Consider the following 72,089-nt stretch of genomic DNA (forward strand, 5'->3'; position numbering starts at 1 on the left):
CACAGATGATATGAAAATATTGTGGAATTTCGGACATTTGCTATTATTGAATGTAAAAAAAGAACACTACGTTTCAAGAATTTGAAATTATCCTTTTCCCCAAAAGTCAAAGTACAGATTCTGTTTTTCCACAGACAGGGGCCTACTGGCTCCGTTTTATTATATAACGATGTAACAGGTCACATACAATATGTTATATACTCGTATAGCTTTATCTCACCTTTTTATGCTTGAGTGCATATTTCCGGCAAACCTCGCCACCTATTCTCTCAAACCTTCTTCTTTACTGACGGTTTTAGGTTTTATAAAGACTAATGTCAGACTCAATATTTCTTCACAATATCTTACCTTGAAACTTTATGAAAGTCAACATTCCCGTCAAATCTACCCACCTATTCCTTCAAGCTTTCTTGTTTACTGGCAGTTTTACGGTTTATAAAGACTTGTTATTTCAGATGTAATATTACTACACAATTCTTACCCTTCAACTATATGAGAGTAAACATTTCCAGAAAATCTCCCCACCTATTTCCTTATGCTTCCTTGTTTACTGACAGCATATCTTTTCTCAAATACTTGTTATTTCAGATTCAATATTTCTTCACAATATCTTACCTGAAATTCTATGAAAGCAAACATTTCCGGCAAACCTCGTCATCTATTCTCTCAAACTTTCTTGTTTACTAACAGTTTTACGGTTTATAAAGACTTGTTATTTCAGATACAATATTACTACACAATTCTTACCCTTCAACTTTATGAGAGTAAACATTTCCAGAAAATCTCCCCACCTATTTCCTTATGCTTCCTTGTTTACTGACAGCATTTCGTTTTACAAAGCCTTGTTATTTCAGATTCAATATTACTCCACAATATCTTACCTTGCAACTTTATGAGAGCAAACATTTCCAACAAAACCTCCTCACCTATTCCCTCAAGCTTACTTGTTTACTGACAGCATTTCGTTTTACAAAGACTTGTTATATCAGATTCAATATTTCTTCACAATATCTTACCTCGCAACTTTATGAGAGCAAACATTTCCAACAAAACCTCCTCACCTATTCCTTCAAGCTTACTTGTTTACTGACAGCATTTCGTTTTACAAAGACTTGTTATATCAGATTCAATATTTCTTCACAATATCTTACCTCGCAACTTTATGAGAGCAAACATTTCCAACAAAACCTCCTCACCTATTCCCTCAAGCTTACTTGTTTACTGACAGCATTTCGTTTTACAAAGACTTGTTATATCAGATTCAATATTTCTTCTCAATATCTTACCTTGCAACTTTATGAGAGCAAAAATTTTCAACAAAACCTCCTCACCTATTCCCTCAAGCTTACTTGATTACTGACAGCATTTCTTGTTACATAGACATGTTATATCAGATTCAATATTTCTTCACAATAACCTTAACTTGCAACTTTATGAGATTAAACATTTCCAACAAAACCTCCTCACCTATTCCCTCAAGCTTACTTATTTACTAACAGCATTTCGTTTTACAGACACTGGTTATTTCAGATTCAATATTACTCCACGATATCTTACCTTGAAATTCTATGAGAGCAAACATTTCCAACAAAACTTCCTCACCTATTCCCTCAAGCTTACTTGTTTACTGACAGCATTTCTTTTTACAAAGACTTGTTATTTCAGATTCAATATTACTTCACGATATCTTACCTTGAAATTCTACGAGAGCAAACATTTCCAACAAAACTTCCTCACCTATCCCCTCAAGCTTACTTGTTTATTGACAGCATCTCGTTTTACAAAGACTTGTTATTTCAGATACAATATGACTTCACAATATCTTGCATCTTTATGAGAGTCAAAATTTCCGGAAAATCTCCTCGCCTATTCCTTTTACTTCCTTGTTTACTTACAGCACTTCGTTTTATAAATATTTGTTATTTCAGATCCAAAATAACTACACATTATTGTTATTTGATATTGACTAACTTCAATAATAATAATTAATTTCTCCATCATGAGTGTTGTTCCTCAAACTGATTGCAGGGGAGTATATTCTAAATGAAGAGTGTTAGAATAAGGGTTAATAAATAACACATATCGTGTATGAAATTATTTTTTTTTCAGTCGTATTTACACTTATAACAAAACCATCCACGTTAATTGTATTGTACTTTGCGTCTTCCGGCCAGTAAGAATTCATTATTGATGTTCACCTTTCGATAATCTTACTTACAGTTTTACATGTGACACTTCAATCAAATCACCAAATATAAATAGAAATATGAACAATGTATTAGAAATATAGTATGAAACAGCGGTCAGTTAGTAAGTTGAATAGGTACCCTAAAAAGCCGGTTGGATAGAATAATAGAGAAAGGCAATTTCGTTAGCGGTTCTTATCGTTTATAATGACTCAAGCTTAGATTCGCTAAACGTTTTAAAGCGTGAAACTCATGCTTTTATTACGTGTAAGTTGATATCTTTTACAATCCCTTTTATTTACATTCATTACACAACCTCCAAGCACAATTTGCAAGTAACATCGTATTAATTGTATAACATAAATAACATGTCTAAATATACAAAAATAACGGTGATAATCTTTCAACACTATATACTTCAGTTAAAAAACTAAACCTTAATCAAATTCACAGTCATCGATGAGTTTAATTTAACACGTTTAATTGCAATAATTATGCAAAAATAGTCAACATTAATGTTTTGTAGAAATATACAGTCCTTATTATAATTAACATGTCATAGAGATTTAAAAGTTAATGAATTTAAGCTATAGGTACATTAATGTTTTTTTTTTTAATTTCTTTCTAGCATAGAAATATGTATTTAATAATAAAAATATCACTTCATGTACAGGTTTTATATATTTTAAGAAATGCAAAATTATTTATTTTACAATGATGTGCATCAAATATATTTTTTAAATGAACTAACCAAGCGATTTTGCATTAAGATATATTTGATTTTTAAAGGCAACTTTGCAACAACGAGAGTAAAATTATTGGTCAAGTGTAACAGTTTAGATAAGTACAATATAAATCTGGCTGGGTGGGGAACTGTTATGAATTAAACACTTCTTAAAACGTTGAAAACACCAAAAGAATTCGAGTTGGATGTTTAGGAATCTTGCCATCGCGGTCGGTGGATGTCCACGGTGTGTTTCCATCAAAACGGTGGTCCGATGCAAATTGAAGAACAAAATTTCAAGACGATGAAGGACGTTGTAGGTGTGCAAGGCACCACAGTGGGGCAGACTGGGGAGCTGTTAGGAGGCCGAGGGTGTGGGGGTCTTGGTGTTATGGACCTCGGCTATCTCGACGGGGGCGGGCGCCACAGGGGTGACCGTGCCGTCCTCCTCGGCCACTCGGAGTCCGATCGTGGCACCAATCTTCGCGCTGGCCTGCCTGAACGAGTCGGACAGCTTCTCCTGCAACACGAGGGGAATTACAGTACAGCCCTTCTACCTCTACATGTAAACTCTGTGGGATGAATAAAAAATTGATGTCTTTAGGATATGAACAATTATCTATATACTTGAATTTTGAGTTTAGCTCCAGTTCACCTTGCTTTTATTGCAGCATCTGGTATCTGACGCTGTCTCAGACTTGACTCCTTGAAACTGGAGTCTTGTTCCTCTGAAGAGATCCAAAACAGTCGACGACGAAACATTTACACCGTTTCGACATCAGAGACACCTATACGTAGGTGAAGTGGTAGTCTCATTGTCTCATCAGGTGCACAATTCAGTGCACAAAAATGTGATAAACATTTAGCTATGGTAGGAAAAGGAAGGTGAACTGGAGCTAAACTCGAAATTTAATTGAATCAACCCTTCCTACTATAGCGACGTTACGTTTAGAAAACTCGGTTGCTCCACCGTGCTTAGAGATCGTGTCAATCACATCCTAGTGCACTCAATTAATTGTGTACCTGATAAACAATGAGACTACCACTTCACCTATTTATAGGTGTCTCTCATGACGAAACGATGTAAATGATTCGTTTTGAGCTTCTTCGTCGTCTACTTTCTTTGGATCTCTTCAGACTAACATGACTCCAGATTCTAGGAGTTAAGTGTGAGACAGCGTCAGATACCAGATACTGCAATAAAAAGAAAGGTTTGGAGTATAAACATAGCTTTGTTGTATGTATATAATACTATACAAGGTAGGAGTACGCCACACCACGTGTCACGTAACAGGCTTCGCTGAGGTTGCATGCAAAATTTCAAGCGTCTGCAAAGCCTGTCACTCTAGAGGTTGGAAACAATTTAATGTCTGCATGTCTGCATGATATGTAGAAAATTACTGACTTATAGACTTAACATTTGTATTAGCTTCATTTCTATATAGGCAGCACTGAGTTTGTTGATGGTACACTTCACTCCACGGAGTTTGCGTGAGCGTTAGCGAATATTTGTAAATTGGTCTTACCTCTTATTAGTAACCGTGATAGCATTGGGAATATCACACTGTCAAAATAAACACATTTTAAACAATTGAGTACAATCATGTAAAATATTAACATTAGTCAATTAAGTCAATGTTAAAGGTTTGATTTTAGCGCACTCTTGCGTTATAGTACATTCCCGGAATCACCGAAACATTTATGATTTAAAAACATGAATCCTAACTTAATGAACGAAAATGTGAATGTATCATGTGTCAAGATATCAAGAAAAACTTCATCCGCAGACTTTAAATTTTTCGTGAAACTTCACTTCTACATGGGCAATGTGTTTTACGATGGTGTATGTCCAATTTTGGCTTAATTGAAGTCTGTAACTTAGTAGAATTACACAATTTCTTTTATCTGCTAGGGGGATGTAAAAATTTATTTTCTGTATGATTGTCTGTCCGCCTATCTGTCCGTAGGGCGTTTCAAGAAGAAATTAGCTATAGATTTAAAAGTTTGCATGTAATGTCAGCGAGAACTGTCATACCTACCACGTAATCTGAAACACCAAGACAAATACAGTAACCCAATAAACTTCTCAGGTGTTTATAAAAACATATGTTTGGAAACGCTTTGTTAAAGAACAACGGCTAGCGAAAGATTTCGCCCGATTTTCTGTAAAAGGATGAACATAAGCAAAAACTGATGTAAATTTAGGTGTTAAATGAATCGGAATTTTATGTAAAATGAACAGAAAATGTAAATAAAATACGTCCCAGATCTGTAACATTACACATATCTGAGATATCAGACAAAATATGCCAAATTTGGTCTCGAAAAACACGCTTTGATTAGATTCAAAGTACATTTTAACTTCATTATATTGGTAATAAACACCCAAACTTTGTAACCAAAATTTGTAGAGAAAGTTTATTTTGAAGAGAATCATGTAAAATAGGCCAATAATAATCAAACACAAAGTTAAAAAATGTTTAATTAAACCAACACATGTGAAAAATAAGACAGACAATGCAATAATATTGTTTATTAAATTAAGGATTTCGTAAGCGAGTAGTTTTTACATATTAATTTAATTTACACAAACATTTTTTAAGCTTTATGTTTATTTATTATTGGTATATTTTACATCATTCTTCGCAGAATTAAATTCTCTATAACTTTAAATCAACAAATTTACGTATTTATTACGCATATAATGAAGTTAGGCCTCTTGTACTTACAATCTAAACAAAGCATGTTTTTCGAGACAGAATTTTGTATATTTTGTCTGATATCTCAGACATTTGTGATCTTACAGGTCTGGGACTTATTTTATTCAATTTTTCAGTTCATTTTACATAAAATCCGATACATTTAACACCTAACTTTACGCTATAACAACATCAGTTTCACTTTATTTCCGTCCTTTCCCAGAAAATCGGGCGAAACCTTTCGCTAGCCGTAGTTCGCTAACAAAACGTTTCCAGACATACGTTTATATGAATGTTGATTAGAGGAAACCACCTGACAAGTTGGTCGGGTTATTCGTGGGACACCCTGTATAATGGTCAGGATCACTAAAAGTACAGATGTTGTCAAATGTACGTTTGTTTGCCTGTGACGATTAACTCACCTGGACAACGTTGATGCACATAGAGGTTAGTGCTAGGCCAAACACCAGGTACACTATAGATGCCATCATGTACATTTGGTTCTGGAACATGAGAGATCCAACCGGTTTATAATCTTTAATGGAAAACTCAGTACATTGGCTAGGTACACACTTACATTCCAACTTTAAAAATAATATAAAAAATACAACTACGTTTTCATGAACTCGAAGTTAGTGTAAAAACGTTAGTCAGTATTCACAATTAAGTTTATGGCCTAATAAAGAATCACACCGCCATTGTTCGATATACGGACACCCTGACTCTAAATAAATCTGGTACTTGGTCTATTACGCTTATTATATATAGACTCCCAGAGGGTCGGTCTGGGGTTCTTGGTAGTGATATTTTGGAATTTTAAAGTTTTATAAGCAATTTTTGAACTTTTTCAAACCAAATAGTTCATAGTCAAACAAAAATATTAAACCGTTTAACCTAATGATTAAACCGATTTTGTTCAACGGTGTGGTATACCCTCGGAACTATTGAAAATGTAAGGCTTCAACGCATTGTTTTATGTATTCTTGAACTAATTTGGTTTAGGAAACATTGAAATGTTAATTACTCCTTCGAAAATTGGTTTGAAATGTGTGTAACAAACTTTATTATCAAAAGGCAATAAAAGTGAAACGGCGTGGGGCTAAAAGTATCACAAGACGTAAGATCGTTAAAAAAAAAGAATAAAAAGGCTAGAATGAAGGAATACTATAGAAGAACAAAGATTGGTGCAAGAATTAATGCTTCATCAACAATAATTTCCGAAAATACAGGGTGCAATACTTGAGGAATCTCGGTAATATACTAGTAGAACTTTACAGTAAAAATTCCGAAATGTCCAAATCAAGTAACCACTCTCCTTAGTCTAACCGGATTGAAACAGAGTATTGGAGTTAATATAACAGTGTAATATTTAAAAAGCTCATGGATTCCTGTGCTTCTTGGATAATTTCCAAGAGCAGACAGGTTAGCTCGAGTCTGAGTTGGCTCGTTTTTTTACAGAGAGGAACATTATTCAACTTCCTAAATTTGCAGACGACTCACAAGTAATACGTAAATAGTAACAGGTGTCTTCGAGTACATATTATACCATCTAAGTTTAAATATATTCGCTTAAATCTACTTGTCTAGACTTTCTGGTCTACTAAAGGGTGATGCGATGCTGGAATAAACTATATTTTATAAACATTAACTAACTCGTATAGGCCTAGTTATTTAATTTTTATTGAAAAGTATAGGTAAGCTATACTCCGCTCTTCTATTCAGGAGTGAATCATTATAGTTGGTGTGACAGCAAAAGGATTAATAAAACAGTGTGTGGAGTTTGGATTTTATTTTGTTCACGGACTTTAAAACTAGTCTTTTATTAAATACTTATACTTAAATCATACAGCATATTGTTTAATAGTTGTTACTGTTATTCCTGATGGAGGAGCAGGTTAGAGGATATAGAGCTTCATGCAAGAACAAGCCAAGGCGTTATCAAACCAACCGGCGATATCAGCGTCTTCTTATCAGTATTATCTGGGTCGAACGGAGGATCGATCAAACCCTGGACACACAGCAACCACCTAGGTTAGGTTAGCTCATGCTACAAGCAAATATTATTAGATGAGAGTAAAACACAAAATGTAGACTACACAAAAACACACATTTTTAAGGTAGCTCTAGGAAAAATCTAACATTTACCACAGCAGTTGCTACGAAATAGTCTATACAATATCAACAAGCAAAATGCCTAAGAAATGGATTTGTCTTTTTGAGGTTATGCGATGTTTTCATATAATATTTTGTAAAAAGTATAAAGTTTTTGAAATGCATTAATATGTGTATTAGTAATAATAAAAAGTGTCCCACGAGTAAGGTAAGCGAAACTTACTGACTAAACCAAATTTTTAAGCAGATGATAAAGATATTTCGAAGTTATAGTAATAAATTTAAAATCACAGAAATACAGAGCTATAACCACTTGTTTTATTAGTTACGGATAGATAAAGATTTTGCACAGATTTTTGTTTAAAGGGTGGAGAAAATTTAAGTACATATGCCTAACATAAAAATTACACCACAACATTTTTTTCTTTCTTTTATATTTTAAAGAGAGAGGCTCATTCCCTCTTGAGCCTTGTTCTGTTCGTCCTCACAGCCCACAGGCCTGTACGAGGACCTTATCAAACAGAGTCGATACAGCACAAGGCGATCGTACTGATGAAGAGTGACAGTCACAGACAAAATTGGAACCTGCGCTATCACAAACTCAGATATTATAGCTTACTAGCCTGAAAGGTAGAATAACAAATTTATTTTACAACAAAATTTTGTTTCTTTTGTTTTAGATAACGTTTATTAAACCCAAAACTCTTGGGGAAACATTTTATGAATTTTAAGCAATTACTGTACTAAATGACAAGTGAAATCGTACAATTTGTGAATGACCACTGAAGGGACTTTACTTCTAAACAAATATATAGATATCGAATAGTTTAATACACTCTAATATCAGTCCGGGTAGTAGGACTTCTCTCAAATCGAAATTCGAGCAAGAAAAACGATCTTTGATCATACTACTCAAACTCAAAATGAAAGAATTATTAATGGTCACTTTATTACCATTAATAAAAGTTGACCTCACGTACTTCTAAATTTGTTCTAAATCAAATTCAATACATGATTCATTCACGATTGTATGTTACATTAACAATTTCGTACTTTTTGCTTAACTTTACAATTGTTACGATTTTATAGGTCACTGACATAAAAAAATTAATTACATTAATTGCAGAAAATTCAAAGGGTTTGGTATTCTAATCTTTAATATTAGAAAACTGTTAAAGCATAAAAGTTGTAATCCACATTTAGTCTCTAAAATGTCTATTTGAATTAATTTTACTGCAGAAGTTAACGTTTATGTAGTTATCCTCTACTTCTAACTACATAAACTGGGTGCTCTGAGATCTATGATTATTTTTCTAATTTTATCCCCATCACCCATAAAATCTGCATTCTTCCTTGTGGAATAGTCTGTAATTTGTTTGTTTATGTTATTAATAAATTAAATCAATTTAGGAATAATGCAACAAACAGAGAAAGGCGATATCTAGTTTATGTATTGTGTTGAAGTTGTTTGTTTGACAGTGTTACTATAATTGTATGTAGGCATTTATATTAATTATTATATAAATAAAAAAAGACTTTTTGGTGATAAAAATTGACTAGTGCTGCATTCTTACGGAATAGAATCAAAACTACCGGTAAAAACTATTCAGAGGAGTAAAAAAGCTGACCAATTCCATCTTATACATGCAGTTTATATATTTCGGATAGTTTGTTTACGATTTCTGTGTAATTATAAATTAATGCTTTAAAGCATGTACAGTGTATTGTAAAACAAGCAATATTGTATGTTTAAACTGTTTCCTTGATGAGTCCCGCTTTGGTTAGGTTAACGAGCAAAGATTACAAGTTTTTATAGGCATCAAACTCCAATATTACGAGCTTTGACTTTCCAGAGAATAAAGCTTGTAGTATACTCGGATATTGTCATTATTGTTATCATTCATCATCACTCAATGTAACACGTCCTATACTTTTCTGTGGTATATTTATAATCGCTGTTTCGCTCGTAAGCCGCTAGATATCGCGCGCAACCACAACGATTCAAGTGGCAACAGAGTTTAGCATTGGATGCAACATCTTTTTACAGACTGTTACAAAATCAACGCTCTGGCAATCAGAAACAAGTACAAACACAATAAAGTTGAGAATAAATAATTAGTGGTTAAAATTTTAATGAAAAGAATGAACTTAACTAGGCATCTAAACATCAGCAAAGTATTGATTGGAAAATTAGTAAATCGAAACCACACACAACAACGTGCAGGGAACCAACCTGCGGGACAAAGTCACCAAACCCTATGGTGGACATGGAGATGAAGACGAAGTAGAAGGACTCGAAGAAACCCCAACTCTCCCACACGTAGAAGACGGTGGCGCCGCAGAAGATGTAGATGAGAAGGATGAAGATAGCGACGGAGATGGGCAAGTTGAACTCGTCGTCGATGGCATACGTGCTGAGGGCGGGGGTTCCGGGGGGCTCGCCAGGGGTGTAAGACCGCGGGGGAAGAGGAGGGGGCATACCCTCGTCCAGAGTAACCCCCGGGGGCAGTTGACTTGGACGTCGGAACGTGGCTATGTCATAGACCATCTGCACCCCCTTCATTACCTCCTGTAAATATGAAGGGTAAATATCAATTAGGATACAGGCAATAGTTGTTAAATCTTCAGAGGATAGTCTAGTTCAGTTTTTTTTCTTAGGACAAGAAGCTTATAAACTGCACTTAGTCCTGTAAGTACCTTAGCGCTGCTTATGGAGTGACAGGATACTCAGAATGAGTAAGGTTGGTGGGTAAGGGCCGCCTCTTATCGAGATCCATGAGGAAGAATTAGGGCACTATTCTCAAAGTCATGTCCCGCCGGAAGAAGGGGAGGCCAGCTCTAAACCAGCCTCTCCAGTCAAAGCAGGCAGGGGGTGGCACACCCTTGTTGAGGCTAGCAAGATAGTTAGGGAACGAACCCCACCAACTCCAACAGTCATCTCCCGCAGTAGACTAGACCTATCGAACTGCTCTTGCACCCCGGAATCGCGACATTTGCGGTTAGTGATGTGCCGCTCCTGGATATCCATAGGGTTACCCAGATTTAAGTGACACATTGGTTTTTGCTGTACCCAGTGGTGGGTTCAACTGGAAGGTATAAACCGGCCAGAAGTGATCCCTGCTGGGCAATCTAGTTCAGTTACTCCAGTGCTCCATGATGCACTATATTTTATAAGATCTTAAGTATTGTATATGTAATATTTTTGGTAATACGGAAACATAAGTTTTCCATTCCATTACTTCACATAGGTTTATTTAATTGTATAAGAACAGTAATGAATCATATCAACAAAGTTAGGTCTACTCGTATATGGTGCTATTTAAGTAATACAAGAATTAAGTGATGAGCTGTCGAAATATATACCAGTTTAGGAAAGCTTATATTTTCACATTTTAACTGTAAACATGTTTTATAAGTATATTGTTTGTGTAAACATTTAACATGCAGAAAAACAACTTCGTGATTTTACAAAAGTAAACAGTCTATATGCACTACTTATCAATACGTTTAACAACTCAGATAGGGTTTCATACGTTTAAAAAAGCTTCAGGGGGAAAAGCCATAATAACTAAGATTCTAAGGCTAAAGTAACAGGGGCTAACACCAACATATTACTGTTTAAAATAAATTTACAAAGTGAAAACTGTACACAAAAGAGGAATATGAGATGCAGCCATGTGCTAAAGGAAACGAATTCTGAAGATGTTTCTTATAAATGGGTCTATGAAGAAGACAGCTCAAGATTGGTTCAAAACAATTAAGGCTACACATCAATGGTACAAGAAGCTAAATAAATCGCTTACAAAACTAATCGGGTACATATAATTGTATGTGGCATATATTTGTACTATTCAGCTAATGAAGAAGAAGACGAGAAAAATGTGCAGGAAGTGGAAATAAAAATGCTAGACCTATAACTTAACAGGGTTTAGAATACGATAGAAACAAACTACGGATAAAAATGTAACGAAATGGGGTGCAAAACTGGTTTTTGCTAGAAACGAACTAACAGTGTCCTTTTCTCCGTTAGAGGAGGTTGGAGCTTGTGTTTGAGCTTGAGTGGCAGAGTCTAGATGTTCTCCGCTGGTTCTGGTACTCTATAACAGGTTTTAGAATTTCAAGGTAACCAATTAGGAGGAATACACAACAACATGATCAACTTGGCATGTGTTAGGAATTGTGGTATTAAGCTCTTAACTTACTGAATGATCAACATATCTTAACTTAGTGTTGGCATAGCAAGTATAGCATCCTTGTTGGAGGTTCCATTTTTATAAAAACTTACGGTGTTGTGTGATTGTACCTGACTCTTAATACCTAGTGAGCAGAGTTACCCGATTACAATGAAGGTCACCTTATGCAGGTCTGTGTTAAGTGGGAAACACAAGTTTCACCTTCTCTATGGTATTGTGCAGTCATGTGGTTTGAACCTCCTTGGATTTTTAGGTAGATTTCGTATAAAAAATCAGACTATTGTCGTTGTCCACATGGTGCCACTTACCGAAAATTTCAGCATAACTTCACCGAAAATGAGCCCCAGAGCCCAAAACCACCCCCAGTTGAAAAGCTTATATATATATATATATATATATATATATATATATATATATATATAAGCCATATATATATACCATATATATATATACCATATATATATATATATATATATATATATATATATGGTATAAATTAAGTCCTGATACACCTGGATATATTCCAAATGGATTGAGATATCGATATACTATCTTTACCATTTCAAAGAGGATTAAAGGGGGTAACTTTAAATTTTAATATTGCAACTCCTATCTTGTGACATATCATTTTAAAGGTCTATTCAATGGTAATAAAATGACATGAACCAACTATCTCTACGACGATCCTAGCAAAAGTTATGGGCAAATAATCCCTTACCTAGTTATGCCACCTAGAAAAATACACCTCTTACCAAAACTATGCACACCAGAAACATTAGATACTACGTAAAGGGATAAGCTGGGCACCTCATAGTCTTACTATAAGATATCATGCACTGTGTTCATAAGATCAAGAAAATAACATTGTCCCTCGAGATTATTATTTTTGCCTTATTTGCCCATAAATGTTAATTCAATCCAAATTCATGTGGTCTTAATGGTGACATGTTTCGGAGGTTAACCTTCATCGCCAGACCTGAGTAGCCGTGGTGGTGGATGGCTTTGTCATAGAATTAAAATTACACAACACAACACAGTATACATATAAATAAATAACCGTCCACCTGCCGTTACCATAGGAAGCATCGCGCGGTCGTGTTTGTGTATATTGTGCTAGTGGTGTTTACCTATTTATATGTATACTGTGTTGTGTTGTGTAATTATAATTCTATGACAAAGACATCCACCACCACGACTACTCAGGTCTGGCGATGAAGGTCAACCTTCGAAACATGTCACCGTAACCGTTAAGACAGATGAATTTTTAATGATTGACGGTAGGATGTTACTATTATATTTTCCGCCATTAAAATATTGATGTACCACACCTAGGAACTTGTTCTAGTTCATAAAGAAGCCAGCAGTGAAAACCGAAGGAAAATCCGTTCAGTAGTTTAGAAAATATCGACGTACAAACAGACCAACACAGAAAGTAACTTTAATCTATTCTAATTATCAATGATATACATACACTTGATCATTCTTATTAGCACATTATCTAATTCTAATTAGATCTAATCAGCCGCTGACCTGTACAGGAACAGTACGCCTCACTTTCTTGCAGCTGCCTGTGTAATAGACGCGCCGCACGAAGGCCCAGATGAACTTGATGCCTCTGGTGAACAGCTTGCCGAAGTCGGCCAGCAGTATGAGGAACATGGGGATGCCGAAGATGGCGTACACTATGGTGATCGCTCTCCCGGTCGTCGTCGAGGGTGAGATGTGTCCGTAGCCTGCAAACAGAAGAGGAATCTGCTGAAGTTTTGGACTATTAGGATTTGTTATATTTAAAGAGGTCTAACTGTCAGTAACGTTGTTGCATCCCCATTTTTCACAAACGCCAGTGAATGTAGTAGGCTACTTGCAACAAATATAGTTTGTACAGTAGTAACTCTGTTCATAAACCGAGTATATTATTGTTCACTTTTTAATATCGGTATTGCCTATACTATACGGTAGCATAAGTGTTTGAAAAATAAACATTATCTGTGATTCTAGTTTTAATATGTAATTATAAATGTTTCAGAAGTTAACACATTTGCAATTTCTTCAAACCTCTTCTCTATAGGAGAACCTTGCAAACCTCGATGTTTGATAAATATTTAAAACCGTAAACTATAATAATCTGCGAAAAAGATCAAACCTCGAAAGAACATGCTGGTGTCTGAGGTAAAATACTCCTTCACAACGTTTATGGCCGAAAGTATTGATTTGTTTAGTATTATGTAGTAAAACACCCGGTGTAGTACCATGAGGTCGCAACCCTTACAAACCACAGGCAGATGTGATCTTTAAGGAAATATACATCCTCATAACGTCTATTGTTTCCAAAGGTCTATAACATAATTTTACTAGATATAGTTCATGATGTTAAACCTTTTAGACCACAGGCAGATGTGGTCTTTAAGGAAATATACATCCTCATAACGTCTATTGTTTCCAAAGGTCTATAACATAATTTTACTAGTTACAGTACATGATGTTAAACCTTTTAGACCACAGGCAGATGTGGTCTTTAAGGAAATATACATCCTCATAACGTCTATTGTTTCCAAAGGTCTATAACATAATTTTACTAGTTACAGTACATGATGTTAAACCTTTTAGACCACAGGCAGATGTGGTCTTTAAGGAAATATACATCCTCATAACGTCTATTGTTTCCAAAGGTCTATAACATAATTTTACTAGTTACAGTACATGATGTTAAACCTTTTAGACCACAGGCAGATGTGGTCTTTAAGGAAATATACATCCTCATAACGTCTATTGTTTCCAAAGGTCTATAACATAATTTTACTAGATATAGTTCATGATGTTAAACCTTTTAGACCACAGGCAGATGTGGTCTTTAAGGAAATATACATCCTCATAACGTCTATTGTTTCCAAAGGTCTATAACATAATTTTACTAGTTACAGTACATGATGTTAAACCTTTTAGACCACAGGCAGATGTGGTCTTTAAGGAAATATACATCCTCATAACGTCTATTGTTTCCAAAGGTCTATAACATAATTTTACTAGTTACAGTACATGATGTTAAACCTTTTAGACCACAGGCAGATGTGGTCTTTAAGGAAATATACATCCTCATAACGTCTATTGTTTCCAAAGGTCTATAACATAATTTTACTAGTTACAGTACATGATGTTAAACCTTTTAGACCACAGGCAGATGTGGTCTTTAAGGAAATATACATCCTCATAACGTCTATTGTTTCCAAAGGTCTATAACATAATTTTACTAGTTACAGTACATGATGTTAAACCTTTTAGACCACAGGCAGATGTGGTCTTTAAGGAAATATACATCCTCATAACGTCTATTGTTTCCAAAGGTCTATAACATAATTTTACTAGATATAGTTCATGATGTTAAACCTTTTAGACCACAGGCAGATGTGGTCTTTAAGGAAATATACATCCTCATAACGTCTATTGTTTCCAAAGGTCTATAACATAATTTTACTAGTTACAGTACATGATGTTAAACCTTTTAGACCACAGGCAGATGTGGTCTTTAAGGAAATATACATCCTCATAACGTCTATTGTTTCCAAAGGTCTATAACATAATTTTACTAGTTACAGTACATGATGTTAAACCTTTTAGACCACAGGCAGATGTGGTCTTTAAGGAAATATACATCCTCATAACGTCTATTGTTTCCAAAGGTCTATAACATAATTTTACTAGTTACAGTACATGATGTTAAACATTTCAGACCACAGGCAGATGTGGTCTTTAAGGAAATATACATCCTCATAACGTCTATTGTTTCCAAATGTCTATAACATCATTTTACTAGCTATAATGCACGATGTTAAACTTTACAAACCAATGGCAGATGTGATCATTAAGGAAATATACATCCTCATAACGTCTATTGTTTCAAAATGTCTATAAAATTATTTTACTACCTATAATGCACGATGTTAAACTTTACAAACCACAGACAGACGTTATCATTAAGTAAGTATACATCCTCATAACGTCTATTATTTACAAAGGTCTATAACATAATTAGCTATAGTACATGATTTTACACTTTACAAAACATTGGCAGAAGTGATCATTAAGAAAATATACATCCTCATTACATCTGTTGTTTCCAAAGGACATTAACATAATTTAATTAACTTAGTGTACATAATTAATTTAGTGTTCATGATGTTGAACTTTACAAACCACAGGCAGATGTGATCTTTAAGGACATATACATCCTCATAACATCTATTGTTTTCAAAGGATTATAACATCACTGCATTATTATAATAGCTGTTGTACAAGACGCAATCCATTACAAAATCAGCTGTTAGCGTAATTTCCTCATTGCGGTTCGCAAAGTATTTTAATTTCTAACAATTATTAAATGGGAGTACTTCCACTCATCTACTATCTCTCTTGCAGACTCTCTTGCAGATAGGCTACTTTGAGGAAGATTTTGCCAACCCCGAATCAGGAAATAATGAGAAATAGTTCTCAAAGTTTGTACATTTTTACATCAATTTAACAGAGCCTTATTTGTTAAATGCTTCTCAATAATATTGCTAAGCCATCTGTTTTAAGTTTGCTGCATAGAAAGCAAACTTTGTGCTCACTTTATCCATATTTATTCTGTACCTCTGGGGTTCTGAATTACTGTAAATCACAATAATGTACGATTTGCAGGCTTATGGCTGATTAAATGAAATTTAAATCGTTTCTCATTAAAGATTATAGTGTTTGTTTTTGGTTTCAAATGTGTTGTTAATTCTATATTTTTGTACATTAGAGATTAATGTATACTTCATTACAATTCTTTTTTAAATCAATGAAAACTCTGGGAAGAAATAAAACAAATTTTAAACTATGAAATGTTTTGATTGAAACTACTTGTTTTATAATTTTGCTGTTGACAATGACACGGATAGAAGGTTGAACAAGGTCCAATAAAACATGAAACCCATTAATTTCAAATAGTTTGGCTGTAGACTGCATTCTTTCCCCCTTTGTTTTTGTCGACGCCGACTATTTTAAACCGCACTTCATTGGTGAGTTCTTGGTTCTTGGTTAGGATTGAAAACAGCTGTTTCAGTATGATTTGAACTTTTGTTACCGTTGAATGGGAAGCTCAAAATAGACAATCAACTTCAGTTCGGATCTCCCTTAGGATGGCTTGTGATTATGATCTGAGAGTTGTGTTGTTCATGAACTTTTAAAATAAAATAATTTGCATGAAATGTGTTGAAAGCTAGTTAATGTATTATACACGATTATTGATTCAAAAGAAACAATGAAATATAAAAATAAACTGAAATACACTCTGTCGTAAGGAAACGATAGTTTAACTTTTACGTACACATCAAGAGAATGTACCCTACCAGACTAACAAAGCAAATTAGAATTTCATGAAAATACTTAACTATTTCCGTTTAAAATGGAAACAATTAGATGGATTGCTACAATAAAAGAACACATATATAATAGAAACAGATTCAGCCAAACAGTTTCGACTGAAGAGTTTAAATCCAAGAACTTGGTGCCAGAAGAAAATAAAATCCATTCGAAAGATTCATACAAGTGTAGCATAAAGAAAGCCCAAATCACCTAAACAGCGTTATCTGTACTTCAAATGATCCAATCGTGCCCACACGTGAAAAAATAAATTAAAAAGTACTATTTTCGATACTTTGTTTAAAGTTTGTTTTTGACGATGGAAGGATTGTGAAGGAAATAGAATTTTCCCACCTAAGACTGGTAGAGTTTGTTAGGTTAGTTATTTACCTGAAGAAGAGATCAGATTGCAGATCTCGAAACGTAGTGTTACTGATTTTTTGTATCATGAACGATGGCAAATGTCCGGAAAAATCCTATTTTCGATAGGTTGTTTATCGTTATCAATACGCTATCGAAAAATATCATTAGCTGCGTAATGGCGAAACAACTACGTAAGGGGTATTAAATGGGGTTATCAACATAACCCAGCTTCTTTACACAGAGTGAGGCTTAAGTCCGGATACACTCCTATACAATTTTGACAGTACAGGGAATCATAATGGGCGTCTACTACTGGGTGTGTTTATGCAAGGGAGCTGTGGTAACAAAGGAAAAAATGTTTCATATTTAGTTATACTGAGAATGAGGCAGTTCAAAATGAGTATACCTCATGAACCCTTTCCTATTTGAGAAATCTATCCAAATCCAAGATTTCAAATTCCAAGTTGCCCACTACCCCACTAACGCTATAGCTCCCAAAAGTTACGGATCCACCTACAGACACCACATATAATTGTGCTTATTCTCATTTTTAACCCTTATTCTTATGTTAGGTCGGTTAGACTTTAGCACGTTATAACTCCTACAGGAATAAAGACATTTTAGTAAATCCTTCACACCTGTATTCCCGAAAACGAGGCAGACCAAAATAATGTATGACCTCTTTACATTTTATAATTATACCTAAATCCATGACGAAGAATTTTGAAACGCACACCAATGTTTCCAAATCTCCTGAAAGTTGGCCACCCACCTACAGTCACCTCATTCCAGACGCCATTATAATTTCATTGCCTCATTAAACTTTTATATAGATATATCCAGACTTATCTCTCAACTTATATCATTTTAGCACTAGTGTAACCAAGCATTGTCTAAAAATGTATGGCTTAAGTATATGTTATGTTTTATATGAATGATTACGTAAATTTGGACGATATTCATCAGGTGCACAATTGAGTGCACTACGATCACGATGCCAAAGCTCGGTGGAGCAACCGAGTCTTCTAAACATAAAGCATCTATGTGGGAAGGGGACGCGTCTCAGAATCGACTCCTGGAATCTGGAACCATGTTCCTCTGAAGACATCCATCGAAATCGACGGCGGCGAAGCTCTAAACTAAACTTTACATCGTCTCGACATCAGTGACACCTATAAATAGGTAAAGAGGTATTCTCATTCTCTCATCAGGTGCACAATTGAGCGCACTACGGCGTTTCTGACACGAGTTTTCTACACATAACGTAGCTGTGGTAGGAAGAGTTGATTAATTTGAATGTTTAAATTTAGCTAAGTGAACTGGAGGACCTGAATAAATGAAAATCAAATAAAAAATTAAATAAAAAATAAGAGGAAGGTGAACTGGAGCTAAAATCAACATTCAAATTGAATCAACCCTTCCTACCATAGCTACGTTACGTGAAGGTACTGGAATTATAAATGCTATACGAACAGTACCAATGTAAAGGTATTAAGTAATGATAAAGTATGTTCTGTTATATTTTTACAATTCCAAGGTTCGATGGATTTCTTAACTCAAATTATATCTTATTTTCCTCGTTTTATACCCTATTCTGCCTTTATCATGGGCCACTGGCCTGTGCGAGGATCCTATCAAACAGAATAAGGGGGAGAGTAGATACAGTACAAGGTCGATGGTACGGATAAAAAGTGCTAGGGTCGCAGACCGGATTCGAACATACGCTATCTCCAACTCAGACTCAAAGTCCAACGTCTTGGACCGCTCGGACATCGGCACTCCCACCTATTAACAAACTACATAGCCTTGTAGATAATGTCGTGATTACTTGACAATACTGTGTAAGTTTTAACATATATTACTCGGTTAGCCATACAGCAAGGCCTAGTTAGTCACCGTACACCCGTGGGTGAAGAGTCACCGATACCGATATAGTAGACCTGTTCCACTCTGGGCTCTATTTATACCGGTTACCGCCCACATGTTCCTGGCGACCGCCTAAACATTCTACCAAAACAGCTGTTTATGTTTAACCGGCCAGATGACTTCATTCATAAACCCGGGCTGCATTTTGGCGACACGTCCGTAAATATTTTGAGTTACACTCGTACTAAAGTTGGGTGTAAAGTGATGGTGTTTCTTTTAGAGCATCATCTTTTTGAATGTCTTGTTGACGTTTGTGTTTCGTCGCAGACCCAGAGAGGTTGAATGCTTGCTTTACAGTTTTCCACAATATTTTATTTTAACTTTTGGAATGAAACAAGGTTGAAATGTCGTAAATAGGTTCACTGTGGTTGCACGCAAAATTTAATATCCATAAATATAAAATGACGCACCACAGAATTCACTCTTAAAAAGTTTCATGTACAGTTTAAAGTCATGTGAAATCGTGCTCGACATATATTACCACAATGTATATTCACATTATTTTCACTAAATTAGGTTTCTTATAAGTGTTTGAGTAACTATTAAATCATACACAAGTCACTATAACATTTTGTACGTACGGGGGTAGTTATTTCCGTGTGTTAATATGTCACCTGTTTCAATCTCTCATAGGTGGATTGAGTTTTTTTTTTTTAATTTATTTGTTCTTCCTTTGCCTAAGCCCAATTTAAAATTATTCAGTAGCGCCCAGTTAAGTCCCATGGAATGACATGTCCCATCATCAAAGTCAGTGATTCTCATACAGAAATAAAGCTTCATGCACAATTTCAAGTCTTAAAAGCAAAAGAGGGATACACTTCGCTAAAGCTCAACGAATAAGTAAACTTGCCTACATTACCAGTAAATATCCGTCAAAGCCTAAACTTCTTCCATATGGTTTTATTTAACATGAAAACAATCTCCTATATTATTCTACAAGTTAAAAGCTATTAACAATATTCGTTTCTTTAATTACTAACTTTGATTAGTTTTGGACAATCATTAGGTACAGAACGAATATTATGATTACAGATAAAAATAGAAGCATCAATGATGTCTTTATCAGTGAAACTATCTGACTCAAACCTCTTATCGCTGCAAAGATGAAGAAATTGCAACTAATCAGACGGGCTTGAAACGGCACGTATCCAAGGATACTGTAGTCTACTATCCTGTATAAACTCTCGTTTCTGGTTCTAAGTATCCACGTGTTCTGCCTACTCCTGAATACATTTAAAGATAAGGTTAACGTGAAGAGCTCTAGTTTTAAATGAAGCTTAATTAACGATTAATTAGCAACATTCGTCAATAAATAATTAACTAATCACTCATCAATGGTAGAAGACAACTGAAGTACAGTACTTCATAGAGTTAAAAACATGGGGATTCCGTGAGCACCTTTCATACTAATAGAATGACCAAGTTCCTTTTATAAGGACAAAATGTTTTACTACAAACGGCGGTATGGACTCTTTACAAGGTCAATGTCGACTAAGAGGTTAGAGCGCGTGTTATAGAATAGTATTCCAACAGATCATAGTTTTAAACCGTTCTGAACATCCCACTTCTAAGTACTGTATCTAGATATTAACACCACATCATCAGCACTCACTCATTGTAGTGTTCGTTCTGCTTACAAATGTTGCGATGACTATTGCATTAAGTAATGTATTTTATTTGTGCATGTATTACAATTTGGAAAGAATTACGGTTATATCGAACCTCGTCTTGGCACACTGCGTTCACTTGACTTAGTCAACATTGTTTTTGGCACTGGTGACGCTGGTTACTTACAGTTTCACCACAGAGTGAAAACTATATGTGCGTCGACTTGAATTGGCATCTTCGCCTTCTCTAACTGATAGTTACTAACAGAATTGAGATCACATTCGGTCATCGATCAGTGACACTGATAACATGTCCTGGTGATAATGTTTAAATGACCACAGCATCAGCTTCATTTATTGATTCAACATGTTAATTGTTAAAACAATAAATTACTATTTGCACAATAATTTGACACTTTTCTGCAGTATTTGTTTATTTAAAATGTCATATGTAAGTAACACCATTTTATCTGTCATAATCCACTTTATGTAGTTTTTCAGCAATAGTGGATTTTGAACTATTTATACCTGAAGCTCTCATCTGAATTATCACGTCAAAACCTCAATATAATGATATTTCGTTGCCACAACGAAATAATTAATTTCTCACAAGTATACACGAATCTTTAAACTTCCCATGTACCAAAATCAATCAGCCTCCCTACTTTTAGCCAACAGAACACTGCATATTACCACAGAGGCAAGAGCGTAGCAAGGGAAAAATGTGGGGGGAGGGGGTGCAGACAAGTTATATATTACCGTAGTGGACAGGGAATAAGACCCCATTTTGTTCCTTAAAAGTTCTTGGCCCTTTTCTTTGTTAAGAACGATCTTTCAACAGTACATGTCCGAAATAATTTATTGTTTAATAATAATAATCGTTTACTAAAAAAGTAATTGAAAAAATTAAAAATTTAGGGGGTTAAACAATTTAAAAACACCTTGGACCCCCCTCGCTGGCTACGTCCTTGCTCAGAGCATATCTACAAGATTAAATGTATTAATTAACACTCCTCACAGGTGTATGTCTTACGCGAATCTTTATTCCCACGTTTTACCTAGACCTTTCCGTTTCTAATCTGTTGTCTGCGTCCCGGTTTCAGGGATGGCCAGAAAATCACACATAATCATCGAAGCTAAATATTAACAGAGTAAACAATCACGGACTGGAATGTAGTTGTAACTATCAGCATTCAACTTGTGTTTTATCCATGGTCTCTTGGTTAAAAGCCTTATACATCGAGGGCGATAGATATAAATGTAGAATATAATAAAAATAATTGTTGATAACAATGGTTACGTATTATTTTGTTTGGTTTAAAATTATAATTATAAAAACTATTATTACTTTATTTCCTCTAAATATTTTAAATTCTTTATTATTCTCAATGTGGAATTTTCAAAGTTTTGTATCATAAAACAATGTTATGTGTTTAAATTCAATGTGTTACAGTACTATAAATATACACTCAATATTTTTAGTTTGTCGGGGAAACAGTTCGATTGTTAAGATGCTATATACAACATATTATGCTCATGAGACAACAACCACCTCCTTTATTCCGTTCGTTCCCAGGTCAAGGTTTAGGGAGAGCTTCCAAGTCCTATGTAACTTCAACTGATAAAAACATCCTTTACTATCTTTACTGTACAACACCAGCAATATATATTGGCTCGAAATTTTCCTCCATCTTACGATTGTAAAAACTATCTCTTTACCAAACTGCAAACATATGTTTTAAATGTTATCAGTATGTGAGTTCAGAACTAGATACTTTTGTACGTTTTAAATTAAGTGGGATTACAGTTCTTACATTAGTGGGCAATAATTTCCTTTTTTTTATTTAACAATTAAATTAATGATAAATAATATTTTTTTAATTGAAAAAAGCTAGTACTGTTTGTAAATAATTCAGACAAGATGAAAGTTAGATGCATCTACATTTGATTTGTTATATTAATGTTATAAGCCTCTTCTATACAATACAAGCCTCTTCTAATAAAAAATAAACATGAAGCAAGGTGAATGTTTCCAGTTGGTATCATTATCGTTTTATACTCAATATTCCATTGTTAACTTTATTACATTTAAGTACAACACAACAAAAAATATTATTTGCTTATAGTAAATATTCATTATTGATTTTGCTTAGTGTATATGTGTACACTATATATTTTACCAATAGTTGTGACGACGGTGATGCAGTAAATGACAGCGTTCAAGAAGCTCCAAGCCTTGAGGCCGCTGTAGGAGGTCATGCCGGCCTCGTAGGCCGTGTGGAGCTGCTCCTCGAACTCCATCAACTTCCGCCTGGCCAAAGACTTCCAGTCCTCCTCCCGAAGATGATGACTGGATGTCCACAGCGCGTCCACAAAGTCTCTCTTCACTCTTTTCACCCCGCACTTGTAGAACGACTCGAACGCACCTTCCGTGAATCTGAATATCAGAGCTCCAGTCCCGCAGTAAATCATGAGTATCACAAAGTTCACTATGCAACTGTTCGTGGCTGATCTGATCCTCTTGATTTCCCCGGGGTGGTCCCTGAGAAAGTTCTTCCACTCGGATCGTATTTCTTGGATAGCTTGCCTGACTGAAACCTTTTCCTTCGGTTCTTCTTTCACTTGCTCTTCTTCTCTGTCAGAGTCTCTTTCCTTTCTCTCGACCAAAGCTTCCACCAGTACTAGCTGTTTAGAAGAATTATCTTCATCTACTGGAGTGTCCAGATCTTTTGGAAATTCTTCTCGTTTATCTACTTTTTCCTCGACGTGTCTTCTTCGCGCACCATCAGATGCTTTCCAGAACTCATCACTACTTTCGTCCAAGCTTCGTCTACGCTCTTCAATAACAACACGTTCTTCATCACTCGTCGTTCGACTTTTCGATTTGCTTCGTTTCTTGGCAACTGGCGCTTCCTCCTTTTCTTTTTTCGCGGCGGCTCTCTTCTCCTTCTCTTTTATGACCGGAGGCCGTTCCAAACTCCTGTTCCTTCTCGGAGGGACTGGCTTGTGGTCTTCCACGCCAGGATCTCGCTCCAATGACTTCCCTCTGATTCTCTGGGTCCAACTGGGCCAGGACTTCCACCAAGAAGAATTTCTGTCTTCTGCGTTCTTCTCCTCCTTTTCCTCCCTGCCTCTCGACTTACTCCGAGTCCTCAAGGACGGTTTCGGAGGAGGTGTTTTGGGCTTAATCGGCTTCACCTCCTCATTACTCACGTCTGTCGATGTGAGGGAAACGCCCGACCATCTTTTGGAAGCTTCAAGTTTTGACTTCGTAGATTCGGATTTCGTTTTCGAAAGTTTCCTCGGTTTGGAAGCCTCCTCATCTTCGTCCGAACTCGATATCCGCTTGTGTCCCGGTTCCTGGATCTTCCCCGGAGAAGAGAGGCTTCTTTTTACTTTTTCCTTCTTCTGCTTCGGACTTTTACCCGGTTCCACCGGCGGCGGGGCGAAGTTAGGCTCCGGAGTCTTGTTCCTCCGCACGCGATGCCCGGTCGTGGGACTCCGCCGATGTCCGTACCGACTGTGCCCCGAGGCCGTCCGGCGACTCCGCGACACTCCACCGGCCGCGAGAACCTCCTTCGGGGTCGTTTCTTCCGTCACGCCGACGTTGCTCACATCTTCCATAGCGACATTTGGACATCACTGGATGTGGCTCAGCTGGCTGTATTTTTGGAACTAGGAGTCTCCCCTCTCCCCACTAAAAATACCGCAGTTCGAGTGAGTACCGCGACACGCCGAGATATCGACTCGCCATCAGCCGGCGACTGCGCCACTCGGCTATCTGTTGGCGCTGTCTGCTGTAGTTCCACCCGTGTCTACCAGAGTGTGCGACTGCCTCCTTATTGTTTCTATTCTATTGAATGACGTTTACTACCAGAGCGTGATAATGATAATGTAGTGAATAATAATTTCATTTGCATAGACTATAATTAATAGTGTATTGGCACTTTTAAAGTAAAACAATGTGATAATATAAAAGTTTGCTTGGCACGGAGTTGTAAGAAATTTTGCTTTTAAGAAAACCTCAACAGTTATAGATTTTCGTAGTTTATTTTAAGTTTCCGTTAATTGAAAGTGCATACTGGATACGAAAGCAAAAATGAAAAGATTTATTTAATGGAATGTTCTCCGTAGTTAAACGCAATAAGAAATATAAAATAACTTATTCATAAATATTTAAAAACATTAAACATTTTAAGTTTAAAACTTATCAAATCTTTCTCATTACGTATGAAAATAAACGAAAATCAAAATAATTTATCTTAAATTTAAAATAAATAAAACTTCAAATTTAGAAAATTATAATTTCTTATTAGGTCTCGAACATTTTCAAAACAAAAACAAAGTTTAGCTAATACTTGTTAACAAACGTAAAATAAGTTTTTCTAATTAATTAAAAAATATAATTTTTTTAGATATTTAATGAACTAGACCAGAGCAAATGGTTTTATAATTAATTCCATTACATAATTTCCGATTACATTACCCTACTGTTACCAATATTGTATCCAAAACTGCTCGTCTGTATTTTGAAACCTTACTTTAAAAATTGTGTTTGATTTCATTATTGAAATAATTACTTATACTACTTACTATACTTATATATACTGAATTACTTTTTCTTTCAAATAACGTTGAAACAGCAGTATTTGTGTAACTCAAATAGTATTATTTTTGTGTGCATTTAAAATCAATTTTACTCCGAAGACACAGGATTGAAACTTTACATTTAAAGTACTAATCACAGTATACGAAAGAGAAAGTTAAAGTTAGATACTAGATGTATCTTGTTTGCTTCTATTGTTTGAAAGTTTGAATTTCTTTGTCATATTTTAAAACAAAAGTTGTAGCGGTGGTCTTAAGATTTAAAGGCTCCGTCCCTTAAAAATACATACTGACCTGGTAAGGTTCTATTCTTAACTATATTTAAAAGCTGGTGAAGTCCCGGGAGAAAATATAATGGAAAAAAGAAAAGAGGAGGAAGACTGGAAGAATGTGTAAAACTAGCAGCAAAGTAAGATGCAGTACCGTAGTTAATTATTCAAACAATCGTCGAGTCCTGAGATTAGTCCGAAATTTATCAGATTCGTTATAATGTAGAAAAATCAAAATCACCTCTTAACATTCTCATCTCCATCTTTATTAAGGTTTTAAAATCGATACAAATCCTATCTGCCTAATCTCTACTGCAGAGATGTTCTTCAACTATACTCGACAGATTGCACAATCTGAACTTTACGTAACTGGTAAAATGTCCTCTCGTAAATTTGGATAAATTCATGTTTATTTTGATTAATCCTATCACAGATCCCTTTCTTTATCTACTGCTCCACATTGACCCAACAGGGATATCAATCACAATACTGACTTAAACAGTTGCATCCTCCCAAGTGTCATGGAAGTAAATAATAGTTAGTCCCAAAATCCCAATTTTTGTTCTATAGCACTCATTTGTTCAAGAATATGATGTAATTCTACATGGAGCCCAACATGAAGGAACCCAAAAGTTAAAAGCAAAATTGTTCTTGGTTTCACTAAGTAAGTGATGGACAATGGGTGAAAAATCCGTCACTACAAACCTATTTAAATTATTGTTGAAGAAGGTTTTATGCTAGTTTCAAGAAGGAGCTTATCTTCCTGGAAATGTGATATGAACGGGAAAGTTGTATGTATTTCAACCATTTCTCTGTTCTAAGACAGATTCCATACGGGCATAAACGAAGAAATTTCCCAGATATTGACATACACCAATCCTGTAATGTTTTCCTTAATGTCATTAGATAAGTTAGTAATGACTATTTTTACGAATAAAGCATTAACGCATTAACGTTATCTCTGCAACTATCTCTGTTCGTTGCTTCAGAATAAGTTGCAGAAAGCTCCAAAATGAACTTATGTGGAATCTTAGCTGGAAATTCAAACTTATTTGAAGTATAGTTTGTTGCAAATTGATTTAGTACTTACTTTGTCCGTGGAGTTTCGACCTTCAAAATGCCTATTTTCAATTCACACCACGACAAAACTTTGCCAAATCCAAGGTCGAACCTCTTTAGATAAGAGATGTTAAACTGAAACACGTATTGAGTTTAGTTTTTCCAAAACTACCACTAAAACATATTGTCGTATTGAAAAAGAAATTTGATGGCAGTCATGAAATTTAAGAGCGAATTTCAAAAATGTTCTTTTTTACAAAATACTGTATATGGCAATTCCCAATTTGAAAAAATACAATAGTAGAGGTTTTGTACTTATGATCCTTTGAGGTAATAGCAGTATAAGTTAATCTATCAGATGTTTCATAATATGCATTGCTTAGCAATCTCAATCGCATTTACAAAGCTCATATTTTTTCTCCAATACACAAGTTCAGAAGAGAATAAATGGTAACATCGTGGTAAGAGAATCTAAGGAATATTACCACCACTTCAATAATCTATCCTTCAGTAACTTGGCTAAAACGAAGTTGAATTTTTTCAAATTATTTTGGATTTTAAGTTTAATTGAAAAATAATAACGTTTGAGAGATTAAAAGATCTCGGCAAACAAAATGTTGAACTACATCACCAGAAAGGTAACAATTACGAAAATATGTGACAAGTATGAAGCACAGAGAACAAAGAAAATGTGAACAAAGAGCGGCGCTGGAGAAGTGATACTCCTGCAAATATGAAACTGTTGTGGTGATGTAGATCTTTGCAGGACCTTTACCTTGTGATTTTGACCTTGCTATCTAGCCTCAGTGATTTTGTGAAATGGTTATTTATAGAATTAGTATTAATACAGTTTTAAAATCGAATCCTACACACTTAGAAACGTCTAATACGAAATTATACCGTAGTGATATTGTCAGGCAGCATTATGAAGGAGATAACAAGAGAATTTTAATTTAAAATATTTAATAGGGAAAATTATGCAATAGCCGAGGTAACACACTATTTGAAAATGCCTGTAAATACAAATTTGTTCTTATCAAATAAACTAATTTACTTGACGTGGTTTGAACAAAGTTGTGAAATAGATAGCTAGAGTAATTTTAAAATGTTACAATCTGATTTATTCATATTTTTTATTTATTCCTATTAATCTTGTTGAGGACAATTTATTAAATCAAATTCATAATTACGCTTTTTGCAATAGTTTTCTTCGTACGCACAGAACTTCTTTGTAGGTAGAATTCTATTCTTGGAGTTTTCTTGTCGTATGAAAATCTATTCCGGGTAATATTGCCTGTTAGAATTATCACGATTCCGAAGAGACAGTACAATTGTGACACATAGAAACAGGATAATAGGATTTCAAGTATTTGCCATCGTTATATGTTACAAAAAGTATAACACTGAGGTTATACTTTTGTAACGTGTATTGATGGTGAGTGTCCAAAACCCTATTATCATTTCAAATCACCCATCGTACATAACAGACTCTAAGCAAAGAAATAGAATCAAGGACTTAACCAGCGAGGGGTCCATGGGGTCCTGACCCCCACCCCCCATAATAAAATGTTTTCAATTAATTTTTTAATCAACGATTATTATTAGTTAAATAATTCAGTATTACTGACAACTGGCCAAGAACTATTTAAGGAATAAAATGGGGCCTCACTCTCTGTCCACTACGGGAAAATATCAGTTGTCTGGACCCTCACCCCAAATGTTTTCCTTGCTACGTTCTTTAATAGAACCAATCTTTTTATTTCAAGCCTACTCATTGTTCGTAGTATGTGTATGAGGATACTGACTTACGACTCCGTTTCACAGAAACTTCAAAATCAGTTTTGGAACAAAACACATTTGTTGGGATTAAGAATTGTGCCCAACACTTCCGCAGCCTCAATCTAAGGAGAAATTCTTCTATATAATTTTGAATTTCATTTTAAACTCAGTAGATTTCGAATATGGCCCTTGCGTCATACTAGCGGATACAATACTAGAAGTCTTTTCTTGAAAATCCCTTGGAATTTAACGTTGAGAAGGTTTGAGACGGAATTTTTCACATCTATCACGTTTGCTCAAAATTTGTGTTCTGAGGTCTCTAGCCAAATACTGCCCAAATCAAGTTCTGACAACAGCGTATTATTATAGCTTGATTTACCCCCTCCTCACTTACTGATTGGTTTTGTGGGGTGCCTCTGCAAATAATAAATTTTCAAGAATGTTGAAATTGCAGAAGCAAACGATCTGCACCGTTCAAAACTGATGTTTAGAGAGTCACGCAGGCCAACTTTCAAAAGGTTGCAACTGTTCAGTCTACCTAGCTTCTTCATTTGGAAAACAACTTTGTATTGTACGCCTAATTTTGTTACTTGCTATGAGCCGAGACATTCGTTCGTACGAAACTAGAGGCAGAGACAACTACCGAACTGGGAGACACAGTACGGTAGTTTATGAACGCTTTCCTTTACAAGCAGATTGCTTAGTGAATTAAGAAATGACTCTACACTCAAGGCGTTTAAAACTCATTTGGTACGCTGTTTAGCGTGAAATGCATTTTATAATGCAAACGAATTTAATAGGAGAAATAAAACTGACTCCCCAACGAAGTGGGAAGCAATGGCGATGGATGAATGTACAGTAGAATGAGTGGTCAAATGTATGTCTAAATGGGAGCTCTGTGTGGTATGTGTTTCCAAATTTCAACATTTTTTGACGTTTACTGTACAAATGTATTTTGTCTCAAAATCAATAATAATTGACTATTGATTTATTCATCGCGGTAAGGTCATTTTCACAATTTGATTTTCAAGTACCATATCGATAAAATTAAAATACTATGTACGATGAAAAATGAAGATGACTCATACAGAACTATTGTGCATATTTAGTATAATTGTGGATGAAATAAATATATCTGCAATTTGCCTATTAATCATACAATGAACATTTAAAATCAATTGACTAAAAAAATATATGTTTCTAATGCGTTAATTCTAATGCAAATTATTGAACGGAGCCGCATAAGAATCGGCTGCAATAGAATTACCTTGAGGTTTTCCTCATAAGAACAATTTTAAACTTCGTGCAGTTTACAGCCTCATTTTACTCTTAGATTTATGGGATATGTCTCATCTATGAATGTTTGTCTGTATGTTCTTTTTTGACTCAGAAACTATTTTACCGATCATTATGAAAATTTTTATATATATGTGCTTTTCCACGTAGAAGGTTCATATGTTTTGCCCATTGATGTAACTTACCACCAGGCGGCGCTGCAAAATATAAAAGTTATAAAAGCGCCTGCACATTATAAACTGCAAGTTACTGCATTTACGTATATTAAATATTCACATAGTGTTTGAAGGCGGTAAGTTTTGATTTTTTTTCTAATTTCTGGTTAAACATAAAGTTTGATTGACCACTTTATAATAAAGTACATGTACGTGTAAAACTGGGTACAAACATACACTTTTCAAAGATTTTAGCCTATTAATCGTGACAACAAGGTGAACTCTTTATCGGCATTGAAGATATAATTTACTTGCATCAGAAGTACTCATACACGGACAAAGCTTAAGAAACCGGTGCGAAGCCGCGGGAAACAGCTAGTTTTAAATATATATTAATACGCACTCAAATACTTTTTTTATATTGAAATATTACAAATGTTTAAATATTGTAATAAAACAAAACTCTAACTCTGATCTACTTCATTGTTTCAATATTACAAAAGTATAGATTTTACAAAAAAAGTTTGGATGAGTATTAATTACGACACATTCCATAACACCATGAGTGAAGTCAGGAATCAGTACTAGAGTAATGCACTTTGAATTGGAAATATAGATAAACTACGGGGATGTTAGATTACTGCGGCAAACCCATTTGTGGTTGGTTGGTTGGTAACGCTATGTCCATTATTACACAGTCGATATTGGAAAGCAGACATTGTGCAGTTGGCTGTGCAATGTTCATATTACAATAGATCGGCGGCTTTGTTTTTCTGATTACTACAGCTGGTACACAGTGGTGTGCAACTACCATATTATATACTCGAAGCTTACTTGAAGCTGCAATTAGTACTAAAATGTCCCAGTGTCGCCATCAAAGCCATAGGTAAAACAGATCAAATCTAGGACTTCTCTGCAGCTGTTATTATTGTAATGTTTCGAGTAAATGTAATTAATAATTAATTAATACAATAGTTTACAACTTATTATTTAATCACAACATTGAGTTTGTTCATAATTTTCAAAAAATTTGAATGTGTGCTAAGCTTTAAAGCAGTACAAATTTTAGAAAAATTTGTGAAGAGCACCTTTTTCTAGGATTTTAAAAATAAATAAATAATTATTCAACTGTCGAAATAGGATAACAAACAAGCAATAACGACACCTAACAATTGCAAATTTAGTCAAATTATGCATTTCCAATCTAAAGTTTCTGCACATTATCAGTTCAATAATGGAATACATAAAACCTACCAAACTGTTTTTACATTTACTTATTTATACTTTATATTGTGAAAACTGGCATTGAACGTGCATCGTCGATCTCATGAACAGACTATGAACAAAAAGAGGTCAACAATGGTTCAAATTTACATTTTGGCATTCTTTTCAGCAATCTATAACAGTTAATAGTGAAAAGTTTTAGTAGAACCCTTTGTACTAAATATCTGGAAAAAAATAAAAATTAATCATATATAATAAAATCACAATACAACTTCACCTCCTTCGCTTATCTATACAAGCTTATTGAGAATTAAGATACATTATACTTTGATGGAAAATGGTTTTCGACAACAAAGGAAAAATATTTCAAGAATTGAACTTTGTGAGCAATATTTCGACTCGAAAGAAACAAGACGACTTAGATGTTCGTCAGGTACCCAATACTGTATTATTTGAATGACGTTGTAAATTTAATAACACTACGTTTACATAGTAAAGCAAATCATTTAACAAATAGCCATGTTGGCAACGAGAAAATCGCAGAATAAATAATTTGAGAATATTGATATGATAACACATGTCAAGTAACACGTGTTGACTTGAAATACTGCATGCTCTCTCAGTGTAGCCTGTCACGCGACACGTGTGTGGTGTACTAGTACTGGTGTCCTGAAATAACTTAGGACGAGAATATAAATGTTAGTGTGTAGATTTAAAGTACCACAACTAATTATATATAAAATAACAGTTACCCGTGGCTTTACACGCAATACCGTATTGAAAAATAGGGGCACCATGGAAATATTGATGACTATTGTAATTTAGCTACTCCGGTCTTAGTTTTTTAAGCAATAGTTGATTTTACCTCGTTTCTCCGATCAAAAACACAGGCTTGAGAAAGTTACTTCGGGAATAAATCGTCTACTTTTGGCCATTGTAATTTACTTTCAGTCTAAGGCATTTCTGGTGCAACAGTTGAGTTTGCTTTGTTACCCTGTTGATTGTTACAATGACCTCCTTTCTTTTTTACTTTGGCTCGTAGAACTTGGTTTGGCTTGAGGTAAACTGAATATTGATTAAACCAATTAAAATATTCAGTTTTGCGTAACAGTATAATGAGAAATTGTGATGAAAATGGAAGATAAGAAAATAAATGTCACATTGCCACATTCCAGTTTCTTGCGATCAGACAGAATTAAACCCGGGTTATCTGAAACATTTACCCCATTCGTCCGAGTTTTTATCACTGCCAAACGCAGAAACCTGTTAAAATTCCCAGTTCACTTTGAAGCCCCCCACCCACTAAAAATGACAACTATGTAGTGACGGCTATGGCGTGCCCTCTGGTCGACTTGGCTGCCACACTAACAACACCATGTGTGCCAACTTTGCGGGTCAAAACACTATATTTCCCTCCAGTAAAATATTCCCTATTCTAATTTATATTCTAATATCAATCGGTCGGTCTGTACAGTAGTGGCCCTTATAATTGTGCAAACATCTAAATATTCGCTATACATGTACGAGCAAGTATTACTGTTGAGAAGTAAATTGAGTAATATTATAGTATTAAAAACGTGTAACTATAACTAATAGTAGTCGATTGATTTTACTACGTTTGTGTTCATTCCTTAGCTTGCTATAAGAAATCACCCATTCGAAGGAAGAATATGACCTTTTTAAAATGTATATTTTTAAACTATGCAAGGAACGGCGTGGAAAGTACTCTCTTAGTGCCAACTACGCAAAGCCTTCTCTTTTTACGTTGCCAACTCATCATCCAGTTGTCAGTTTACAGACTAACTACGACCCACTGTAGACATTCCATTCAAATAGTTTGGTACTCGGGAAAACGCATGGTGGGACTGAACTTCAGCTCCTCTGGCACTACTCTGATGCGATGAAGGTAGAATTCCAACGTCACCTAGCAGAGAACAATGCTATAATTTGGGTGAAAGGATAAAGTAGTGAAGAAAGGGTAAGGATGTAAAACACTGCAATGTTACTAAACTGCGAAGTCTTGGGCGGAAAAATTTTAAAGGCTGTGGTTTAATTCGTTTTGATATCTGCGGGCATTGGTTTTACACTGGTTTTTTTTTTAATATTGGAGCAGACATCAGTGTTAAAATATTTAAATTCTACTAAAAAGTCTTTCTTGATACAATATAAAATCATCACACGCCGAGAACGTTTTGTTTTTGAGATAATATCTACATCTTTGGGTTTGAGATAGTTTCAGTAACGCTAAAACTTACGTCATATTAATCATAATTTCCAGAACTCTTAGCGTTTTCTGTGATACTAATTAATTTTAATTTCACTAATTAGACCAAATGCGTGTTAAAAGTATTGTAAATTCATGAAAGAGTAATTTTAAAGGTTTCTTTTTTCTTGTTTGAATGTTACAGATAAACTCAACTGTAAAACTGTAACTTATGTTTAAGGCACTAAATCCCTTTTAAAGTATTTTTTTTTTTTTTTTTTTTTTTTTTTTTTTTTTTTTTTTTTTTTTTTTTTTTTTTTTTTTTTACTTTGTCTCACAGCAACTTTGAGTCGCATCAATGTTTGGATTAGTTCACCGCAAAGAAGGTGTTTGTAAACTTCCCTAGTTGTAAAAATCAATCCTAATATATTTCAGTCATTACAGTTTTAAAACGTTCTTATTCATACCTTGCAGCCTATTTACTTCAACCACTAAGTTTAAAATATCCTGAAGGCAGTATCTTACATTTCCAGTATAATAGTTTAGCTACGTGTATACTAACCAATGTTACGCTCAAACGTTACGTAACATTGATTATGGCTCAACCAGTCAGTTTTCATTATTAAATACAATTTTGAGCGACGTAATTCTATAGTTAATAAAATACTTAATAATTTCGTATTACGAGTCTACCGATAGAAAATAACGCTGTTTGATTTTAATTTTATATGTAATTTTAATTGTAGAGCCTGATACAAAAAGAACGCACACACACTGATACATACGTTATTTAATTTTTCTGATATTTTGTTATGAATTATGATTTTATAGTGACTTCCAGCACGGACAAAGTGTAGTAATAAATATTAATAAAAAAAATTAATTTAATTTTTACCAACGATAAAAATATTATGAAAAACTCCAGGAGAATACCGGGTACAAGGTTTCATTATATAGGTAAGTTTCTTTTTATAGAGCAGGAACAAGCCAACGTACAGTATACTGGGTACCAACGCCACATGGTGTGATATTGTGGTCTTAACTAAAAAAGCTAAGATGGCGAAGAAGGTGAAAGGAAATTATAAGAAAAGGAGCGTAGCGAAACGTTATATATTTTAGGAACCAGATTCGTAGAAGCGACGATAAAAGTGAAACCACAAGATTGAGATGATAAGACGGCACGTGTTATTACTCCAGGGAATTGCTTAGTTGCGATACAGCTGGCCAATACAGAGCTTCTAACACTGCAGATATTGCGTCTAAGAGTGCTGCCCTTAACTTGTTACACAATTTAGTATACTATGTATTATTCACTATTCCAAAAGTACAATTCCAGCAAATACTGCAAAGACCACTACCGTATATCGCAAAGATTAAAGTTATTCCAAATAAAATAGACTTATGTGCAAAGTGTAAAAAGGGATTTGAAAATGAAACTTTCCTATTACCACCATTAGTTAGAAACCCTATTTTATTCATACTATCGGTAACTTTTTAATTCGAAGTCGGTGAATACTAAAACATTCAAGCATAAGTTATTTGGTATTTTGTTTAAATAAATGCAAAGTAACGATAAACATTAATAAGGGTACATTTATGAGAAGTTTTTGACAATATTGACAATAATAATGGACTGACATAGGACTGACTTAAGACAAAAAGCAGTATTATTTACAACACGAAGTAGCAAAAGGATGGCCAATAATTGATGTTTTTTTGATACTCAAAATATACTTAAGGCAAGTATTGGATAAACCACAAGAATTAATGGGTTTATGAATTTATTGTAAGTGACGAATTCGAACACAGTTTTAAGTAGTTAACTCTAAATTAATAAAATTATCATCACATACTAACACAAGTTGGTACAGTTGAAACGTAAATTTAAATTTTCGTTTAACTTTAATATTTCAACTTAGCATTCAACAGTTTTTTTAAATTAAAAATAATTATCTTAGTGGAAAACACAATACATTGACCAGTTAGTAGGATCTTAAAATAAAAAAAATATCAAAATCGCTAGCTCACTAACGTTTTAATACCCTTATTTTTAGAGTTTTTCAGAAAAATTTTCACGAATAACTGATTCCGTCATGGGTTAACTTCAGCTAAAAAGGTGCACATACCAAAAATATCAGAGTCGTATAGCACCGGAAAACTTTTTCAAAAATGAAGTAATAGCCTATCGCTACAAAATATAAAAATGTGCTTTATGACTAAATGCTCTTAATGCCTCAAACTCGTTGAAAACAAAAGCGGACTTAATGCTAAAACGTACGCAATGTAAAAAAACAAAACAATGCTTAATAGATCACATAATGAGTTTTGTGTGACTGTCTTAAAATTCAAATCCCACCACTCATTTCTTTTGTTTGCCAGCCGCCTTGGCTATCTACCTCTAGCCTAAAACAGCGTTACGAATTTGGCAAAGACTAGATTGAAAATAATTCTGTCCGTAATTGCTAAAGCAGTAAAGTCGTTGATAAGGTATTAGAGTTTTCCTCAATTTTAAATTGCAAAGATTACAAATAATTAAAAGGTTTGCAATAAAGTTGTGGAAGAATAACTATGGCATTGTTAGGAATAGGACTCGATTCATTCTTAAGTTGAGATGCAAAACCGTGTGATAATTCGCGTGTTACATTATTCGGATAAATTTACGAGATAGAGAATTCGTAGCGGAAGATCTTCAGTCTTAAAGTTTATTTTGATCTCAGCAGTAAATGCAAACAAGTGGGAGCGGCAGAACGTTTAAGTGCTATATAATATCCATTGTTTAAGTTTGTATTAGGTTATTCCATCATCAAATTGAAAACTCTTTGTTATTATGTGCACTCATACCTAATTAATTATTAATAGCAAGAGAATTACAGGGTGTTTAAAAATTCATAATCAACTTTAGGATATTGTATCATGGATCAGAAGAAGCCACAACCCAAATGCAAGCAATGGTCTATCTCTTTTAATTATCTGCTAGTATAGTTTTTTTATGAAAAAATAATGTTGAGAAAATAATTAACCCGCTTTAACAAAATTTTATAAAAAATGGTTTAATTTACAATTTTTTTTAAAGGATCTATCAAATTTTCATAATGACGGCTATTTAAGCCAATAAATCTAAAACAGTTCTAATTCTACAAAAAGTTGTGAAGAGTACCTTTTAGCAGAATTTAAAAAACAATTAAATACCTTTTCAAATGTCGAAATAAGATAACAAACCATAAATAATTCTAAACAACAGCAAGTTTAATCAAACCATGTATTTCCAATCACAAGTGTTTTTACATTAATAGTTCAATAATGGAATAAATAAAAAGTAACAAACTATGTTTACACTTAATTATTTACACTTTCTATGTGAAACCTGGCATTGGACGTGCATGTTCGGACTCATAAACGGACTATGAACAAAAGATATCAACAATGGTTCAAATTTACTTTTTGGCTTTCTTTTGAGCAATATATAAAAGCTTATAGTAAAAAGTTTTAGTACAACCCTTTACTAAATATGAGGAAAACATAGAGCGAAATCAACCATAACTAATTAAATCACGATATAACTTCACTTATCTATACAAGCTTATTGGGAATAAAGATACATTATACTTTGATGGAAGATGGCTTCGACAACAACGGAAAAATATTTCAAGAATTGAACTTTGGGAGCAATATGTCGACGCGAAGGAAACTAAGAAAACTTAGATGTTCATTAGGTACCCAAAATTGCATTAGTTTTATAACTATGTAAATTTAACAACACTTTGGTTAAATAGTATGAAAAAGCACATTACGCTTAACCAAAGATTCATGATAACAGACATTTGACATTTTATTTTGTGTAGGTTTAACAAATATACAGTTCAAAACAGGGCTCTTATATGAAGTTGTATCGTGATTGTATTATATATGATTGATTGATTTATTGTTTTCTAGTGAACCACAAGTTAATAAATTTTGAAACCGAGAGATAAGGAGGGCTTTCACTTAGATCAAGGAGCTGAGAAACCTTTGATTTCGCTTATTCTTAAAAGAAGTGACATTGCGCTTCCTCCCAGAGTGACAGAATCCTCAGAATGGCAAGGTTAGGTAAGGCTGGAGGTAGGGGTTGCCTCTTGTCGAGATCCTATTGGTAGTGTTAGCAATATGTCTAAATAATAACACCTAGAAGAGGAGGTGCAGCTCTGTTCCAGCCTCAAAGCAGGCAGGGGACAGCTCTCCGTCAAACAGTCTACCAGTCAAACACTAAGAGAGCTCTACCCACTCCAACAGTCATCCCCTGTAGTAGACTAGACCTGTCTATCTACCCTTCCGCCAGTTAGAGATGAAGTTACTAAATGTTCAAATTATACATACATTTTTAGAAAATCCAAACTAAAATAAGATGAAACGATGCAAATAGCATCAGCAGTTAATTAAAATAAAGGTATTAAAGACCTGTCTGCCTTTTATCATCCCACATAATTATTACTTACATTTAATTTTTTTCAAAAACTTCATTAAAAATTTCTTTTGTATAGTTGTATGCCGTTTTGGTGGAACCTGTGTCTGGAAACCAAGTTCTAAACCATTAAATGTTCAACTGCCTTATCATCTGAAAAATCAGTGCGTTATTTTAAGAATGATATAGTAAATACTAATATACTTTTCTTAGAATTTCTGGATGTAACCTACATGCACATTAGCTTATGTAGTACATAGTTCAATAAATCTTATGTACTGGTGGTGTGGAAGGTAGTTATTACGTGAGCAATGTTCATAGAACCTCTGATAATAAAGGAAAAATAGTTCAAGTTTGGTACATACGTTTTTTTAGAATTGCTGGATGTAGCCTACATGCACATTAGCTTATGTAGTACATAGTTCAATAAATCTTATGTACTGGTGGTGTGGAAGGTAGTTATTACATGAGCAATGTTCATAGAACCTCTGATAATAAAGGAAAAATAGTTCAAGTTTGGTACATACGTTTTTTTAGAATTTCTGGATGTAGCCTACATGCACATTAGCTTATGTAGTACATAGTTCAATAAATCTTATGTACTGGTGGTGTGGAAGGTAGTTATTACATGAGCAATGTTCATAGAACCTCTGATAATAAAGGAAAAATAGTTCAAGTTTGGTACATACGTTTTTTTAGAATTTCTGGATGTAGCCTACATGCACATTAGCTTATGTAGTACATAGTTCAATAAATCTTATGTACTGGTGGTGTGGAAGGTAGTTATTACATGAGCAATGTTCATAGAACCTCTGATAATAAAGGAAAAATAGTTCAAGTTTGGTACATACGTTTTTTTAGAATTTCTGGATGTAGCCTACATGCACATTAGCTTATGTAGTACATAGTTCAATAAATCTTATGTACTGGTGGTGTGGAAGGTAGTTATTACATGAGCAATGTTCATAGAACCTCTGATAATAAAGGAAAAATAGTTCAAGTTTGGTACATACGTTTTTTTAAATTTCTTACGGTTTTTTAAAACAAAGATGTAGTGTTTTAAAAAGTAGCGATAAACTCATTCTTCTTTGACTTGAAAAAATCACAAGGGAATTACAGTAGACATCTAACGACTCATCTGTTGAGAAGTCTACAGAGGAGAAAATAAAGATTCACGTTCACGTTATAAACTTAAGGCGGTAATTTTTTTTAAATTTAGAATCATTGATATATTTTACATGGGACAAGTTAAAAATATCTTTTGAAGTGTTAGGAGCTAAAATAATCGCTTGATCCGAGAAAAAAAGCGATATTATGGACAACTCGTTTTCTTAAATATCAAAAGGTTGCAAAATATTTAAAAAAAGAAATGTGTAGTGTCTAACAATTCTTCTACCTTTTTTATAAATGTTTGTTTTCCAAAATTTTGATATTCAAGAGTACCAATATTGAGTAGGATAAATTATGCTAAATGGCATTACAAACAAACCAGACCTATCTGTCCAGCCGCGAGTCAGCTGTGAACAATTAGCCCGAACCCATTAGTTGGTCATTTATTCTCTGGTGATTTATTTCCACAGTTCTAACTCTCACTAATTGTCTTAGGAATGATTTCTCGTTAGGTTATTAATGATTTAAACAAAAACCACTGTACATTTGGCATGTCGTACAGAATTCTGCAAAATCGCAACTTTAAAGCCATAAAAAGGTTTGTTGAATGAGTTATGTTCTATCATTTTCTATTCTATAAACATTTATATCATTAAATATGTGTTTGTTTTTTTTTTTCAGAAAATACGTGTTTTATATGAGATATGAATTTTATAGTATCGTAAATATGGTTTATTTTTCAACGTGAACACTAATATTTCTTTTTTCAATTATATTTATTTTTTATTGTTTTATATTTAAAAAGGAGAGACCGATCCCCTTTTAAGCCTTATTCTGTCCGTCCTCATGGGCCACTGGCCTGTGCGAGGATCTTATCAAGCAGAATAAGGGGGAGAGTCGATACAGTACAAGGTCGATGGTACTGATAAAAAGTGCAACGGTCACAGACAGGATTTGGACCAGCGCTATCTCTAACTCAGACCCAAAGTCCAAAGACTTAGACCGCTCGGCCATCGGCACTCCCAATTTAACACACAACAATTGAACAATTGAATGAATGAGAGTACCTTTTCATAAGAATAGGAATTTATAGCTTCCCAAACGGAATGAATAATTGCAGTACAATCAGTCTTCATTGCTGCCATGATATTTCGAGACCAAACTGACTTACGGACCCGAAATTTTGAAGAACGCGCATTTCTATGTAGATACCCTCGAATTTGCACGGTACGCCCGTAATTGTTACTGTTTCTACATTATTGTCATGAGTAACCATGATGGCAACGAGAAAACAATTTAGTAAACAAACTCAGTACAATCATTTATCAGAAATCAGAAAAGTGATGTAGTAGTGATCAGGATGTGTTCGATTGGTCAGTAAGAACTTCATTATATTATATCAGCTCATTTAGTAATCCATCATATCGGTTTATGTGTGTATAAACAATGTATATTTCAATGATGGAGATATAACCCAGAGTGATATCTCGAGTATACATTGAACTGCACATTCAGAAAACTGTTAAATTTGTTTATCTATCACTAAGAATTCTGTCAATACCTCTTCTGTCTCTCTGTCTGTCTGAATGTATGTTTTAGCCGTTTACATCAAGAACGATTTGAGCTACGGATTTAAAAACTTTTAATTAACTTTATTTATAAAACACTTGGTATAACTTACTTGAAGAACAATAAATCATAAATTAATAAAACTATTGCGTGAATTATACGATTACGAGTATATATCAGTATCTTGTAAATATGTCTTAAACTAAACTAATTCACTAAACAGTAATTGATTTTCTATAAGAAGATATAATGGAATAAAAAATATATAAAAATTATTGATGGTAACAACAGTTATTAGTGATTGTACATGATGTGATTAAGTAGCAGTTGTGATTGAATTGTCACTGTTAACTGTAAAGTAGGGATCTGATATAACGTAGTTAAGCTATTTTATAAATGAACCTATTAATGATAATTGCGCTATGACATTCCTAATAAGGAAAATATATTGTAATTTCTGACACTGGTAATTTAAATTGAACAGCAGTATAAGTTTTATCGGAGTTACCAAGATTGGTTGCCTTCAATTTGGTAAATTAGTTCAGAAACTGCTACGTTAATAAATGTTCTCCATTAAAGTAATTAACACTAAACGAGCTGTTTTCATTATTCTTAAATTTTAAATCTGATGCGTTTTAAAGCTTTAATTGAAAAAAATTTTGACATATTTTGATCATTTTTTGAAAGGCTTTTCAGCATATTTAGGAAGGGTACAAGTTTGTATTGTCCTTTATACTAAATTATATGGTGCTAAAGTATTTAAAAAAGCGCAATCTTCGGATAGGGATCGATAATTGGTTTACTTATTAAATTTCCTTTCATTAAATGGAAGGAAATAGACACAGTTTTTTTCTGTTCCGATGACATGGAAACAATGAATTTTAAAAGTGATGATGATCATGCTCCAAATTTGTTTTTATTCCCATTCATGAAAGAAGAATATTTTTATTGATATGTGTATATAAGAATTGGTAAATAAGCATTGAACGTAACCCCCAATAATCTAAAAATACTGCCTCTAACGATAGTACGCGATAGAGAAAACGAGGGAACCTTTCTACTTGAGTACGTACTACAAAACGTAATGAGCCAGAAACGTAAAAGGAATCCTTCAAATTAATGGCGCATGGAAAGGTTTCAGTCGGTGGTTTTACGCTTCACACTCAGGATTTTTTTTCAGTAGTATATCTACTTTACCTACTACGAAATTCAAGAAGAGCAAGCTGTATTACGTACTATATCATGTAACATGATGGCGTGGTTGCTATTTTAATATATTGATTGTTTTAAACAGATTTATTTTATTAGAAGAGGCCAATTCCCTTTTGAGCCTTATTCTGCCCGTTCTCATGGACCACTGGCCTGTGGGAGGGTCTTATCAATATGGAGCAGAGTCAATACAGTTCAAGGTCGATGGTACTGATAAAAAGTGCTCAGTGAGAATTTGAACTTGTCCTGTCTCTAACTCAGATATCAAGTCCGACGTCTTAGACCTTGTGACCATCGGCTCTCTCAATTATTTACGTTACAAATTTCAATTCGTATTATAGAACAAGCATTTCAATTAAAACGAAAATTACGTTTATCACAAATATGAAAGAAGGCCTTCATTCAAAGGAGAGCAACATTTGAAAGGTGCAAATGAAAGACTTTATAACGTGTCCTTATCGTCGGTTAAAACCGCAGTGAAGGGCGAATTAGGAGGGTTGGGGTGTCGGGGAAAGGGTGGAAAGAGGGCAATAATGAGTAAGCCGATTGCATCAGAACTTCATGTCCGACCGTCTACAGAGTGGTTGTCAGCAATAAATAAGTGGCAGGCAGCCATATATTAAATTATATATAATATATATCGTAGAGTTTACACAGTACACATATATGAAACTAGAAGTATAGACAGACAGATCAACGAATGCATAGAGCTCCTAAAGAGAACAAATGCCTTTTTTAAGCACTTATAACGGTTTTTTTTGTTTAACAGATTGCCGATTTATATTGAAAAGTCTGCTAGGTAACCTGAGAATATTTAGTCGCAATGTCAAAATTAGCTACTGATGATCTACAGTAAATAACTTCCATGGCTATTTCTTCTACAGTTTCTATATGTTTTGTACTTATTTTACACTTTTTTCACATTAATAACATTCTGAATTCATAAGTAGTATGTATACAATGCAGTTTCTATATGTTTTGTACTTATTTTACACTTTTTTCACATTAATAACATTCTGAATTCATAAGTAGTATGTATACAATGCAGTTTCTATATGTTTTGTACTTATTTTACACTTTTTTCACATTAATAACATTCTGAATTCATAAGTAGTATGTATACAATACAGTTTCTATATGTTTTGTACTTATTTTACACTTTTTCACATTAATAACATTCTGAATTCATAAGTAGTATGTATACAATGCAGTTTCTATATGTTTTGTACTTATTTTACACTTTTTTCACATTAATAACATTCTGAATTCATAAGTAGTATGTATACAATGCAGTTTCTATATGTTTTGTACTTATTTTACACTTTTTTCACATTAATAACATTCTGAATTCATAAGTAGTATGTATACAATGCAGTTTCTATATGTTTTGTACTTATTTTACACTTTTTCACATTAATAACATTCTGAATTCATAAGTAGTATGTATACAATGCAGTTTCTATATGTTTTGTACTTATTTTACACTTTTTTCACATTAATAACATTCTGAATTCATAAGTAGTATGTATACAATGCAGTTTCTATATGTTTTGTACTTATTTTACACTTTTTCACATTAATAACATTCTGAATTCATAAGTAGTATGTATACAATACAGTTTCTATATGTTTTGTACTTATTTTACACTTTTTCACATTAATAACATTCTGAATTCATAAGTAGTATGTATACAATGCAGTTTCTATATGTTTTGTACTTATTTTACACTTTTTCACATTAATAACATTCTGAATTCATAAGTAGTATGTATACAATGCAGTTTCTATATGTTTTGTACTTATTTTACACTTTTTTCACATTAATAACATTCTGAATTCATAAGTAGTATGTATACAATGCAGTTTCTATATGTTTTGTACTTATTTTACACTTTTTCACATTAATAACATTCTGAATTCATAAGTAGTATGTATACAATACAGTTTCTATATGTTTTGTACTTATTTTACACTTTTTCACATTAATAACATTCTGAATTCATAAGTAGTATGTATACAATGCAGTTTCTATATGTTTTGTACTTATTTTACACTTTTTCACATTAATAACATTCTGAATTCATAAGTAGTATGTATACAATACAGTTTCTATATGTTTTGTACTTATTTTACACTTTTTTCACATTAATAACATTCTGAATTCATAAGTAGTATGTATACAATGCAGTTTCTATATGTTTTGTACTTATTTTACACTTTTTCACATTAATAACATTCTGAATTCATAAGTAGTATGTATACAATGCAGTTTCTATATGTTTTGTACTTATTTTACACTTTTTCACATTAATAACATTCTGAATTCATAAGTAGTATGTATACAATGCAGTTTCTATATGTTTTTGTACTTATTTTACACTTTTTCACATTAATAACATTCTGAATTCATAAGTAGTATGTATACAATGCAGTTTCTATATGTTTTGTACTTATTTTACACTTTTTCACATTAATAACATTCTGAATTCATAAGTAGTATGTATACAATGCAGTTTCTATATGTTTTGTACTTATTTTACACTTTTTCACATTAATAACATTCTGAATTCATAAGTAGTATGTATACAATGCAGTTTCTATATGTTTTGTACTTATTTTACACTTTTTCACATTAATAACATTCTGAATTCATAAGTAGTATGTATACAATGCAGTTTCTATATGTTTTGTACTTATTTTACACTTTTTCACATTAATAACATTCTGAATTCATAAGTAGTATGTATACAATGCAGTTTCTATATGTTTTGTACTTATTTTACACTTTTTCACATTAATAACATTCTGAATTCATAAGTAGTATGTATACAATGCAGTTTCTATATGTTTTGTACTTATTTTACACTTTTTCACATTAATAACATTCTGAATTCATAAGTAGTATGTATACAATGCAGTTTCTATATGTTTTGTACTTATTTTACACTTTTTTCACATTAATAACATTCTGAATTCATAAGTAGTATGTATACAATGCAGTTTCTATATGTTTTGTACTTATTTTACACTTTTTCACATTAATAACATTCTGAATTCATAAGTAGTATGTATACAATGCAGTTTCTATATGTTTTGTACTTATTTTACACTTTTTCACATTAATAACATTCTGAATTCATAAGTAGTATGTATACAATGCAGTTTCTATATGTTTTGTACTTATTTTACACTTTTTCACATTAATAACATTCTGAATTCATAAGTAGTATGTATACAATGCAGTTTCTATATGTTTTGTACTTATTTTACACTTTTTCACATTAATAACATTCTGAATTCATAAGTAGTATGTATACAATGCAGTTTCTATATGTTTTGTACTTATTTTACACTTTTTCACATTAATAACATTCTGAATTCATAAGTAGTATGTATACAATGCAGTTTCTATATGTTTTGTACTTATTTTACACTTTTTCACATTAATAACATTCTGAATTCATAAGTAGTATGTATACAATGCAGTTTCTATATGTTTTGTACTTATTTTACACTTTTTCACATTAATAACATTCTGAATTCATAAGTAGTATGTATACAATGCAGTTTCTATATGTTTTGTACTTATTTTACACTTTTTCACATTAATAACATTCTGAATTCATAAGTAGTATGTATACAATGCAGTTTCTATATGTTTTGTACTTATTTTACACTTTTTCACATTAATAACATTCTGAATTCATAAGTAGTATGTATACAATGCAGTTTCTATATGTTTTGTACTTATTTTACACTTTTTCACATTAATAACATTCTGAATTCATAAGTAGTATGTATACAATGCAGTTTCTATATGTTTTGTACTTATTTTACACTTTTTCACATTAATAACATTCTGAATTCATAAGTAGTATGTATACAATGCAGTTTCTATATGTTTTGTACTTATTTTACACTTTTTCACATTAATAACATTCTGAATTCATAAGTAGTATGTATACAATGCAGTTTCTATATGTTTTGTACTTATTTTACACTTTTTCACATTAATAACATTCTGAATTCATAAGTAGTATGTATACAATGCAGTTTCTATATGTTTTGTACTTATTTTACACTTTTTCACATTAATAACATTCTGAATTCATAAGTAGTATGTATACAATGCAGTTTCTATATGTTTTGTACTTATTTTACACTTTTTCACATTAATAACATTCTGAATTCATAAGTAGTATGTATACAATGCAGTTTCTATATGTTTTGTACTTATTTTACACTTTTTCACATTAATAACATTCTGAATTCATAAGTAGTATGTATACAATGCAGTTTCTATATGTTTTGTACTTATTTTACACTTTTTCACATTAATAACATTCTGAATTCATAAGTAGTATGTATACAATACAGTTTCTATATGTTTTGTACTTATTTTACACTTTTTCACATTAATAACATTCTGAATTCATAAGTAGTATGTATACAATACAGTTTCTATATGTTTTGTACTTATTTTACACTTTTTCACATTAATAACATTCTGAATTCATAAGTAGTATGTATACAATACAGTTTCTATATGTTTTGTACTTATTTTACACTTTTTCACATTAATAACATTCTGAATTCATAAGTAGTATGTATACAATGCAGTTTCTATATGTTTTGTACTTATTTTACACTTTTTTCACATTAATAACATTCTGAATTCATAAGTAGTATGTATACAATACAGTTTCTATATGTTTTGTACTTATTTTACACTTTTTCACATTAATAACATTCTGAATTCATAAGTAGTATGTATACAATACAGTTTCTATATGTTTTGTACTTATTTTACACTTTTTCACATTAATAACATTCTGAATTCATAAGTAGTATGTATACAATACAGTTTCTATATGTTTTGTACTTATTTTACACTTTTTCACATTAATAACATTCTGAATTCATAAGTAGTATGTATACAATGCAGTTTCTATATGTTTTGTACTTATTTTACACTTTTTCACATTAATAACATTCTGAATTCATAAGTAGTATGTATACAATACAGTTTCTATATGTTTTGTACTTATTTTACACTTTTTCACATTAATAACATTCTGAATTCATAAGTAGTATGTATACAATACAGTTTCTATATGTTTTGTACTTATTTTACACTTTTTCACATTAATAACATTCTGAATTCATAAGTAGTATGTATACAATGCAGTTTCTATATGTTTTGTACTTATTTTACACTTTTTCACATTAATAACATTCTGAATTCATAAGTAGTATGTATACAATACAGTTTCTATATGTTTTGTACTTATTTTACACTTTTTCACATTAATAACATTCTGAATTCATAAGTAGTATGTATACAATACAGTTTCTATATGTTTTGTACTTATTTTACACTTTTTCACATTAATAACATTCTGAATTCATAAGTAGTATGTATACAATACAGTTTCTATATGTTTTGTACTTATTTTACACTTTTTCACATTAATAACATTCTGAATTCATAAGTAGTATGTATACAATACAGTTTCTATATGTTTTGTACTTATTTTACACTTTTTCACATTAATAACATTCTGAATTCATAAGTAGTATGTATACAATGCAGTTTCTATATGTTTTGTACTTATTTTACACTTTTTCACATTAATAACATTCTGAATTCATAAGTAGTATGTATACAATACAGTTTCTATATGTTTTGTACTTATTTTACACTTTTTCACATTAATAACATTCTGAATTCATAAGTAGTATGTATACAATACAGTTTCTATATGTTTTGTACTTATTTTACACTTTTTCACATTAATAACATTCTGAATTCATAAGTAGTATGTATACAATACAGTTTCTATATGTTTTGTACTTATTTTACACTTTTTCACATTAATAACATTCTGAATTCATAAGTAGTATGTATACAATGCAGTTTCTATATGTTTTGTACTTATTTTACACTTTTTCACATTAATAACATTCTGAATTCATAAGTAGTATGTATACAATGCAGTTTCTATATGTTTTGTACTTATTTTACACTTTTTTCACATTAATAACATTCTGAATTCATAAGTAGTATGTATACAATGCAGTTTCTATATGTTTTGTACTTATTTTACACTTTTTCACATTAATAACATTCTGAATTCATAAGTAGTATGTATACAATGCAGTTTCTATATGTTTTGTACTTATTTTACACTTTTTCACATTAATAACATTCTGAATTCATAAGTAGTATGTATACAATGCAGTTTCTATATGTTTTGTACTTATTTTACACTTTTTCACATTAATAACATTCTGAATTCATAAGTAGTATGTATACAATGCAGTTTCTATATGTTTTGTACTTATTTTACACTTTTTTCACATTAATAACATTCTGAATTCATAAGTAGTATGTATACAATGCAGTTTCTATATGTTTTGTACTTATTTTACACTTTTTTCACATTAATAACATTCTGAATTCATAAGTAGTATGTATACAATGCAGTTTCTATATGTTTTGTACTTATTTTACACTTTTTCACATTAATAACATTCTGAATTCATAAGTAGTATGTATACAATGCAGTTTCTATATGTTTTGTACTTATTTTACACTTTTTTCACATTAATAACATTCTGAATTCATAAGTAGTATGTATACAATGCAGTTTCTATATGTTTTGTACTTATTTTACACTTTTTTCACATTAATAACATTCTGAATTCATAAGTAGTATGTATACAATGCAGTTTCTATATGTTTTGTACTTATTTTACACTTTTTTCACATTAATAACATTCTGAATTCATAAGTAGTATGTATACAATGCAGTTTCTATATGTTTTGTACTTATTTTACACTTTTTTCACATTAATAACATTCTGAATTCATAAGTAGTATGTATACAATGCAGTTTCTATATGTTTTGTACTTATTTTACACTTTTTAACATTAATAACATTCTGAATTCATAAGTAGTATGTATACAATGCAGTTTCTATATGTTTTGTACTTATTTTACACTTTTTTCACATTAATAACATTCTGAATTCATAAGTAGTATGTATACAATACAGTTTCTATATGTTTTGTACTTATTTTACACTTTTTTCACATTAATAACATTCTGAATTCATAAGTAGTATGTATACAATGCAGTTTCTATTAGTAAAAAATATGCAAAAAAAAATAAAATTGTTTATTGTTATTATTATTGTTGTTTATGTTTTTTCTAATCCATCAATAGTAGTTTTTTAATGATATGCATTACAACAGAGTATTAGTTTTTAAATAATGAAATTCTTGAAGCAGCAGTTTTCAGCATTCGTGTTCATAAAACAAATTTTCCGATGCACAGCAACTATTCTAACCACAGTTCTTAGGTGTATCTTTAAGCGTATTTTTCATTAAATAACCAAGATATTTAAAAACTTGTGAGTTGCCCCCACCTCCTATCTCCTGAAGGTCAAAAATTTGAAAGCTATTATTATTATTATTGTAGCTAGTAAGATTGCTGAAAATGGATTTCATACATCTAAAATAACAAAAAAGATAAGAGGAGTGCAACTTACTTTTCAATCACCCTGTATAAGCAACATCGAGTTAAATGATGGTGCATGTCACCCCATAGGATTTGTCTGAGCGTTAGTGGACATTTTTACAATGGTCTTATAGGTAGAGATTATCACAATGAAAAACCCCTAAATAAATAAATTAGTAAATACACTGAGTACAACTATATAACATTTTAACATGTGATATAGTAACGTATTACAATATTATTTTGTAGTGCATATGTCCCTATCTTAATTTTCCCAGCTTTACCTGTACAGTTTCTTCCTGAAACTATAATTAACTCATGCACATACTGCACTAATTTTCATATTTATCTGCAGCTATTATTTGCATTTGAGCCCAATTAAAAAAGTACGTAAATTTTCTAATTAATATGCCTGTAATTTAACAAGTGATCATAAATATTTAGTTACAATAAACAGCTGAGAATTTTGAATAAAATGTACTTCAATGCTAATATTATACTTCAGTATATTATTTTTATATTCTACTAGCTGTTTCCCGCACGCTTTACGTAAGCCTTGGCAATGTATTTGCACTTTTGGTTCAAGTGCATTATATTTCTAATACCGATGTAGAGTTTTCCTTGTTGTCACGATCAAGAGAATCTGTGTATGCTTATTATATAGCCATTATACACGTACATGTATTTTATTATAAAGCGGTCTAACAGTCAAGCTTTAAGTTCAACCATATATTTATCATAAAGACAAACATATATTCTAACTTAGTGCCTTCAAATAGTTCTTGGCAAATTAATGTACGTAACTGTCTCGTAATTGCAGTTTATAATGTGCAGGCGCTTTGAAAACTTATATTTTGCAGCGCCACCTCGCGGTGAGTTTTATAAATGAGTATAGCATATAAACCTTCTCCGTCGAAAAGTACATATACATTCAAAGTTTCATAATGATCGATCAAATAGTGTACGATTCCATAAAGGACAAACACACAAACATTCATTTATATATACATATATATATATATATATATATATATATATATATATATATATATATATAGATATATATAGATAGATAGATAGATAGATAGATAGATATAGAATTCGTTCAAGAAGATTCTAATATGACTTTTCATCTATCTGAAGACCAAATTATTGTTGTCTAACGGTTTCATCAGTAGCATAAATATTGTAATAAATAATATTATGTATACTGAGTCATGTGAATATATGTTTCCTCTAAATAATTCCATTGCAATATTATTACTACACCGTTTATCGAGCATACATTCCTATCTTAAATTTACAGATTTACAGGTAAAATTGGTTCAATGTACCGTACACATTTCACATTTTTGTTTTCAATCGTTTTTATCTGGCCTGATTAAGTTATCATACCAAATTTTAACTTTAAATGCTTGAATTTACAAGTGTAATGATAAAAATAGTGTATACTGTATTTTATCCTGGGAGTTACTTTAAGGACCTTTATAATAACAAATAATTTCCAAGCCCAAGATTGATTACATTGGCAATCGCCCAGTTGGCTGACAAATTTCCCTTTGTCTTGTCGGGGGAGGTGGAAGGGATATAAAACAACTTCTTTCTATATGGTTTTCTGTATGTCTAACTGCCCTCAGGAACAAATTAAATGAGCTGCACTTCAAATTTTGCATGGAACTTCAGTAAACCCCGTTTCGCGACAACATTCTCTTTAAGGATAACGTCTTAAAAATCTATCTAAAAAAAACAAGATTGCCCCTAGTTAAATAATTAAGTTAGACTTTGTAAAGTATTTTAATTTAATAGTAAACATGTTTTTTTTTATTTAATGAAACTTTTAGGTAACTTTAGGTTACAAAACAGTAAGCTATTGGCTATAATAACTTACTAACTTGTATACTGTGTATCTATGCCGTTAAAGAAATAATCAAACACTATTGTAAAATATAATGGTGCCGTAACAGCGGAGTATGCGATGGTTGTATTCTCATCCGCGTTAATGAAACGGAAAGCACAGTGACGTTGCTGCCATTATCGTAGCGCAGGCTGTATTACACAGCTTATGATATCAGCCTTAGGTAATACAGCCTATAACGCGTGCCGTCACACCTACCGCCGTATGTTCTTTAACAGCACACTATTACACAATACAGCGGATATTATAAAGTTAGCATACAGTGCCGTAACACGAGAATGTACCTTTATACCGGGTGTCATAAAAGTCGCATCCCTCTCTTTTAAGTTTCTTATAAATAGAGATAGAGTAATTAATTTGGGGATGTTTACATGACCATATGAGGAGTTTTTTGATGAGTGAAAAATCTTCACTCCCACCTCCAATTTAGGGTATTTTGGGGTAGGTCAAAAAGTTTAAATAGGAACCCCTAGCAAGTGACACCTCATTTTAAAGGTAATATAAAAAGAAAAAGAATGGGATAAACTAGAGGTCTCTAAAAAAATTACTCTATAAAATTTGGCGGTGAAATAAAGTTTGAATTGTTTCATAAAGTCTCTACAGTTTAGGTTAAAGCAGATTACACATTCACTGGCTAGTTATTTTGAGAACTTACAACACCAAAGCATGAAACAGTTAATATTTAAAAGTGGACTGAATGTGTCTCACATACTAACTGGTAACAGAGACGACGTGGCAAAACAAGCTATTGGTATTCCCAGGACTTCCTAATGGGCTTCGGGCAGACAAAACAAAACTTAATAAATGCTATGTTAATCATGGGTGTTCATGTCTGTTGATTCTTTTAATAACTTCCCTTCTCAAATGTAAGTTTTCAAAATAACTAGTGAGTGAATGTTTTATGTGCCTTACAATAACTTCAGACGTAACTGTAAGTGTGAGGTTTTATAAAAGAATTCCAACGTTATTTCACCGCCAATTTTACAGAGTAATTATTTAGAGACCTCTAGTTTATCCCGTTCTTTTTCTTTTTATAGTACCTTTAAAATGAGGTGTCACTTGCTAGGGATTCCTATTTAAAATTTTTTAGTTACTCCCAAAAAAACCAATTTTGGAACGGGAGTCAAAAACTGTCTTATATAAAAACTCCTCAGTTGGTCATATCAACATCCCCTAAGTAAATCACTCGATCTCTATTCATAAGAAAATATTTGGGGAGGGGTATTCATAAGAAAATACCGTTTTCAATCCACTAGAAGTTTTGGCATGTACAGGCTGTTATGATACTTCTTTATTAATTTGGTTGAAATACGCTTGGTCATCCTGTTACGTGAGATATGATTATATCTTTTTTATTTTAATACTTTATTTTAGATTGCTTGAAATGATTTATTTGGAAACCTAGTAAAACAGTCACAAAAAACCTAATTGTATTTGTTACGGTTATTACAACGATAATAGGACAATGAATACAGAAATTCACTGCTCAGTGGTTGAACGTGATCGCAATGATAAAGTACTAGTCACAGTCTATTCTAAATAGTAATGAACATGTTACAAATTTAGCCTATAATGGCGTTACCGTCATTAGATTGAGTTATTTCATCGATCGACACGGTCCTTCATATAGACGTGTTGAGGGGCCCGCCCATGCCCCCTGAGAGCCCGGGCCCCCGGTAAATTTGTCAGAAAAACCGGGTACGGTCCTGGGTATACAGCTTCGTAGTGAATATTTAATCAAGTTGCCTTGCCGTAAGGAGTTGAACCAGACATAACAGGCGTGTTGTTGTGGCACGCATAACTCACTGACATCACCAGCAATTTGGCTTAATAATACCGTCACACAGAAGGTCATTTACTGGAATTCACCATGGTACATTCGTTGTAAAGGTCTTGTAATTTGTTTGCATTTACCTCATTTAAGAAACTGGAGCTATTGGAGAGTGCGAAATAAGTAATTATGTGTAAAATAAGTCAAGGTGTTCCGAATAGCATTGCCATTATTCAATTATTTCCATTCATGGAAGAGTTTTCAACCATTGCGACATTAATTATAATAAGATTGATAACAAACCAATTGTTTTGAGTAATTAATAATGTCCTCTCTCTATTCTCCTTATACACGAAAAAGAAATCACTCATAGCGTTCCTGTAGAATGAGAACGTACGCGGATAGGTAAAACACAATTCTTTCAAATCCAAACAACTTTCTGGCCTCCTATTAGCTGAGCCATGGGCGTATTTAAGAGGGGGACTAATTAATTAATTTTTAAAACTAAACATTAAAATTGCTCCCCGTAGTTTATCAAAGCATGAGGTCGTAAAGCTGAAATATCTCCTAGAAGAAGATTCCCGAGTTATTGCTTTTTGAATATTTTATACCTCCTAAATCACCCAGTGTGTTAGTTGTCTTCGAAATAATTTTCTGTATACGCTACTGATTTGAGGTACAAACTTAAATTTTAATTTTCGACCTATTCCTGTTTCCACCGAGTGTGATAGCCTATTCAAAATAATTTTCTGTATACGCTACTGATTTGAGGTACAAACTTAAATTTTAATTTTCGACCTATTCCTGTTTCCACCGAGTGTGATAGCCTATTCAAAATAATTTTCTGTATACGCTACTGATTTGAGGTAAAAACTTAAATTTGAAGCGTCGATCTATTTCAGTTTGTCACCCAGCGTGTTAGCTCCCTTCGAAATAATTTTGTGCATACCCTTCTGATTTGAGTTACAAACTTAAATTTTAAGTTTCGACCTATTTCTGTTTCCACCGAGCCTATTCAAAATAATTTTCTGTATTCGCTACTGATTTGAGGTACAAACTTAAATTTTAAGCGTCGATCTATTTCGATTTGTCACCCAGCGTGTTAGCCTCCTTCGAAATAATTTTCTGTATTCGCTACTGATTTGAGGTACAAACTTAAATTTTAAGCGTCGATCTATTTCGATTTGTCACCCAGCGTGTTAGCCTCCTTCGAAATAATTTTCTGTATTCGCTACTGATTTGAGGTACAAACTTAAATTTTAAGCGTCGATCTATTTCGATTTGTCACCCAGCGTGTTAGCCTCCTTCGAAATAATTTTCTGTATTCGCTACTGATTTGAGGTACAAACTTAAATTTTAAGCGTCGATCTATTTCGATTTGTCACCCAGCGTGTTAGCCTCCTTCGAAATAATTTTCTGTATTCGCTACTGATTTGAGGTACAAACTTAAATTTTAAGCGTCGATCTATTTCGATTTGTCACCCAGCGTGTTAGCCTCCTTCGAAATAATTTTCTTTACACGGTACTGATTTGAGTTACAAACTTTCTTACAAGATTTTCTGTTTGCATTCAAGAATCATACTTTTGGCCATTCAGTGAAGTAAATTTGATAACTCCATGTCTGTGTACCTGTATGTCTCTCTGCAAGATAACTCGATAACAAATCGACCTACACACTTTAAATTTGCATAAAGCTTCATGTCTGTGTACCTGTATGTCTCTCTGCAAGATAACTCGATAACAAATCGACCTACACACTTTAAATTTGCATAAAGCTTCATTTCTGTGTACCTGTATGTCTCTCTGCAAGATAACTCGATAACAAATCGACCTACACACTTTAAATTTGCATAAAGCTTCATTTCTGTGTACCTGTATGTCTCTCTGCAAGATAACTCGATAACAAATCGACCTACACACTTTAAATTTGCATAAAGCTTCATTTCTGTGTACCTGTATGTCTCTCTGCAAGATAACTCGATAACAAATCGACCTACACACTTTAAATTTGCATAAAGCTTCATTTCTGTGTACCTGTATGTCTCTCTGCAAGATAACTCGATAACAAATCGACCTACACACTTTAAATTTGCATAAAGCTTCATGTCTGTGTACCTGTATGTCTCTCTGCAAGATAACTCGATAACAAATCGACCTACACACTTTAAATTTGCATAAAGCTTCATTTCTGTGTACCTGTATGTCTCTCTGCAAGATCTTTAACTCGATAACAAATCGACCTACACACTTTAAATTTGCATAAAGCTTCATGTCTGTGTACCTGTATGTCTCTCTGCAAGATCTTTAACTCGATAACAAATCGACCTACACACTTTAAATTTGCATAAAGCTTCATGTCTGTGTACCTGTATGTCTCTCTGCAAGATAACTCGATAACAAATCGACCTACACACTTTAAATTTGCATAAAGCTTCATGTCTGTGTACCTGTATGTCTCTCTGCAAGATAACTCGATAACAAATCGACCTACACACTTTAAATTTGCATAAAACTCCATGTCTGTGTACCTGTATGTCTCTCTGCAAGATAACTCGATAACAAATCGACCTACACACTTTAAATTTGCATAAAGCTTCATGTCTGTGTACCTGTATGTCTCTCTGCAAGATAACTCGATAACAAATCGACCTACACACTTTAAATTTGATAACTCCATGTCTGTGTACCTGTATGTCTCTCTGCAAGATAACTCGATAACAAATCGACCTACACACTTTAAATTTGATAACTCCATGTCTGTGTACCTGTATGTCTCTCTGCAAGATAACTCGATAACAAATCGACCTACACACTTTAAATTTGATAACTCCATGTCTGTGTACCTGTATGTCTCTCTGCAAGATAACTCGATAACAAATCGACCTACACACACTTTAAATTTGATAACTCCATGTCTGTGTACCTGTATGTCTCTCTGCAAGATAACTCGATAACAAATCGACCTACACACTTTAAATTTGCATAAAGCTTCATTTCTATTTATACAACACTGATTTCGATGATGTTGAATGTCACTTCTTGGAATTTGGCTGATCGTTATCGAACATTTTTAGATTGGTCCCACAGGTAACTATGACAGAAACGATAACATTGCAGAATAATTACATTTATATACAAACTCAACACAATCATTTTAACGAGTAACATTGTAATACATGTAATCAAACGAAATGAGGTATAGATATTGTTCAACATCTTCAGTGAAGCCTTGTTACGAGACAAGAGAGATGTGGCGTACACATTTCTTGTCTATCGTGAAGTGGGTTCCAAATAATTATGCTGTTTTGTGTTGTGAATATAATGAAAATATTGGGCTAGATTGAACGAAATGGATGCACACATGCTGTCCTTGAGACTTCAACTTCATCTAACTAAAAATGGTCTATACTTTGCATGGTTGAAGATCAATCCGATAGGCTCAAGATAGACGATTGCTTAATCTTTAATAGACCCTATAGGATCTTAAAATATTTTGGAGTTGAAATGAAGAGGATAAAGAGATAATATGAAAAATCGAAAAATAAAAGAGGTATAAATATTGAAATAAACCAACGCACTAGTTGTAATTCTTGACGTGAATACATTTGAAGCCGTGGGCAATCATTTCTGACCTCTCCACCAAGGCTACATGTTGCTAAGGTAAGTGGGTGGAGGGCTGTTTGGTGGGTTGGAGGGTGGGGGGTTGGTGAGAGGGATGAAAGTTGATGATGCCCTGCTCCACTTCTCTATAGTTTCTCGTTATTGCTACTGCACCTTTGAAGAATTCTTGTTAAACATGTTAAATATAAATGATAATAAATACATACCATGACAGATTCCTAAACATATTTTAAACCTTTATTAACATTAGCATTGTCACGATGTAGACCGTTCCACTCGTACATTTTATATAGCGTCGTAATACGTCAACACCTTTAGTTTATCTTTTATTTCTATACATAATGCAAGAAAATATCTTTCTGATATTTTATTGTTTTAACACTTAGTATTTTCACTGACACAAGATTATATTTATTTGACTTTAACTTTTCTAATTATAATTAATAATTATCTATACTTGATAATTATAGTGACTTGATAAAGGGCAATCATAATCAAAATGTTTCCTTAAGAGATAGGTATAACGAATTAAAATATCAGTATAAAAAGTCCATCAAAGAAGCAAAACTAGCTAGTAATGTAAATTATATAGAGCAAAGTAGTAATAAATGCAAATCGGCTTGGCATATTATAAAAAATAATAATGTTCAAGTTAATAATTTCAAAACCAACATTGATCCTGATACTTTCAATAATTATTTTGTAATTCTGTAAATGAAGTTAAACGAAACATAGAAATCATCTGTAAATAATGTTCAAAGTCATGAGTTGCTGCCAGCTATTGTGTCCAACCAGTACTTTCTTGGAAAAATATAACTCCAGAGAACGTTTTGAAAGCCATTAAAAAATGAAAAATTCTGACAGCTTGATTTTTACGATATGTCAAATAACTTATTAAAAAAAATAGCTTTAAGTTTGGTAAATCCTCTAGCAACCTGTATCAACCAATTACTAAAAGAGGGGGTGTTTCCTAGACAACTTAAAGTTTCCAGAATTTGCCCAATATATAAAAAGGGTCCGAAGGATGAGCCTGGGAGCTATCGTCCCATTTCTGTTGTTCCAGTCCTATCAAAACTAATTGAAACGCTGGTCTACGAACAGATTGTTGATTTCTTGGAGAGCAATTATCTTTTAAATGCATCTCAATTTGGTTTAGAAAGACTAAATCTACTGTTGATGCAATAGATGATTTGATTAGACAAATTAATCAGGTATTTGAAAATAAGGCTTTTGCTCAGGTCACCTTCTGTGACCTTAGCAAAGCCTTTGATTGTGTTAACCATTGTGATCTTATCACAAAGCTAAATTATTACGGGTTTTCAGATCCTACATTGAAATTTTTCAAGTCTTATTTACATGATCGACAACAGATAGTTACCATCAATGGGGTAAGGTCCAAGGACATAACAGTAAAAATATGGTGTCCCCACAGGGCTCTGTCCTTGGACCACTTCTATTTTTAATCAGTATAAATGATCTACCTTTCTCAGTGACAGCTAAAACAATACTTTACGCTGATGATACAACTTTTATTAACATTGCAAATAACATTGGAGAACTCTCAAAATTTTCAGATGAAACCTTAATAGGTGCTTCCCAGTGGTTTCGATCTAATGGATTTCTATTAAATGAAGAAAAGACACAAAAATATAATTTTTAGCTTGAAACCTTATTTGGCCCCTCTTGATAACAGTTTTAGCTCCAATATAAAATTTTTAGGAATGTATATAGATAACCAACTAAACTGGAACCAACATACAGAATATATAAGCAAAAGGCTTTCTAGAGTTATTTACCTGTTAAGTCGCCTTAAGAGTGCTGTTCCTAAAAACTATGTGAGGACTGCCTATTTTGCGTATTTCCAAGCAGTTTTTCGATATGGTTTGATATTTTGGGGGCAACTGCTCAGGAACTGAAGACATCTTAATTCTTCAAAAAAAAGCTATTAGACTAATGACTAATTCTCAACCGCTGGAACATTGTAAACCACTTTTTATTCTGTTAGAGATTCAAACGGTTATCAATCTATATATATTTGATTTAATTAACTATATTCTAAAAAATCCAAAATTTTTAAAAATTTAATAACGAAATTCATTCATACAATACTAGAACTAAAAAACAATGCTGCAATTGGTTATCACCGCCTCAGTAAAACCTTAAATAGTCACATGGTAAACATCCCTGAAAATCTATAATTTTTTGGAACCTCTGGTAAATAAGTATCCACATAAAACCTTCACTAAGCTCTTTTATAGTTGGCTTTTGAAACACCCTTTCTATAGTTTAGACGAGTTTTTTTAGAATTAAAAAACATTACATTTTAGATATATATAATAATTTTTATATGTAAATTTTGACAATTGTTTATTTACTATTTAATTTATATATCTAGGCCTAGTTTATTTTAAATTAACCTTCACTGACTAATTTATGCTACTAAAGCACTGTTTTTTCTTTTTTGTATGTTAGTTTAAGTTTAAATTATTTTGATAAAATTGTTTTATTTTGACCATGCCATAGGCTGCAATATGACATTGTCAATGATTGTAAGAATTCGAACGACAAAATAAAGATTTATTTATTTATTTATTTATACATATAAAAGTTAATGTTTGTATGTCCTTTAAAGACTCATAAACTATTTGACTGTTTGTTATGAAAATATGTATGTATATGTATTTTTCCACGTAGAAGGTTTACATGAAGGTTTATAGAAGGTTGCTGCCCATTGATGTAACTCGCCATCTGGCGGCGGCGCTGCTAAATATAAAAGTTAATAACGCGCCTGCACATTATAAATTGCAATTACTACACAGTCATGTATATTAAATGTCAAACACCACTTCAAGGCGCTAAGTTTTGATGTATATTTGTCTTTAAAATAAATTTCTGGTTGAACTTAAAGCTTGAGTGTTTGGCAATTTATAGCCAATGTACGTGTACAATGGCTCTAACACTTTTGACAGACGTTCTTGATCGTGGCAACAAGGTAAACTCTACATCGACGTTGGATATATAATTTACTTAAACCAGAAATGCTCATACACGGGCAAAGCTTACGAAAAGCGTGCGCGGTAAAAAAAAACAGCTAGTTATGAATTAGCTTTTATTTAAAAGAAATAAAATTGCATATAAAACAATACAATCGTATTATAATAGTTTATAATAATAAGAGTACTGTAAACATTTTTTATTTGTTTTAGCTAGCCTATTAATTCACGCAGACTCACAACACATTAAATGTTCACTTACCTTCATTCACAATCTACATCAGTCAGACCCTGATTAAATTTCCAATTACGTGGCCTAGCGGTCTTTCAAGAACTCATCATCTGAGTATAATATATGCTACGCCAAGAGGCTCATAAGACGAGCTTTAAGCTGTTTCAAATTGTTGGTCTGTTAGACCCCATCAGGTAGCCTATTGATCAGCTTGACACCTACCTACTTGTGACAACGTTTTATCAAAGGCCACAGTTCTGTACTGTTGGACTCGCAAGTTGTCCCTGCCTCTTGTTCTGTACTGGTGTACTGTACATATCACTGTCCTGCAGCAGAGCAAACTTCAACTCGCAGTACAAAACCACCTCGTAGATGTACAGAGAGCAAAGCCAACAATCCAAGCTCCCTGAATGCGTCTTTACACGGCTCTGTAGTTTACTTTTGCAATAATTCTGACAGCTTGTTTTGAAGTGTAAACACTCTTTTAAATGTGCATTAGCCAGTTGCCTCTTTCAGTACGGTAAGTGCTAATAAATTAGGCCAAAATATGCAATTCTTAGGACTTTCAAGGAATATTCTCTGGCAAGACTTACGCAATACATAAACTCTTGTTACTATCTTAGAACTAATATGTTCAACGTTTTCCTCCAAATCAGAACTCGATCAAGGTGAATCGAACCCACCTTGGTCGAATCGGTTACCTCCACGGTTCTTCAGCCACCATGACAGCAGGTTGGTTTTCATTAGCCAGCCGTCATAGAAAAAACATTAGATTTTGAGTTGTTTATTTTTAATGTTATTTCTAAGAAAAATTAGTCACAAGAGTTTAATGCAATCACAGTTTTCTTGCATATTTATTTATATTGCAATGAACACATAGAATCGTATCATTGGCATTCTGGATCATCTTTCCACACTGGATTGATGAAATCTGAGTTCTTTACATAAATGGTGAATACATACAGTTCTGGCCGAAGGGTCGGTCACTGAAGGATTCGCTCACTCTGAACCTTTCTGATACAGCGTCTGCAACCTGGGTGTACTGATTTCTCCCTTATAATTAGGATCAAATCCATTGACCTCACAGGCCAACAATTCCGTACTAAGGAACGAAATAATATACTGAGCACACGTTTCTGCCTCTTCAATCCATCGACAATGGTTTCGAAAAGCAGGGCCGTCCCCAGTATTTAATGCGCCCGGGCAAATCATGCCTTGGGGGCCCCCACATAACAATTACATTTCGTCAGTACAGCCATACCAAGTGATAAGGAATTTTTGGATATTGTTGTATGTAAATAAATACTCCAGTTTTCTGTGTGTAACAAAAATACCAAATATATTATATATGTACATTTAAACATGTTTTTAGAATAGATAATAGAATATTGAATAGACCTATATACATAGATATAAAGAAATTATTACTTTGGCTCTTCGGCATACAATACTTTTGTGGAACTTTAGGGCTATTAATAGTAGTAACAGATATAAACGCAATGCATAACTATTTCAATCTTAATGTCATAACTATTATTTACCTTTGACAGAGATAGTTTTATTTTTAAAAAGGAAATATTTCCTGGCCTTTGCACTAGCAAACTTCTTGATAACGTCTTCCTAACTTCAGCCTTTTACATTCTTCATTTTCAATAGACAGCATGGCAAGGGATGACAGTCCTCTCCTGAGGACATTGAAGAACGCAAGTAGGTTTTTATTAATTTAAGCTTACTAAAGCTTCCTTCACAACTGGCAACAGATATGGGAATAGTTAGAAGGATTCGAAGTGCAATCCATAAGTTTGTGTATAGGTCCTTTCTGTCTGTCTTCTTAATCACTTTTAAAACTTGTAATGGGGTTGCCTTAGCTAGGCTTACTTCATTCACAATAGTTTTGACATGAAGGAGTTCCTGATAAAGTCCTTTTCCGCTTATGTCAGAGGTTTGCCCAAACGATAGGTGTTTCTGTAAATTTTCACAACATTCCTTCAAATCTTCTGCGTGAGGGAGTTGTTTAAGGTCGTATAAGAACCCCCATTTCAAGTTGTGGTTTGAAAACTGAATCAACCTTTCTTTTAGGGAAGCCTGCATAATGTCCAATAGTGGGTAGAAAACGTTTCTTTAAATTCTTCTTCTGGGGTTGCTTTGTAGTCACTTTACTTTTCACGATCAAAAGCTTATTTTTTGTTCTTTGGCGTTTTTCTTTAAACAATGGTTCCACGTCAATTTCACTACAAATCTCTTTGGCTTTTGAAACTGAGTCATTTAAACCGTCTTTACGAAAATCATCTATGAACTGTAAAGTTTTTTGCAGCAGATTTGATGTTAAAGCAATATCAGTGCTTTTACCTTGTAAGGTTTTACTTATCAAGTTTACCTCAAACAAAACATCGTGCCAAACAATAAGGCAAACCAGAAATGAAAAGTCTTCCATGTGAATTTGGAGGGACTTAGCTTCAGATGAGATTGTAGGGTCATTGACAGTTTCACTCAGTTCTACAAGAGCGTCAAGGACGTCTTTGTACTGGTATCGAACGGCAGATACAGAACTTATTCGAGCCTCCCATCTTGTTTCACAAACCTTTTTCAAAGTTAAACCTTTAACATGGTCACTGACAACGCACCAACGTTTTGGAGATGATGCGAAAATAGTGTAAATCCTTTGAAGGATTCCAAAAAGTAGACTAGACTTGACGGATGATCTGGCTCCATCTGCAACAACCAAGTTGAGGCTGTGGCATCCGCAGGGTGTAAATACAGCTAAAGGATATTCTGAGGATATTCGTGATTGGAACTCATTTTTTAGCTCCTGCCATGTTTGCGCCATTGTCGTACCCTTGCCCGCGGCAGTTACTCATGTCCAAACCACATAACTCTACCTCTTCTGTTAACAATTGAGTCAATGCTTCCCCTGTTGACTCCTCAGTAATCGTGTAGCCTATAAAACTTTCTTCAATAACAATTTCACCATCGATCTCCTCTTCTTCGTGAAACATAAGCGAATGGTGAGAGATGTTTGTTCCTTATGACTTACGTCTGGCGTACAATCCAACATAACTGAGAAGTACCGTGACAGCTTTATTTTCTCGATTATATTGTTTTTTCACCTCCTTTGCCAGACAGTTTATCAACTCATTTTGAATATTGACACTTAACATTTGAACTCGATATTCACTCTCTTCAATGCATCTTAAATGTTCCATCATAACCGGATCAAACTCTGCTAGTAACTGGATAAGGCCAAGAAGTTTCCGTTATTTTTTGTAAAAAGTTTTGTTGAGTTTCCACGAAAAGCCAAGTTGTGTTCTGCTAAGTAAATAATAATAGCAATAATTCTTCTTAGTATGTTTTGCCATCTCTCGGCTTCTTTTTTGTATTTGGCACATGAGCTCAGTATCAATTGCTGCATTTTGATTGATTCTACGTTCAGCTTCAATCCATTGCTGGGTAAACTTAAAATGCTCAGATGACGTTTCGTGAGATGAAGCTCGCTCATGAAATTTTTTCCAATTATTGAATCCTTGCTTTTTTGCCAAAACTTGAGTGTGGATTATTGTCAAATAAACGACATGGAAAGCAGAACACTGCATCAGAAGAGCAAGAATAAACTAACCACCGCCTTTTCAGTTTCTCGCCATTTTCTGCGTGGCGATATTGAAAATCATTTGAAAAAATGACGCTTTTCACTGTTTTAGTGGATAGTCATCATTACTTTTTTAAATGACGGAGCACCCCCTTGTTATGATTTCATCTCTCTCTCTGACAGTTAAATTTTCAGGCCAAGTTGACGGGTCATTTGAAAAAATTTTTATTTTGGTAGTTTAACATTTCAACAGTTCCCTTCTTAAGCTTGTCACTAGTTTCCTCCTTCAGTATTTCAGCAGTCTCCTCTACCTCAGTTAAAATTAGGTCTTGTTCACATTCATGGTCGAAGTCCTGGGTATTTGAAGTAGCGAGTAAAGATGAAGTAGGTTGTTGGGTAGTGCCCTCAGCTATTGTGAAGAATTTTGTCAACTTGGGCACTTTACTTAAAAGAGCACTGTGAGCTAATTCACTGTCTTTTGTTAATTTTCGTCTCTGAGCACCTGATAGTTATTTTAGACATTTTTAATAAAATAATCTGAAATAAAATGAAACTTCTTCAAAAAATTATGCTTGTTTACTTAAAACGAAATTAAAAAATTAATGTTTAAATCTGTTGGTCTACATGTTGCGTAGTTTTTATGCCTACGCTACGACATGCAAGCTAGAGTGCACATAGTACCTTGGTCGAAACAACATTTACATAATTATTACCCAATACATATGACAACCACACATATTTAACTACCACCATGTCTGTAGCTTTTGTATATGTAGGTACTAATACAATACGAAGCTCACCTCTCACGTACACAATTCGCTTAATTTCACAGCTCTAAGTCTCTACAAACACTAAACACACGAGAGTAGTTAGCAACCTAACCTATACGGTGTAGACGCAATGACAGTGACAGTTGGAGTTGCGAGTGTGGTGTTGCCAAATGGTCTAAGTTGTTTTTGCCGCGCGGTGTTGCCAAACTTAACTTACTAAAAATAAACAGTATTTTTAAGTATATGGTTCAAACCAAGTTCTTTTTTAACAAATATTAATGCACCGGAATTGGGGGTTTGTATGTATATAGTAGAATATCGTTGAAATTTTGTTTTACAAATTTAATATTGACTATGAGTAAGGCACCTCCTAGCCGCGGCGCGGCGCCCCTTTGTCCGCAGCGCCCGGGGCGACCGCCCCGTTCGCCCCCCCCCCTTCGGACGGCCCTGTCGAAAAGAGTCCCTTCCTGATTAAAATTTCTTCTGAACCAGAATATTAAATCCATTTAAATCATGTTTTTTTTTTACTTTTCTTATTTTTACTGGCAGTATAGATGTTGGGCGGTAATTGTCTATTTTGGCCGGATAGTCTTTTTCAATACTGGTATGAATTGGGAAATTGTTAATACGAATTGAAAAATATCCGTTTCCCAGTGAAAAGTTAATCCATCTTGTTAGCTAGGACAATATGTGCTTAAAGCAACGTTTGACCAACCATGCTGTCACACGTTTTTTATAGAATGTAATACCTGTATCATGCGTGTCACCATTTCCTCATCAAAAGAAGTTAGTCCTATAGTTTATAATGGTTATATCGCACTAACTGTGCTTTGGTGGGACGCAATGAAAGATGGGTCTGTTGAAGTCTTCAAAAGAAAAATAATTACTAAACGCAAAACAACTGTGTTGTAAGTACCTTCACAGCTGCGTCTTCGACATTTATTATTACGGATATAGTTAATGTCGGTTATGGTTTTGTGGAGTTGGTGATGATTTTCTAAGTAGTGCTAAGTAAGTTGCCACAGTTTTATAACGCTTCATTAATGCTGCAGGCCTTGGCTGCTCCAATTACTTTTTTATACACTTTCCTGTAATTGAAAAAATGTCATGAATTATTAGTTTTCTGTGGTTTTAATTGATTCACTGAATTTTAATTTAGGCAATATATAATATAAAATTAAATATAGGTTCCTAATTGCTAATTAAAGAAACAATGTTGTGCGAACAGATCAAATTAAATCTCTCTGTCTTTCAGTACAGTACAAAGTGAATTAATTAACTCCTCGGAGGTGCAGAAGGGCGGAGGGAGCTATTTTTAAATTTCCGCAGACAACGACTTCATGACACTTGCAACTCACTGATCAAAATACTTCAATATCTGAAGACTTAAAAATGAAGATACGTTCTAAATTAATAAAATAGCTTTACATTTGGGTTACATTATTTAAAGGAAAAAAGGGATATCCTTACAGATTAAGCATTTTTAATGGTATAGTATTGATATATCAAATACACAAGTTTGGAAATTCAGCTGTTAATATTATAAAAACATTTTCATAGTGTTATGATTACAGTCTGTAATCCTAATCCTAATAATATTATAAATTCGAATAAACTGTTCTGTGAAAACATTGCTCATTATTTTCAATTTGTTTACATTTATAGTGACTGTATTCTCTAACATATAACCAGAATTTTCCACGCCGTTTTAGATTTTAAAGATTAGGCAAATACTCATTTACCCTACAAAATGTCCTAAAACATAAGATGTTCAGAACTTGACACCGAGAACTCCCTTTGAAGCAGTCAACAAGAACTATGCTAGATGAAAGTTCGTTGGACTATGTTTTTGAACTAATGTACCAATTCCAGCTCTAACTGTAAAAAAATATTATCTATATTTATCAGTTTATAAAAAAAACAAATGCGTGGTGTCATTGTTAATGAACTTATAGTTTTATATGTTTAGCAAATATTAAATAATATATCTAAAAGGGAATTTTACGATCTAACTTTCACTATAATTTTAAAGAATGATTTAAAACCCATCTTAGTTCACTTGTGATAGAAGTAGGCTTCTTTTATTTGTTGTAATATATTCTTGATATGGAAACAAGGCAAAATCAAGTATGGAACAAAACATATTACGAGCAAAGTAAATTACAAATGGCCATAAATATAAATTTTTGATGTATTTTCTCAATTTAACATTGACGTCGGAAATATAATTCACTCGAACCAGAAGTGCTCATACAATTACAATACCTACGCCATTGCCGCGGGTAACTGCTAGTACTTTATATATTCGCCCCTTTAGTACATCGTATTAAATAACGTAAGTCAAAACAGAGTATTGCAAAATTGCTATTCTATCCTCAGTTTTCCCAATCCAGGAATATATTAAAAACAGAAGTAATAATACCACACAATAAATAATATTAACGTTACTGATTTGAAAAAGATTTCAAACAAAATCTTTAGCTAAACGATGAGATTTATTTGGAGATTTAAATTAATTGGGATATTCATATAAACAGAATGTTATGTTGAATGTACGCTAAAAATCAAGTTTGATCTGGGTTTCGAGTCAACAAGGGTGTTACACTCTTTAGGGATTTATATTAGTTGAGGTTTTGAGTTAAATGTGATTATGTATTAGCCGAGGATTTATGTCGAAATAATGAGGTGACCAGGCTGCTATATTGGCATATACAATATTAATCGAGATTTCCAGCTTGCCTGGTATCTTTACCCAGGTTTAAAATATATTTTATAAAGGACAACACTTAGAGTAAAATGCGAGTGATACAACAGTATTCATAAGATGAAAAGAGTTGATTCATTGATCAATTCGTTCAACAGTCATCACAAATACACATTTCGCGTGTTGTTGACTATTTAATCTACCTGCTGTATTCATGACACTGGCCATTTATTTAAAATGTTTATCTCAAATAATGAATAGCTCAAATCGTATTGCTTCATACACTTTACATTATTGATTACAAGTTTGAACTGGGAGTGGACATAACGTAGCTATGGTGGGAAGGGATGATTCATGCGAATGTTGGGTTCAGCTCCAGGTTCGATGTTGACTGACTCGACCCCAACGCACGATGGATCAAACGAAGTTTGAACTGGGAGTGGACATAACGTAGCTATGGTGGGAAGGGATGATTCATGCGAATGTTGGGTTCAGCTCCAGGTTCGATGTTGAATGACTCGACCCTAACGCACGATGGATCAAACGAAGTTTGAACTGGGAATGGACATAACGTAGCTATGGTGGGAAGGGATGATTCATGCGAATGTTGGGTTCAGCTCCAGGTTCGATGTTGACTGACTCGACCCCAACGCTCGATGGATCAAACGAATAGAGCGCCCAACTGTGCGCCTGATGAGACAATAAGAATGCCTGTTCACCTAGATTACACTAAGTTTTGTAGTCTGGGTGTCTTTGGTGTCGAGGGGGGGGGGTTCGTTTTGAGCTTCTTCGTCGCCGATTTTCTTCGGATCTATTGAGACGAACATGACTCCAAATTTCAGGAGTCAAGTCTGCAACAGCACCAGATTTCAGATGCTGTGCGTAAGATGAAGGTAAACTGGAGCTAAACTCAACATTCACATTTAAGTACGTTTTAATTTAGTGTTGGAAATCTGCTACGAAATATACGTGTAAAAAAATTTCATTTGGAATTCATATAACTAAAAGACGATTTTTAATTTCTTAGATGCACATAAGCACAACGGTTATTCACAGAACATATCCATGCTAATCAACCTATGCCTGTTTTAAAAACATGTTATGGGAAAGGATAACAGGATTTTGAACATTTACCATCGTTAATGTTAACGATGGCAAATGTCTGAGATCTTGTTATCATTTCAAACCTACAATCGTCAATAACAAACTTTAAACAGAAAAAAAACAAAACAAAAAATGACATGGGAAACAGTAACTCGACAGAAACATCTTAGTCTCACTATAGTGCTTCATTTACATTATTAGTTGTATAAGTAAATGCTTTTATATAAGGAGAAGTATGAATAATATATTTTTCTCCCTCTTAAGAGATAAGTTCCATTTTAAACATATTTCACTAAATGTACACAATGAATACTAAGTGGCTTGCACGAATGGAAACCATATTACCATAGTTCAGTAATGAGTGCGCATAAGGTTGCCAAATGTCCTCAAATCTATCTCAGCCGCCAGAAAGCACTGGGGCGAATGCTGTCGTTATTTTTATTTATAGCTATAACTGGATGCTGTCTTGGATAGAGGACTATTGTTTATTTACAAACCGTAATAAATTAACTTAATCGCCTCAAACACTATTTGTAGTGTTAAAAAACTATGCTTGTTCTTACCAAAGATAAGAGCAGTAAATTTTCGCTGCGACACCGGGATGAAATATTTAGCATGCAAAAGAACAACTACTGTAGAGTTTATATTTAACCACATGCTAGGAGTGGGGATAAAGTAGGCTATAAAGGAAATTGATCTTTGCATAATAAAAGGAATTTAAATACTGCCCAGAATAAGGCTCTCGGTAGGGTTTCAATCCCTTTCCAAAAGGATAAAAAATGTTCTTCCATCCTGCTATTTAAGTCCCAATCCCGATATATCCACTCAACCGAGACAGTAAAGCAACCCCTAAAGACCGTGATAAAACCCACGACAAAAGTATAATATATATGTTATTTTTGAAATTATTAAAAAATTTGATTTCTTTAGATTTGATAAAAAATGGGTCGATGCATTTTAAAATATTGACTGGAACCCTACACCTCCTGCTTGCTGGTCTGGAAATATTTTTCATTATAATTTTAAAAAAATAGAAGAAATTTCACGCAGATTTCATGTAAAAAACGTTTCAATATAGGTTCTAATAAGAGAGCTGTGACATTTTGAAAATGTTGAGCAAAAATTGTTTTTTGAGCGCAGCGACCAAAACGCCGCAACCAATAATCAACTTGACCACTTTAATTTGCTGTCTTGTTGCTACGCACAACTTTTTCCATTTATATTTGCTGGATCCCAAATAGTTCCCTTCAGTGGGCATAAAATTTGGAACACATGCATAGTGAGTGTGTGATGTTGCTGGGAGTAGACATAGTCAGGATGATATTGCATGTTAAGTAAAGGGTTAAGAAGGGCCAAACGAAAACATGGAAGTTGTTAACTCTGGAAAAGTTACGAAACCACCCAACACTGCTTTACATACTTTGCCACACTTTGTCACCTGAACAATCTAAGTCTGTATCCTTCTGGGAAATCACTATCTAACTAAAACTAGAAAATGCTTGTGATCCTTCAAGAAGTATAATAAACGTCTACCACCACAACCAAATCATGATCATCGCAAATTATATAAATGTCGATGTAAACTATCGAATACCATTTGACCTTTAGATATTAATCATTGCCAGCTGTTTTTTACTCAAGGAGACAGGCGCATTTATCCTTGAAAATGAAAATAGTAAATAGTAAGGAAATGTTACATTGTTTTGTGTGTAATATTTTATACATAGGATATATTTTTTATTTATCGTTAATATATTAATTTTTGGGATTTAAAACCAGCGGAACCAGCGGAATTGATTTTTGAAGTACCTATTTCGTAATTTTGGTTCTGATTTATTTTCAGTATTTTTAGATAGTTATGAATACCGAGGAATCGATACTCATGAATATCTATGATTCGACAACCATATTTTCGATTGTCTTGATGGCCGCTTATTATACTGCAGACAGGGATATTTAGGATTCAAGCAAATTAATCACATATATTCAACATACTCCAAAACAACCGGAAATATAAAAATGCTCTGGAAAGACTTTTTCCAGATTGAATCAAAATCTGTTCATATGATATTTCTGCTGCTGTTTACTAAAAAGAAACTGGAATTCATATACAGAAGCAAAGAAACATTCAGATAACAAAATTGATATTTTCAAACCAAGCTGAAATAATGTAATCGATTTTAGAACAATTTTATTTTACATGACATTTATTGAGTCTTATTCACTTGCAAAACTGTAACCATGTTTAGGCTACTCGTGTATACACTTCATTATTAATTTTATTACTGATTCACATTTTATCGTATTTATCAATTATAAAAATTAATAATATTCTACTTATAGTGAAATTTAAAAGATTTTCCACTTATACTTCTTGCTTAACTGCATCAATGTGACTTTTTTAATTGTCGACTCTTGAAGGGCATTCTTAAACATCAGATGTAATCTGTTGATGTGGTTCTTATGTTACTGTAGGCTATGTATTTTCTTCTTCTTAATATATTACAATAATTAGGAAGAAAGGTTAAATTGGTGTAGTTTTTCTTAATATGCCATTATTAGTTTTATATATCTAAAAAATAATTTACATCTGGTGCACATTTTTACAGCCTTATTGTTGTGACAAATAACAAGATAAAATGGCCAGAGAGCTATGAGAAATACGCGAGAAGCAATGGTATTGATGGGAATGGATTACAGAGAGATATATTGTATCATTAATGTACAACGCGTGGAGAATTTGTCTGGAGAGAATCCAGCAAACATTCTGTTCGTTGCTTTCAAAACGGGGGGTAAGTTTAGCTCTTCTCCTGGACATAAGAATAATCATGAAAAGAAAGAAAACTGAATCATCCTACCCTTTGTTTTTGAGATTGAATATTCTTCATTTAAGATATATGTTTGTTTTTAAAGTTTTAAAAATATTTTTCTTGAGAAGCAAGAATGTTGACTCAATAAGTCAACAAATAAATTTAAACTTAAATTAAGAAATGCAGAAGACTCATTAGTGCCAAAGCCTTCAAATACTTTCTTCACAAATACTTTTATTTTTTTTAGCACCAAAACTTTTTAATCTGTTACTGCAGCACATAAAGAGTCAACATTCAATTAATATTTTTCTAAAACAGCTTAAAAAGTGGCTATTGTCTATGAAGGATATTGAAGAAGTACTTTTCAAAATTAATGTTTAAAATGAGATTGTTTCCTTTCCTTGTAATCTGTTTCCAATAATGATAATAATGCATCATATAATTTATGTTCTAGTTATGTTCATTATGTTCTCCATGTTTATTTGTTTAATTTTTTACATTTAGGCTTAGTTGATTATTTTATGTATAGTTAAGATTTTTGTATTAATTTAGTAGTGTTTTTCACGAACTTCATTTAGAGTAAATATAAATAAGTTTTGCTAAAAATATTAGTGTACTGTTTGTAAAGCTGCTAGTTTTCTGTTAATTTTATGATATTAATACTCCAAACAGGCTTTGCCTTGGAGTTTTTTCTCTTTATTTCTCAGAGTGATGTATAGTGTAATAGTTGTTGTAGTTGCATATGTATGTATTGTTTATGTATGTAAGTAATTGTAATGTTTTTTTGGTTAGTCTGTACAATTTTATAAAATTTGTATCTGTAAATTTTTTATATGTGAGAAATAAAGTTTTATTTATTTCTCAAAAAAAGTTGGCAATGCTAATGAAGAAGAACAAATGACCTTGGCACAAATTATCACACCATTAGGGACTATTACTAAACTAATGATAGAGGAAG

General features: G+C 33.2%; 1 protein-coding gene across 1 annotated transcript; it reads right to left on the bottom strand.

The window, feature by feature from the left end:
* Positions 1 to 2,082: 2,082 nt before the first annotated feature.
* LOC124358902 lies at positions 2,083 to 24,920 on the bottom strand. The gene is made up of 5 exons (XM_046811154.1): positions 23,370 to 24,920; positions 13,445 to 13,647; positions 9,955 to 10,290; positions 6,032 to 6,112; positions 2,083 to 3,430 (listed from the first exon to the last, which is right to left on the bottom strand). Exons 1-5 carry the CDS (start codon positions 24,811 to 24,813, stop codon positions 3,269 to 3,271), a joined length of 2,226 nt encoding a protein of 741 aa, XP_046667110.1. The 5' UTR covers positions 24,814 to 24,920; the 3' UTR covers positions 2,083 to 3,268.
* Between the last annotated feature and the right edge of the window lie 47,169 nt (positions 24,921 to 72,089).

The sequence above is a fragment of the Homalodisca vitripennis genome, chromosome 4 (assembly GCF_021130785.1).
Source record: "Homalodisca vitripennis isolate AUS2020 chromosome 4, UT_GWSS_2.1, whole genome shotgun sequence".
In the NCBI taxonomy this organism is placed as follows: domain Eukaryota; kingdom Metazoa; phylum Arthropoda; class Insecta; order Hemiptera; family Cicadellidae; genus Homalodisca; species Homalodisca vitripennis.

Coding starts and splice junctions, on each gene's coding strand:
- LOC124358902 (XM_046811154.1), bottom strand. CDS start 24,813: ATGGAAGATGTGAGCAACGTCGGCGTGACGGAAGAAACGACCCCGAAG. Junction 13,648..23,369: donor CACCGTCGTCACAACTATTG/GTAAAATATATA, acceptor TTCTGTTTGCAG/GCTACGGACACATCTCACCC. Junction 3,431..6,031: donor TGTGCATCAACGTTGTCCAG/GTGAGTTAATCG, acceptor CTCGTGTTGCAG/GAGAAGCTGTCCGACTCGTT.